This window comes from Uloborus diversus, chromosome 8 (genome assembly GCF_026930045.1).
Source record: "Uloborus diversus isolate 005 chromosome 8, Udiv.v.3.1, whole genome shotgun sequence".
Taxonomy (NCBI): domain Eukaryota; kingdom Metazoa; phylum Arthropoda; class Arachnida; order Araneae; family Uloboridae; genus Uloborus; species Uloborus diversus.
Genome location: NC_072738.1, coordinates 98,383,751 through 98,444,698, shown reverse-complemented (window position 1 = coordinate 98,444,698; position 60,948 = coordinate 98,383,751). Strand labels below are relative to the sequence as shown.

At 33.5% G+C, this 60,948-nt stretch overlaps 1 protein-coding gene across 1 annotated transcript; it reads left to right on the top strand.

Annotated features, from left to right (window-relative positions):
* Positions 1-1,687: 1,687 nt before the first annotated feature.
* Positions 1,688-49,466, top strand: LOC129228105 (uncharacterized). Its single transcript, XM_054862747.1, has 6 exons — positions 1,688-1,873; positions 14,167-14,219; positions 26,843-26,953; positions 29,440-29,487; positions 37,493-37,546; positions 49,241-49,466. The coding sequence occupies exons 1-6, from the start codon at positions 1,708-1,710 to the stop codon at positions 49,328-49,330; spliced, it is 522 nt and encodes a 173-aa protein (XP_054718722.1). The 5' UTR covers positions 1,688-1,707; the 3' UTR covers positions 49,331-49,466.
* The last annotated feature ends 11,482 nt before the right edge of the window (positions 49,467-60,948 follow it).

Genomic DNA, 60,948 nt, shown 5'->3' with positions numbered 1-60,948 from the left:
TCCTCGACATAAATACAGTTGTAGTCAGTTGTGACTCGGAATCGGAATCACACTTCCATTTTTAATCGTTTTACATAAGTGAAAATAATAAATGTAAACATCTTTGGCAACTAATGCTTAAAAAGCCACCCCCATCCCTAGAGACAACTTGGCATCTAAAAAGAAATGTCGATATCCTCATAGGGGTACTCCATTGGAACAAATTCAAATAGGTGCTTTCATTAGCTACATCAGTAGGACAGATATCATGTACACCACTTGCGAGAATTATTTGATTTTGAAGATTTAAAAACGAATTTTCATTTAGAAAAATTCCAAATCGTTGCAAAACGGTGATATTGCTTTCCAACTGTCTTTTTTAAACCTACGAAAATAAAAATTTGACAAGAAGATAAGGTGGTTATGGATGATGTGCTTATCTCATTTTACTCTATTTCACGGAAAAAAACATCATAGAAAGTGTAGGTAGAGACATTTTTAAAGTCATTCATACTAAGCGAACTTTTTCTGCGGAATATGTTTGCATACCTAAACACTTACAAAAACTTATAAAATGAGTCTACCTCCCACTTTACACCTTGTAAGTCTGTAAGCTCACGCGTTTTTTCTAAGAAGGATTCTAAGATTTTATCCCAATAAAATGTATGAAAGCACTGCTATTGCATTTTAATGTCTAGGGCAAAGAAAAGCCTTTAAATCAAGCACAACTTTTTTTTTTATTCAGAGCATCATGTAAAAAGTTGTCTCAAGAGATGTGAAAAAGGCAATCATGTTTCTTTGATTTATAACACTTTTAAAAAACTGCCCCCCCCCCCTCTCTTATGATATCACTGATTCAAACATGCCAGCGTGAGAAAACGTGTCAATAGACAAGACACAGCCCAGAAAAACACGCCTCATGTTTTTTTAGCTTTCAGTTGATGTTATTGTTTCTGTAGATGCTTGGTTTTTCTGTGCTACTTAAGTTCTTTGTGGTATCAACTCCACATAGAAGTTGGGTTATACCCCTTTTTTACATTCGTGTAGATAGAATTCCTTCTTTAATCTTTGAGATATGTGGACTTAATAAGCACCCGGGCAACGCCGGGTAGTAAGCTAGTTCTTCATAAAATTGTTTTTATGTATTACTAATGATTAATTTTTTCCAAACTATAAGTGCTATAGTCTATATATTATGCAGTATTCCTGAAAAAGAAAATAAAAATTATTATCAAGAAGACTGGAAAAGGAGATTCCGATAACTGGAACTACTGATTAATTGAAGGTTTTGGCCGGTCCTTGGGACTTCTAGTTATCGAGAGTTGACGTAGAAGATGCACGTTTTCCTACTGAATGGTGTTATTCAAAAGGTATTGATTTATTCTGTTGTAAAGTTATTGTTTAAGGGTAAGCTTTTGAATATAAGTGGAAAAAAATACTATATCGGGCTGCGTTACAACAATAAGTTCCAATGGGATATTATGTGGAACAGAGGAAACATATTTGCTTTTGTTACGCGATTCACATTTTCTGGGGAAACTTTCCGTGCTGACTTTATTTACTCTCATTCAGGAATTTATTTTTTGCTTCCGTTAGCGTTTAGGATGATTGTTTATTCAGCCTCATTTGAAAAGATTTTTTGTCCAAAATTTTTTCTAAAATATATTTTTATATAAATTGTACCAAATGATGTGTAACATTTATTGAGACATTTTGTAAACTGTGCAAATGGAAACGCTATCATTACTGTTGGTTTTTACAGTAGTGTACTTGGACAGTGTTTTCTCCTTAGGCCCAGTTCCTGCTGGTACTTTGAGGGATCCTTCCTCACAAAACGAAGCCACTGATGCTGATCTTTATCCATGCTTTCGGGATATTAAATGCGGCCATTTAGGTATGAATTTGTATTGGTTCAAATTGTACAAACATCTTGTAGTTGAAATTTAGTCAAAGTAGGGGTAAAATATTGTTCCTTGCGACACAGCTAATTTCTAAGAGTCTATTTTTAGCAACCATGTTTTTGTAATCTCTAATAGTAACCTTTGTCACTAAATGGTGCCATAGTAAAAATCAGCGTCAAATTAGTAAAATTGACGAATTCATGACTCCAAAGTAAATAATTTCTTCGTTTTTATTTCATTTTCTGTCTTTATACTTGCAAAACTAATTAACTGAATTTTATTTTGGGTAAGAAGTATTTTAAATATTTTGGTTATTCATGATTTAATGCATTGCCATGAAAAAAAATATATTATTATTATTTTTTTTTTTTTTGGTGCAAAATTGGTTCACGTATACGCGCGCACGCGCACTGTTTCCTGAATCATGAAGAATTTCCCGTAGCGCAACGCAATGTGTCCCGAGGTACTGTCATAGAAGAAAAAAAAAACGAAACACTCGATCGTATTCAAAGACTAATGACACTAGAGACACGTGTACAGGGGCGGATCTAGAGGGGGGCCATTGGGGCCATGGCCCCTCCCAAACCCTTGTGATTGTAGAAATTTTTTGAAGAAAAAAAAAGAAAGAAAATGTTATCAGATAAAAAAAACAACACATGTGTTTTACTGAAAAAGAAGTATAGGCCTTAATTGCGAGATAAATTATATCCCTATCCTCAAAACAAAACTTTTATTTCCAAAATTTTTCTCCATCTTTTACATCATTTCTTGATTTCAACTACAAACACTTGGACGATCTCTAAATGCTGCTGTTCTCAGAGTATGCCTATTGTTCAAAAGACCAAAGAGAGCATAACTTTTTGTTTTTACGACTTTAATTTCAAAACTAGGGAAAGAACCTCCTTTTCCCATGCCCTTTCACAAATGCCTTGATATATAGCAAAAAATTGCATTTTAAGTCTTTTATTTGAAAAAATGTCAATGCAAGCTAGCTTATCCAGCTCTTTTCACATAACTTGCTAAAAAACAACTTAAATTAATTTTTTTGGGACTTCAATTACAAATGATTTTTGATAGGACCCCCTCCCTCCCTAGTTTATATCGTGATGATAGCTTTAAAAGGAGGTTTTTAGAGGAGCTCACGAATCCTCCATCCATTTCTCAAATATGTATAAATATAGTTAAAAATCGAATTTTTAGAGCCTCAAAGGCAAAATATTTCCAGGAAGGAAGGATTCTAAACACCTTCACACTTTCTTCGCACAAGCAAACATTACCTAAAGGTGCATTTTTTTAGGCTGGACAGCTGAAGAGCTGCAAGAGCACCCCTCCTCTTCTAACTTCTCAATTTAAATATTCAGAATATTTTGGTTTCTAAGCTTTATTTTCAAAAAGTATTTTAAGGCCAGCGCCCGAAATCTGACCTTTCTCCGTACATTATCAAAAATACACAAAATGCGTTTTTAGTTTCCTAATTTTCAAAAATTACTCGGAAATTTAAATTTTGAAACATTCTCGAGGGAGATTCCTAAATCCACCCCGTCATCTAATGTATCGATAGCCCAAAAATTGAGTTTTTAAAACTTTATTTTAATAAAATTTCTGGGAAGTTCGGAGTTAGTTCAAAAGTTTCAAATGGCCCCTCCCAAAACAATCGGCTGGATCCCCCACTGCACGTGTAAGGTGTTATTGTTTCAGGAATAAAAAGTTCGACATAATTATGTTAAGAAATTGTTGTTAAGGGGTCGTTTTCATATTAAAACGAGCATCAACTTCAAATTTTTTAATGAGAACCCCCTTTTTTTATCACATATTTGTGATCAGCATCCATTTTTACTTTCTTCTATATCTAATGTATAGAAGAAAGTATTGGATTCGTGCAAATTTTCGAATTTCGAATTTTGACGGATTCGAACGTTTTGAGGTGTGCTGAGTCCATTTCGACTATTTTTGGAAAATGTCTGTCTGTCTGTGTGTGTGTATGTGTATGTTTGTGTATGTGTGTGTGTCACGTCTGTGTGTGACCAGTTTTTTGTGGCCGCTCTACAGCAAAAACTACCGCATGAAATCGAACGAAATTTGGTACACATATGTGCCCTTATGTGAACTTATGCCCATTGGTTTTTGGCGCAAATTCCTCCAAGGGGGGTGAAGCAATGGGACGTTTTTTGAGTTACGCGTGCTTGCTATTCCTCAGGAAGTAACTGGCGGAATCAAACAAAATTTTGTCCATATGTTGCCATTAACAGGAGCAGGTGCTGATTCAATTTTGGTGTCAATATCTCAAGCGGGAGTTTAGCTAGAGAACGTTTTTTGACGTCACTTGAGACTGCTGTATCTCAAGAAATAATGAACGGAATGAAAGAAAAATTTATCGGCAAGTAGCCCTTAGTGGGTATAAGAGCTGATTTTATTTTGGTGTCAAAAGCTGGAAAGGGGGTGGCGCAATCGAATGTTCTTTTTTTTCATTGTGAGTGCCATATCTCAAGAAGTAATGCTACGTTCTGGATGAAATTTGGAATAAATGTGAATCTATTTGTAAATAGGCGTTGTTTCAATTTTGGCGCCAATCGCTCCATGGGGGGGCTGATTTTTTTTTTTTTTTTGTGAAAATAGAAATAGCTTTATAAATGCAACAATAAGAAAGATAAATTGTAATACTGTCGTCTGCTTATTTCACGTGATTCTAATTTTTGGGAAATAATCGGAAATGTTATCGCAATGATTTAAAAGTAATAACTGTTGCCATTTTATGTTTGTTAACAAATAAAACCTCTAATTAATTCAAGTAAGGCTTTTAAGATAACTTTCAAGTCGTTCTTTGCTTTACTTTTGTGGGAATTCAGGAATTCGGACGGACGTCAGGTTTTTTTTTTTTGCTGGGAATATTGCATTCTCTTCAAGCATAGGGAAAGATCAGAATTCACAAGAAAGAAATAGAAGAAAGTTTCGTGATGGCCACAACATACTAGTTAACTTTGTATACGAAGTTTAGTTTAATTCGATCCAACTGTTACTTCCGAATCGAATTTTCAAAAATCCCTCTCGTAATGTTAAAACGAATTTTGATAGTTTTACTCATAACACAAAAACTAGATTAGGCACGGCAAATATTGTTTTTTTTTATATCAAAATATGAATCGACCCAATAATTAAAACATAATTTACAACACTGAAATTGTAATTTTAGTTTTTTTATGAATTATTTTGATATTTTTTGAAAGAAATTTGATCCGAAACCATATTAAATTTTAAAAGAAAAACAATCTAGAAGAGCTTTCATGCGGAAATCCAAAATTTCAGCTCAAAATATTAAGTAGTTTTTGCGCTATGCTATAAAAATCATTTTTTCCCACTTTAGGGGACCGTGTACTTTTTTAAAGCAGAAATTATGAAAGTTGGTTTCTTCATACAAACAGGAAAAAAAAAATTGTTCAACGAAATAAGAAAACCAATTATAACGTGGTTTTTCTACATAAGAGTTACGTCTATGAATTTTTTTAATGTACAAATGTATTTGCTGTCTCTGCAAAAGAACAACACAATATTGCAACCGGCAGTTTTTTGTGGATATCGTTCAAGCGTCAATGTGTAAATATTTCGAAACACTACTTCATTGTTCATTGAAATTTCGCCTTTAACAATATCCAGATGGATCAATAAGTATATTTGCTCTTAGATATCTTTACTGGTTTTTAGGAATTCCTTTTTTTTGTAAAGTGTTTGAATAATTTTCGATGTGCTAAGATCTAGAAAAGGAAATGTCAGTCGCAGTAGTTGAGCCGTATTCTGCACGAAAGTATTAGTTGTGGCTAATTGTAAACTTTTTTTTTTTTTTTTTTGACTTCGTCAAAGATTTAACAAAACATTAATTTGCGTGTTAGATTAAGTTGAGTTTTGTCTAATCTTAATCATAATTTAAATAGTTATTTTTCTATTTATTTCCTCGGTCATTGTCCGTGCATTTCACATTAAAATCATTCTCGCAAGACAAAGATAAAATTTCAAATTATTTTCTTCTTTTTTGACCAACACGGAAAAGTATCGACAAAGAAAGAAAGCTTTTGTAAGCTATTGTTATCAACTACTAGATGCCAAACTTATTAAATGCATGTTCTTCAGAAACCAATATCTGAATATTCGGCTCCACCTTTATGACATTGGAACTAATTCTACTTTCCGATCTTATTCTTTAAGCAAACAACGGTTCGAGCTTCACTGCAATATGACTGCGGGTTGGTTATCGCATTCGATGGCTACTGTGGGTCATAATAATGAGCACAACAGCTCTGAACTACATTAGCCGATCAACGAAGCAGGTGTCATGTCATTGAAACTGAGAGTGCCAATAAACTGGTGGATGAAGAAAATTTATCTCATCAATGAGATGCTGTAAACATATCGCAAATAAATTTAGTTTACCTACCAGTTTATTCGCACTCTCAGCTTCAATGAGGTGACTTCTGCATCCCGCATGATTAGTTCCGCTTAAAGTATGCGAATCCGCAGCAAGGACGAAACTGTTGCTGCAGGATAGATTTACCCGCCTGTCGCGTATGTTGCGTGTAGTATTGCTTTAGGTGCGCCAACCTAATACTTGATGCTACAGAAAATGTTCGTTTGCAGGCATATAGTGCGCGAAACAAAATCAAACAATGTTAAGCTTTGCAAGTGCAAAGTTACAAAATCAGAGACATGACAAAAAGTCAGATTTCGGTTCACCTTAGTGGAAGCAGAAATAACTTTTCTACTTTTAAATTACGGGTTGGACCATCTCGTTTCTAGAAACAGCAATGGGAAATTACTTTCCTTAATTGCTTTTAAGAGACATTACATGTTTAACTAAAACCGGCAATTGTGTTATGCATTTTTAATAATGCCACGCATTATGATCTTCCAAATCAAATTTGCTTTGACACAAATTCTCTTCTTTTGATTACAAAAAACCCGCTAGAACAATTACTGTGTTTGTCCACTGTGATAATTCAAATAACCAAATTTTCCCAAATAAAGTTTGAGCATGAACGGTTTGCTTATTAACGGGTATTTATATTCTCCTGCTTCTGTTTTATTTCTTAGATTGATATTTCGTTCATTTTATGCAATTATAGCAAATTTTTACGGAATAAATGGACCTTGCTTTGCTCGAGTCTCCAATCTATTTAATGCTGCATCTTCCCACGCTGTGCGGTATATTTTTTATATTTTTGTGCGCGATGGCTCAAACTTCTGCCGATGTTATGCGAAATTAAAAACGCGCAATTCCATTTTACATCAAAAGACTTTCTATTCATTCCGAAATAAACCTGTAACATAGGTGTAATACATTTATCAAACATATTCACATCATGATTCTAGGTATAAGGTTGGATATTTACATTTCTATGAGGCTAATTTGCTGAATGATTACGTAAGCAATCCAATTGGTTCATATTAGAAAAGGCAAAAAGTTCCGTTACTTTTAATTTGCCATTATTCGATTTACTAAACAGTCATCTATACGATGGATCAGTCAAACCCCAGCCGTCTTTCTAAGGTTAATCTAGACAGACAAAAATCAGTAAATATTTTAACTTTTTTTCCAAAAAAAAAATGTTTTTGACCGTAAATCGCTTTTTGCGCAACATTATCGGCTAAAAAGTATCGAATTACGGAAAAAAAGAGAACTTCAACAAATCATGAATTGAGCAGGATAATCTCGCCCTTTTTTTTTTTCACATTCCGTTACTTGATAAGCCGTGACCTTGAAAGAAGCGTTTTCAATGTGGTGACAGTCCCTAAAACGTTTTTCGTTAATAACTTCTGCTCTACTGCACGGAGTACAGTGAAATTTCGTACCCTGGCTGTATTTTGCGATTTAAACATATTTATGTAGTAAAAAATAGGGGTTCCCGTTCGAAAATCTAGAGTTGGTGCTCATTTTGCTTTGTATATGGTCCCTTATCAAAATTTTACCTACGTAGTATTAAAGGAGACTTTAAACCAAGTCGGATGACACCTCTCTTTCCTTTTTAGCATTTATAATGGCCGAATAATTAAAATTGTTTCGTTTTCTTTTTTTAATATGACTGTACAACATGACAGCCTTGGGACAGCTTGGAACTCTTAATTAAATGGCTGTTTAGGGTCTGGTGGGGTAAAGTGGTCATAAAATCGTACGTTTTTAACTTTGGTGGATTATAAATACAACAAATTATTTTAACACTTCAACTTTTTTTGTTGATATTTTACATTGCATTATTAAAGAACACAATACATTGAAGTTTAGAAAAAAAATATTGATTTAATTAGTTTTCCAACACTTTCTTTTCCCTTTGTATTTATGACCACTTTACCCCATGGGATGGGGGAAAGTGGTCATAGCATGGGGTAAAGTGGTCATAGTTAAAAATAAATGCAAAACCATATTAAATAACCATAATATTTGTATATTTCAGTTATTTTTATGGTTACAAGTATATGCACTAATATATGTGTGTATAGACGAGTATATACGTGTCGTGTAAACATGAGTAAACACGTTCATATATGAGTAGATACATGTATACATCAGATACATGCATGCACGTACCTAGTCAAGTTTTACGGGACGCGGGAGCGTCCCGCCCTGCCAAGGAAACCAAACGACAGCAGCCAACAGAAGCAAATCCACCGCCAAAGACGAAAGGAAATAAAAGCGACCAAGAACAAGATTACACGACAGAACGAATTCAGGTTTTTTGGGTTTTTCACCCCTCTGTATCTCAGCCTCATGAAGACCCCCGGAGCTGATTTTTGGTACACTCAATCTCTAGTGGCCCCTAACGCCGTAAACCAAAATACAATCCCCTGGACCATCAGGGGGAGGAGGTATTAAAGTTATAAAATCGCTGTTCAAAAAACTTCTTTGACAGGGCTACAGCCCAGACAAAAAAAGGAATCAAGCTGAAACTTCGCACACACATTCCTTGTGCCCTACTGATGTGCCTTTTATGCCATTTGACCCCCCTCCCCTTCCCCCCTCGTTTTTACCCCCCAAATTGTGCCTTCCCGGGGTTCTATCACAGCCCCCCCGGGGGGGCTACGGTAATGATTTTTTGCATACATATTCTTGGGTGGCCATTGAGTACATATACAAAAATTTAACCTCCAGGGACATCATGGGCCGGAGTAATTGAAGTTTGAAAATCACTAATTTTCCCTAAATTATTATGTACTTACTCTCAGCTCATAGGGTTTGTTTATCTCGGACTGCAATTGAAAGGTTAGAACAGATCTAACAGTTATTCCAAAGTTGTCTTAGGAAATGAAATTCAATCAAGACTAAAACATATCCAACAGTTGCAACTAGACGTTAAATCGCGGATATCGCAAATTTGCCACAGCTACTGCGCATGCGCGCAGACTTAGAATCTGAAAATAGAAAGCCTAAAGAGCTATGTTGTTTGTTTATACTTAAACAGAGAAACAAATTTATGAATGAGATTAGAATGCTGTCCTCCCCCCCCCCCACACCAAAGTTTTGCCGATACGAAATTTCCTTCCCCCTGTTTTTCAGTTTTTATATATTTATGGAGGGAAGAAAGTTTAAATGCCGGCGCGAAACTGGGGTTAAACCATTACAATATTTTCCGTGACAAATTATGTGAAACTGTACGCATATCAATACGGCACATATAACTTTTTAATTGAAAGCGAAAAATAACACTTTTTTATTGGTTTGCTTATTTTCTAAATTAATGGATTTTTCACAAACAACACATAATGAATTGAAAATATATGAAATAGGTGTGTGCATATCCGTGCTTTGCAGTAATTTGTTACCTGAAAAAATTTTTGCAATTAATTTAAGCAAGACTTTTAATGAGCTTAGTCCGCGCGCAACATGCGCATTCGCTATGGCAAATTTGGGATATCCGCGATTTGACATCGAGTCAAGTTGTATCGATCTTCTGACACATTCAAATTTAAAATATTTAATGGCTGAGGTTTTTTTTCTTTTTTTTCTTTGCTTTTTTTTTCATGCGTCATTTTGTTTTTTAAATGAACTTTTAAACAAAACTAGTTATTAAACAAGACAAAGACTTTTATCAAGAAAAATATATATCACCAAACACAGTTAAAATTATCCCATAAAACGTAAAATAATCCACGATTTAAGAAAAAATGTAATTAAACAAGAAAGTGAAAAGCTAGATTAAAATAGCCCTCAAGATGTAAAACATGTAAAGAAACCCTCATGAAAATGTTGAATAATCTGTCAAATAAAGAAACTGTAGTAGAATTTATTGCGAAGTTGTAAAATACTCGAAAACAATATAATTTAAAATATAGTATTTTATTGTCCAAGAAGTTTTCCTTGCAACAGAGAGGGTACAAGGATTGCAATAAAATTTAAACCGTCCAATTCTCGCAAAATGAACATAGAATCTTAATGGTCAGAAAATAACTTGACGTATAATTAGGCTAGCCATTATTGTTCCTTAAAAACACAAAACAGCGTTGTTTCAAATGAAAATTTTCTGACTTGAAGTTCTCAATTCTAAAAATACAAAGTAATAATATCAATGCAAAAAGATGTGATATCTCATCAAAAACAACCCTGTTGTAAAAATTTCCCCGCCAACAAAACCTTTAACTTTTCCGCACAAAAAAAGAAAACCTGCATCCTAAACCCAAAAACCCTTAGCCATAAAAAGTTATGATATCTAGTCTGCCCGCCAAGTATCTGCCAAACTATCATCCTCCCTCTTCTCCTTTTTCATCACAGCTACTTCCATTAGAACCTCCTCCCACCTTCAACTCCTCAGAAATATGGATAGATCTTTTAAATTGTTTATCTTGTTTGGCGGGAAGCTTTTCAAAGTGAAGTGGTTGCTTGGTGAGCAAAAAGCTTCCCGCCCAACAAGATAAACAATTTAAAAGATCTATCCATATTTCTGAGGAGTTGAAGGTGGGAGGAGGTTCTAATAGAAGTAGCTGTGATGAAAAAGGAGAAGAGGGAGTGATAGTTTGGCAGATACTTGGCGGGCAGACTAGATATCATAACTTTTTATGGCTAAGGGTTTTTGGGTTTAGGATGCAGGTTTTCTTTTTTCGTGCGGAAAAGTTAAAGGTTTTCTTGGCGGGGAAATTTTTACAACAGGGTTGTTTTTGATGAGATATACGTATCTACACGAGTATATAAGCATGTATACGTGATTACCTAAAGGAGTGTTGACGTATCTACACGAGTATATATGTGTCATGTTTATATACGTGTTATGTGTATAAACGAACGTCATATGCATGTATGCACTTGTATCTCGAGTATACACGTGTATACCTGAATATATACATGTATAGTAGACGTATATACGCGTATATATACAGGTGTACATGTGGGTAACATACACAAGTGTACATAAATGTATATACGGGTATACACGAGTTAATTCGTGGATGCATCCAGTGCGTGTTTGTACGTATCTACTCACGTATATACATGTATATATGGAAGCATGATTATATACGTATGTATACGTGTAAACACAGTTATATACCTGAAAAGACCAATATACGCACATTTACGTGTATACACCAGTACATATATGTATACACGAGTACATATATGTATACACGAGTATATACGCTTATCTACATGTATGCCTACAGAGTGAATCCAAGCTCTGGAGCAAAAATCTAAGGAGTGTGAGAGGGGAGGATATGCAAAGAATAATAAGGAGCTTATGGTCGCTGACGCACTACATGCACACAAAGCCAGAAACTGATGGATGCAAAACAGGTCACAAATTTTTTACACAAAGATGATTTTACTCAAATTTTTTGTTTTTAAGAAATATTTAGAACACTTGTTAAAAGTTACGGCCCGTAGTAGTTCTAATACATGCATCGCAACAAAGGCGCATCGATGGATGAAAGTTTTTCAAAAGTCTCGTTATTAAAACAGAGAGGTCTTTGTGATTACGACGCCTGTATAACAGCTTCAGGCTGCAGATTTCTTCGATAGCTTTAAAACTTTCTTACGACCTAAAATGTTGTGCAAAATTGTCTTAGTGTAATAAATTTGAAACCTGTTTTGCATCCATCAGTCTTTGGCTTTGCGTGCATGTAGTGCGTCAGCATTGTGTTTGCGACCATATGTTCCTTATTCTTCTTACTTCTTATCCTCCCCTCTACACCTTTTAAAATTTTTCCCAAGAGTTTAAACTCACCCTGTATACTTGTATATCATATGCTTGTATGTAAGTGTCTACTCGAGTACGTACGTGTATATACGTGTCTACCTGAGTATATAAGAGTTCGTATACATACGAGTAAAAGCAAGTATATACGTGTATAGTCGAATGTATATCTGCATAGATAAAAAATACCTATATCGCAGATAGCCATATACGTATTTATTGATGCATTTATGTGAATACGTTTATGTACGCGCCTACACGAGTACATGCGTATGCATACGTATATACTGGTATATTTAACCCTACTTACTGAAATAACAATACATATTAAGGGAAATTAATATTTAATTTATATCTGCCTTATACTTAACTATTAAGTGACAGTAGAGGAACAATATTCGTTAAGCCTAATATGATGACCACTTTACCCCATCTTACTGAAATTGTTCTAAAAAATTATCTAAAATACATTCAGCTAACTGCTAAAGAGTAAGCGATCTTAAGACATGTAGGAAGCTTCCTGTGCCGTCAATCTGTTCATAATTCTAACAAACAAAATTTTCCAAAGAAGTTAAAAGAGGTGTTTAGATTTTTAAAATTTTCATGTTTACACAAAATATTTTTTTTTTACCAAATAAAATTTTGCCAGTTTTGAAATTTTGTATTCAAAATGTAGTTTCTAACTCACCGAACCTGAAATAAAATTTTCACATTCATTCGAACATTTATTTCCAAGCTATAGTCATTTATTTGAAGTATGACCACTTTACCCCATTGACCACTTTCCCCCACCAGACCCTATATTTTATTTTCAAACTGTCTGAATTTTAAAATCATATAATGCGTAGACATATTTTGGGTTATTTCAATGTGGCTTTTAGATTTTAAATTTGATTCAAGTAATTGACGCAAAAAATATATATATCAAAAGTGTTTCATAGTACAACACTCTCCCCTACTGTTTAAGACGTTGAACGTAAAAGGTGAGCTCTGTAAAAAAATTATGAAATGTTACTGGGTGTTTCCGTGTTACGTTTCGAGATTTTAATGATTTTTATCTTCTTCCTGGAAAAATTAAGTATCATTGTCGAAAGGTTTCCTGAATTGCTATAAGTTGCACGAATGCACTCTTTTCACTTTTGTGAAAAGATTTTTAGTTCCCAATTTAAAGATTAACTGAGCGTATTATAAAGTGTATCGACTTCAGTACAATTACGGCCCGTCAATACTAAAGCTTCCAAATAAAGCGAATAAGTATAAACTACGTTGCTTTGCAAGAATTTCAAGTGAGTAAAATACTCGTTACTTACTTGAAATTCTGGCTCAGCTTGGATCATGTTTGCAGTATTGCTCTTGGAACTTCCTTGATAAATCAGAAAGATTAAGCCAAGGAATTACTTAGTGTACTCTAAATTGTCCAAAGACACGACACGTGTTTAACAGGAAAATTTCTTGTGGCCAAGTGGCACTCTTGGCTTCCTTAAGAGGTTTTCCATCTCCAGTTCAGTCATATTCCTATGCCGGGCTGATGAGTGCTAAAAAGCACGAAACTGCAGTCCTCGACTGGAAATGACTGTGCTGGCGGTGTATTTCAAGGTACTTATATTTTTCATTGTTATTCAAATGCAAATGTTATGCAACGATACGCAAAAACTCACTACAAAACCTCGAACGATTTGGAGCGCCACACTCTATACACTCATAAAATTCTAAACATTTGTTAACCGCTATATTTTACCTCAAAAGGTGTTATTAACGGCGAGTAAAAAGTAGTGTAAGTCGAAAAACGCTGCGTTTCATATCTCGGTGAACATTGGTCGTACTAATTACAAACATTTTGTGTTGGAATTCTTTTTGAATGAGGATAATTTCCCTGGACATAAGTTCGGGGACTTGCGGAACGTATAAAAAGTAAAAATTTAATTTTTGACTTATTTTTATTTTTACTTCAAACTTTCAATAGCTCAACTATGCATCTGATTTTAAACAATTTTGCAATTGGAAGTTTGCATCTAGGACGAACGGTTGCAAAAATAAAGGTCTTGTAGGTTTAAAACGGAACACCCTGTATATATTTATAATAGTCAGGTATGATGAAGTGTAAGTGATATATTTTGTTACAGGAAAGGAAGCTCAAGAGAAACTGGAAAAGTGTTATGACATTTTCGACGAAGAGGTATGACATATTCTTTCTCTTTTATGTTTAGTTTAAAATAAATACCCCTTTTTTAAAGACTGAAACAGAAAACAATGTACCACGATACATATTAAACGGGTCTCAAAACTAGTATTTTGCGCTTTGAACCTTAACATTATCAATTGGAATGTTTGTAAAATTAGCTGGTTCTAAAATTGTAAACTCTGAGTGAACAGTAAATCGATAGGTACGTCAGAAGAGCGCTCATGTGAACACGGGACATGTGAACATGGTATGTTTTACTAAGATCACTTCAAGCAAAAAATCTGGAAAAATTCTCAAATAAGGAAACTACCAGCTGTACAGGCATAGAAAAAACGAGCTGATGTGTGCATCACATGACTTTGTTTTACTCCAATTTAATGTCATTTCCCCATTATTGGCAATTTTAATGTGATTCAATAGTTTACTCTCCAAATATCACCAACAGTTGCAAAATTGAAACCAAAAAAAAAAAAAAAAAGCCAAATTAGTCACTAAGTCGTCAACAAAACTTGGTGACCAAAAGACTGGTGATATATCGCCAAGTGTCTGCTAAATTATTACACCACTTGAGTTTACATCTAAATTAACAATCATTTCCCCCCAAAAAGGGGCAAAAGACCCCTTTAGAAACACCCGAATCCGACCCACCTAGAAGTCAAAGTACCAAATTTCACTTTTCTAGGACGTATCGTTCTTGAGTTATTCGGCATACATACGCACATACGCCCATACATATATACTACATACAGACGTAACGAGAAAACTCGTTGTAATTAACTCTGGAACCGTTAAAATGGATATTTCGCGTGTGTATACGTTCTAAGTCACATTTCCACGTGTGGTCGAGTCGGAAAAAAAGCAACTTTCATTCGGGGGTGAACAAAATGGAAATTAAGGCCGATTTTTGGGTGAACCTTTTTTCGAATACAATACTTACTTTTTGGTAAGAGGAAGTGAAAACAAACACTTTTAATTATTCGGCCATTATACATGCTAGAAAGAAAAGAAAGGCGTCATTCGAAATAGTTTAAAGTCTTCTTCAAAAGTATGCATGTAAAATTTTGATAAGGGACCATTTACAAAGTAAAATTAGCACCAATTTTTGATTTTTAAATGAGAACCCCTACCTTTTGCAACATAATTATATTTAAGACAGCAAAATCAGTCTGGGTACGAAATTTCATTGCATTCCGTGCAGTAGAACAGAAGTTATTTCTTAAAGACTATTTAGGGACCGTCATCACATTTAAAACGCGACATCCAAGTCACGGTATATCAGGTAACGGAATGTAAACAAGGAAAAGATCGAGATTATCCAGCTCAATTCATGATTTTTTAAGTTTTTTTTTTTTTTTTTTCAATTCTTTTTTTAATTCGATACTTTTTGGCTAATAATGTTGCGCCACAAAGCGATTTAGGGTCGAAAACTTTTTTTTTTTTGAAAAAGTTAAAATATTTACTGATTTATGTCAATCTGGATTAAAATTAGAAAGACGGATGAGGTCTGGCTGGTCCCTCGCATAGATCGTTGTTTAATAAATCGATTAAGGACTAATTGAAAGAAATGGAACTTTTTGAATTTTTATATTATGAACATATAATGGATTGTTTATTTAATCATTCAGCCATTAGCCTCATAGAAATGTAAATATTGAACTTTATATCAAAAAAAAAAAAAAAAAAAAAAATATGATGTAAACATGTTTGATAGATGTATTGCACCTATGTTACTGATTTATTTTAAAATGAATAGTTGGTCTTTCGATGTAAAATGGAATTCGCGTTTTTAATTTCGCAGAAAATTGGAAGAAGTTTGGGTCATCGCAAACAGAAATATAAGAAAGATACCACACAACGTGGGAAGACGCAGCATTTAATAGATTTGTGACTCGAGCGAAGGAAGGCCCATTTATTCCGTGAATATTTGCTTTAAATCCATAAAATGAACAAGTTATCAATCTAAAAACTAAGACAGAAACAGGAGAACCAACTAAATACCCGTTAATGAGCAAACCTTTCATACTCGAACTTTTTTTGGGAGCATTTGGTTATTTGAGTTAACACAGCAGACACAGTAGTTGTTCTAGCGGCTTTTTTGTAATCACAAAACGAGAATTTGTTTCAAATCCAAATTTGATGCGAAAGATCTTAATGCGTATTATTATTAAGAAATTATACCACAATCGGCGGCTTTAGTTACACTGTAAAAACGATTCTGAAACGTTCCTGGAAAATAATAGGCAGCTGATATGCCCAATTTCAACCAGTAACATATCTTAAAAAACCAGGAACGTTTTCCGATAAAAGTCAGTAACCTTCCTGAAATACTACGAAATTTTCCCTATTAAAGCCAGTCGTGAACCTTCTACAAAAAATGAATAGATTTCATGTATTTGATTAGAACTTTCCTGGGGCACTAAGAAAGTTCCAGAAGCATTAGCTCAACCAATGCCAAAGCTAAGCGAATGACTGAAAGCAAGAACCAAACATATTCATTGCCTGCAATTATCCAGATACTTATTTGCTTCCATTGAGAGCTTAGTCAATCTAGACGAGCCGTAACTGAACTAAAACCGTACACTTAATAAACACGCCTAGTCAACCTTTAAACTGGTAGCAATAAACATTTTTCACACAATTTAAAAGTCTGCATTCGTGCATCTATTAGCAATTCATAAAACTTTTTTGCGAACATACTTGATTTTGCGGGGAAATAGGTGAAAACTTTTGAAATACCGAAACGTTCCACGGAAATAACCAGTAACGTTTCGGAATTTTTTTACAGTGTAAACATGTAATGGCTCTAAAAAGCAATTTAGTTAAATAATTTTCCGGTGCTGTTTCTAGCAACGAGACTCGAGAGAGAGACAACCCGTAATTTAAAAAGACAAAAGTTATTTTAGCCTAAACTAAAGTGAACCGAAATTAGACTTCTTGTTATATCTTGAATTTTGTAATTTTGCACTTGCAAACAAAAATTTTTTGCTTTTGTTTTGCGCACCACACACATGCAAGTGAAAATATTCGACAGGATCTGGCAACTACCCGCAACATACCTACAACCAAGTTAGTCTATCCAGAGTCTGCAATTTCGCCATTGCTGTGGAATAAGCAGTTAGCAATCGAAACTAGTTGTGTTGGAGGCAGAAGTCATCTCTTTGAAGCTGAGAGTGCGAACAAATTGCTAGCTAAAGTAAATTTATCTGGTGTATGTTTACGATCTCTTGCTGATGAGATAAATCCACCAGTTTGTTGGCACTCCCACTAACTTCAATGACATGACATCTGCTTCATTTCACTGTTTATCCCAGTTCAGGACTGTTCTGTCCACTCTTAGGATGTATCAGAATAGTCTTCGGATGGGATAATCGAACCTCGAGTATATCGTAGCTAATACGCGGGCCACATGCAGCCCGTGAAGCTGGTCCATGTGTCCCGTTATATGCTTAAAGCAAAAGATCATAAAGCACAACGAGTTCCAATGTCATAAAATTTGAATCGAATATTTAGAAATTGGTTTCTGGAAAGCATGCATTTAATAAACTAGGCATCCAGGAATTGATAGTAATTTTTTTTTTGTCATAATTTTCTTTCTTTTTCCATATTTTTCCGTATTACTTAAAAAGGAAGAAAATATTTTCAAATTTTATCTTTGTCTTGTGAGAATGATTTTAATGTGAAATGCACGGACAATGACAGAGATAGTAAATAGAAAAATAGTATTAAAACTATAATTAAAAATGGACAAAAACTCGACTTCAGTTCACATCCAAATAAATGTGTTGTTAAATCTTTTACGAAGTCGAGAAAAAAAAAAACAGTTTACACTTATCCAGAACTACTTTGCACGCAGAATTTGGGCTCAAAGCATGCGACCCACTACTGCGACTGACATTTCCTCTCCTAGATCTTAACACATTGAAAACTATTCAAACACTTTAAAACACTTAAAAAAAAAAAAAAAAAAAAAATATATATATATATATATATATATATATATATATATATATATATATATATATATATGTGTGTGTGTGTGTGTGTGTGTGTGTATGTATTTCGTAAAAACCAGCCAACTGATCTAAGAGCAAATATTACCTGTTGATACACCTGGATACTGTTAAAGGAGGAATTTCACACTGCTGGCTATTTTTCGAGTGCTTTTTCCCGATTGAGACAGGGAAATAATTTTTCCTTTTAGCAAATTATCACAGAGACGAGCCATTCTACACTACCTATTTCAACATAGCTAGCAAGACAATGAGGTTTTCTTGTATGTTCCTGTGAAAAAGTTGTGTATGTTATTGTTTATCAGAGTTATTGTTTTAAAAAAGGAATATACTGCAATATCTAAATGCAGAAGAAAAAAAAACAGAAGTGTTTTAAGTGTAGCTTTTAATTTAAAATTTTCGGTTAAATATTCTTTTATTGGAAATAGTGTTTCGGATTATTTACAGTTTGACGTTTAAACGATATCCACATAAAATTGAAAATTGCAATATTTTGTTGTTCTTCTACAGAGACAGCGAATAATTTTATATATTTAAAAAAATCACAGACGTAACTGTAATGTAGAAAACCACTTAAAATTGGTATGCTTGAATAATTTCATTCTTTTTTTACGAAGAACCCAACTTTCATAGTTTCAGTTTTAAAAAAGTGTACGGTCCCCGAAACAGGGAAAAAATGAATTTTTAACCATAGCGCAAAAACTACTGAATATTTTGAGCTCAAATTTTGGATTCAATCATAAAAGCTCTTCTAGATTGTTTTCCTGTCAAAATTTAATATGGTTTCAGATCCTTTTTTTTTTCAAAAAGTATTATCATAATTCTTTAAAAATCTAAATTTACATTTTAGCTGTTGCAAATGATGTTTTTATTCTTGTGTCGATTTATATTTTGATATAAAAAACAAGCTTTTCCGTACCTAATCTTTTAATGTGTTATATGGTAAAATATCAAAATACGTTTTAACATTGCGAGAGGGATTTTTCAAAACTCAATTCTGAAGTAACGGCTATATCAAATTAAACGAAATGTTGTATACAAAGTTAAAAAAGGATGCTGATCACAAATAAGTCATAAAAAAGAGGATTCTGTTGGAAAATTTTAAAGTTGATGCTCGTTTAATATGAAGATGATCCCTTAACATTAATTTATTAACATAATCATACAGAACACATTATTTCTGAAAAAGAATTCTTCATTTTTTTCTCTAGTGTCAATATTCTTTGAATACAAAGGAGTTTTTTTTTTTTTTTTTTCTATGACTGTACTCTCTTGGACAAGCATTTATAGCAAAGAGCCTTTTTATGTTTCTGTGGTGGCAACTTCTTTGTTTTTGCAGATGTTCAAAAAAATTTTATCACTGTCTTCTTCCCTTGATAACATTTTTAATACTAACCTCTGATCTAAATTTTAGTATTACGAACAATTTTATGAACATTTAAGTAAATTTATGACCATGTTTAAAATTTTTTATGAGTTTAAAAATTCTTTATTTTTGATAGTAAGCACTAAAATAGACGATGAAGCACTTGTGAACACAACATATAGGGGCGCAAATAAACAGTCCCCAAAGCCGCTTTCTGTAATGTTATTGTTAGTGTAGGAGAGTTAGAGTAGGGCTTTCTGTAATGTAGAGTTAGTGTTAGCTAGCGTTAAAATATGAGTAAATATTTTTACTTATTATTTTCCTATGAGCAGTTTGTAAATTTATTATTTATTGTTTTTATTATTATTAAATATTTATTTATTTATTCATGTTTTTTTTTACTGAATAGTTAATCAATAATTTTGTGTTATAAAATACTTAGAGGAAATAAAAAGACACAAAATACTTTTATTTAAATCAAAATTGAAGCCCCAAATAATTTTAAAATACATTATAAAGCAGTATATGAAAATTAAAAATAAAATAGATATAGAATAACCCTTACATATAAAATTTATTTGTATTATGTAGACATCTAGGTTTTTTTTGTCTAGTCAGTGATCAGAACAGGTTAGAGACTTTAGAATTAGACAGTGAGCAAAAATTTATTCGGGAAAAAATATTTTTTTGTGGAACAATTACTTTACAATTGAAGCTGGCACATGGTAGGTTACAAACCCTTCAACGTATTCGTTATTTAGCTAGATAAGTTTCATATCATTTATTTTCCTTTAAATGTTATGCATCTCCTGCATTTTTTACGCGTGTTCAGATGTGACCCAGGCCTATTCACATGTTCTTCCCTTTAGAAGCAGTTGTGAATAACTGCAGATGTTTTTTTAACAATGCCATAAAGTAAAGAAAGATACATTTTTTTTAATCGCAATAAAATTCATGACGAAGAGAAGGTTATTCAACATGAGGACACTTTTGGTTGAGAAATAGTTTAATATTTTTTGCAAAAAAAAAAAAGAAAGGAAATGAAAAAAATTGTTTACACATGTGCCTTTTTTCCCCTACTAAAAAATAAGTGTATCCTGTGTTCTAAGCATTTATTTTATCGTGAAATAAATATGAGACTACTTGTAAGATTTTTTGCTGTTTAATGCGGTAACCCTTTTACTTGCAAAACACGTGACTTGAAAAAAAAATAAATAAAACAAATAAAAATATATTCTTCGATGAGCCTAAAGGATCGCTTTCTGATTTCACGTTTGTATTATTTTCCAGAAAGTATTGTATAGTCAAAGGAAAAAAAAAATAAATATAAATAAATAAAATAAATGAAAGAATAGGCAAAAAACAAAAAGTAAAATGAAAACAAAACACCTCTTCTTATTCAATGACATTTTCAATATGATTCAGATCTACAGAACATTGCTGGCCATCAACTGCTGGATGGGTTGAATGTTTTGAGCGAGCTAGACACTCCTGGACGACTATTGTTAATGACATGTTACGTTGCCATCCATGAAACTTAATTTATCGCTCACAGCACCACAGAACACGTGAACATGAGGCAGTAGAACAACATTAATGTATCACTAACCGTCATAGTTTTGTTTCGAACAACACGAGCAACGTACGATCATTGATCATAATTCTAGCCATACAATGACTCAACTTGTAGCACTAAAAACGATTCAGAAACGTCCCTGGAAAATAATAGGCAGCTGATATGCCCAATTTCTTCCAGCAACATATCTCGCAAAAACCAGGATCGTTTTCCGCTGAAATTCAGTAACCTCCCTGAATAAGCTAGATATCTTCCCGTTTGATGTCAGTCGTGCCTCTGGAACTTCAGAGTAATCTCAGGTAGGGGTAATATTTTAGCTTGGCACCCTTCTTGATTTTTAAAGACAGTTCCATAGGCAGCATTGCAAACATGGCCAAAGCGAAGCCAGAAATGCAATTGAGTACCGAGAATTTTTCTCCCCTGTAAATCTTGCAAAGCAACGTATGGGCGACAGCATGGACGAGTCATAATCGAACTGAAGTCAATACACTTTATAAACTCTCTCAGTTAATATTTAAACTGGGAGCTTTTTTTTTTTTTTTTTTACGTCAGAGAGAACTTGTTGGCAATGATATTGGATATTTCCACAATGTGTATAAAAACCGTTAAAATTCTGAAACGTTACACGAAAATACTGAGTAACGTTTCGGGGTTTTTTTTTTACAGTGAGGATGCTAGTCGTTTTCTTTTATGTTCGCCGGCTTGTGTGATGTACAGTCATAGAAAAAAAAACGAAACACTCGATCGTATTCAAAGACAATTGACACTAGAGACACGTTTAAGGTGTTGTTGTTTCAGAAATAAAGAGTTCTACCTAATTATGTTAAAAAAATGTTGTTAAGGGGTCGTCTTCATATAAAAACGAACATCAACTTCAAATTTTTCAATAAGAACCCCCTTTTTTTATCACATATTTGTGATCAGCATCCTTTTTTAACTTTGTATACAAAATTTTGTTGAATTCGATCCAGCCGTTACTACAGAATCGAGCTTTGAAAAATTCCTCTTGCAATGTTAAAACGTAATTTGATATTTTTGCTCATAAAAAAAAACTAGATTAGGCACAGCAAAGATTGCTTTTTTATATCAAAATATGAATTGACCCAATTATAAAAACATCATTTACAACACCAAAAATGTAAATTTAATTTTTTATGAATTATTGTAATATTTTTTGAAAAAAATATGATCTGAAACCATATTAAATTTTAACAGAGAAACAATCTAGAAGAGCTCTTATGAGGGAATCCAAAATGTGAGCTCAAAATATTCAGTAGTTTTCGCGCTATGCTTAAAAATTCATTTTTTCCCATTTTAGGGGACCGTATACTTTTTTAAAACAGAAATTATGAATGTTAGTTTCTTCGTAAAAAAAGAAAAAAATTGTTCAACAAAATACGCAAACCAATTATAACGTGGTTTTTCTGCATTAGAGTTTACGTCTATGAATTTTTTAAATGTATAAATGTATTCGCTGTCTCTGCAGAAGAACAACACAATATTGCAACCTTCAGTTTTTTGTGGCTATCGTTCAAACGTCAATGTGTAAATAATGCGAAACACTACTTCATTGTCCAATAGAAGAATATTTTATAGAACTTTTAAAATTAAAAGCTACACTTAAAATACTTTTGCCTTTTTTTTTCTTTCTACGTTTAGCCATTGCCTTTTGTAAAACATTAACTCAGAAAACAAAAATTAACATGTACAACTTTTTCATAGAAACATACAATAAAACCTCATTTTCTTGCTAGTCATGTTGCAATATGATAATTTGCTAAAAGGAAAAACTATTACCTCGTCTAAATCGGGAAAAAGCACTCGAAAAATAGCCGACACCGTGAAATTTCCTCTTTAACAGTATCCAGATAGGTCAATAGGTAATATTTTCTTTTTGATAAGTTTGCTGGTTTTTAGGAATTATAATTATTATATTTTTTTTGTAAAGTGTTTGAATAATTTTCAATGTGTTAAGATCTAGGAGAGAATATGTCAGTCGCAGTAGTGGGCCACGTGCATTGAACCCGTATTCTGCACGAAAGTAGTAGTTGTGGCTAATTGTGATTTTTTTTTTTTTTTTTGACTTCGTCAAAGATTTAACAAAACATTAATTTGGGTGTCAGATTAAGTTGAGTTTTTGTCTATTCTTAATTATAGTTTAAATATTATTTTTCTACTTACTTTCTCTGTCATTGTTCGTGCATTTCACATTAAAATCATTCACGCAAGACAAAGATAAAATTTCAAATTATTTTCTTCTTTTTTGAATAACATGGAAAAATATGGAAAAAGAAAGAAAGTTATAATAAATTATTGTTATCAACTACTAAATGCCTATCTTATTAAATGCATGTTTTTCTTAATCCAATGTCTGAATATTCGTCTCCAACATTATGACACTGGAACTAGTTCTACCTTCTGATCTTATTCTTTAAGCAAACAACGGGCCACATACATCAGCTTCACGGTCTGGAATGTAGCCCGCGTCTTCACTGCGATTTGGTTATCCCATTCGAAGGCTGCTGTTGGTCCAACTAATGAGCATAAACGCCTTGAACTAGGTTTAGACGAGCAATGAAGCAGATGTCATGTCATTGAAGCTGAGAGTGCCTAAAAACTGATGGATGAAGAAAATTTATCTTACCAGTGAGAGGCCATAAACATACAGCAGATAAATTTACTTTACCTACCAGTTTGTTCGTACTCTCAGCTTCAATGAGGTGACTTCTGCATCCCTCCCGACTGATTCGACTCCAATGTGCGATATCCACAGCAAAATATAAATCGTAGCCTCTGGATCGCTTAACGGGTGCGACAGTCTGAGGCTCGATGCTATGGAAAATGTTTGATTACAAGTATATGGTGCGCGATAGAAAATTAAATAATGCTAAGCTTTGTTTGTAAGTGCAAAGTTACGAAATTAGAGAAATGACAAGAAGTCTAATTTTGGTTCACCTTGGTTTAAGATAAAATAACTTTTGTCTTTTTAAATTACAGGTTGGACCATCTCGAATCTCGTTGCTAGAAACAGCATTGGGAAATTACTTTCCTCAATTGCTTTTAAGAGCAATTATATGCTTAATAAAAACTGCCAATTGTGTTATGCTTCTTAAATAATACCACGCATTATGATCTTGTGCATCAAATTTAGATTTTAAACAAATTCTCGTTTTTTGATTACAAAAAAGCCGCTAAAATAATTACTGTGTTTGTCCACTGTGTTAATTCAAATAACCAAATTTTTCCCAAATAAAGTTCGAGTATGAACAGTTTGCTCATTAACGGGTATTTATATTCTCCTGTTTCTGTTTTATTTTTTAGATTGATACTTCGTTCATTTTATGTATTTAAAGCAAATTTTCACGGAACAAATGGACCTTGCTTCGCTCGGGTCTCCAATCTATGTAAAGCTGCGTCTTCCCACTTTGTGCGGTACATTTTTTATATTTTTGTGTGCGATGGCTCAAACTTCTGCCGATGTTCTGCGAAATTAAAAGCTCCCAATTCCATTTTACATCAAAAGACTTTCTATTCATTCCAAAATAAACCTTTAACATAGGTGCAATACATTTATCAAACATATTCACATCATAATTCTAGGTATAAGCTTGGATATTTACATTTCTATGAGGCTAATTTGCTGAATGATTATATATGCAATCCAATAGGTTCATATTAGAAAAAGGAAAAAGTTTCATTACTTTTAATTTATCATTATTCGATTAATTAAACAACGATCTTTACGATGGACCAGCCAAATCCCATCCGCCTTTCTTAGGTTAATCCAGATAGACAAAAATTAGTAAATATTTTAACTTTTTTTCCAAAAAAAGAAAAAGTTTTCGACCGTAAATCGCTTTTTGGTGCAACATTATCGGCCAAAAAGTATCGAATTGCGGAAAAAAAGAGAACTTCAAAAAATTTTGAATTGAGCTAGATAATCTCGATCTTTTCTTTGTTTACATTCCGTTACTTGATAAGCCGTGACCTTGAAAGAAGCATTTTCAATGTGGTGACGGTCCCTAAAACGTTTTTCGTTAATAACTCCTGTTCTACTGCACGAAATGCAGTGAAATTTCGTACCCTGCCTGTATTTTGCTATCTAAACATAATTATGTAGCAAAAAATAGGGGTTCCCATTTGAAAATCAAGAGTTGGTGCTCATTTTGCTTTGTATATGGTCCCTCATCAAAATTTTACCTACGTAGTTTTAAAGAAGACTTCAAACCAAGTCGGATAACACCTTTTTTTCTTTTCTAGCATGTATAATGGCCGAATAATTAAAATTGTTTCGTTTTTTTTTTCTATGACTGTACCACTTTTATGCCAGGTTAGTTGCCGTCCACATTTAGACGACAGAATGAACCAGCTCACATCTCAGAATAGTACAAAAGCCCAGTCGGCTTCTCTCCAAATGCGATGCTAAAAACATTATTACAACGAGCAAAATACAGACTTGTAGACAATGGGATGTACAAAACAAACTGATAGGCATACATTCTTATTGCATTCATACGTCTGTCTACAGTTTTTTGGGATATTTGCTTGCTAGTAGCAGCAGGAAACTGCTTTGCTACCTCAGTAGCTGTGTGGCGCTGATAAATTTTCGTTGCTAGCACTAAGCACCAATCTTCTGCTGACGTCGTATTGCCCACACGTGCTAGTAGCAGCAGGAAATCATTTTAGGGATGTTGGGAAGACGTACCGGAAAATGCAAGTTCGTCAATTGATTCTTTCCAGTCAAATTTTGCTTTTGAACAACAACGGTCAACGCGCGCTCAATCCTTTGTATCGCTTATCAAAGCTATCACGTGACCAGCAACGTTATGAGTCTAAAATTTGCATACTCACAGCAAGTCGTACTGTGTCCCGAACTCATTCTAATTTCCATATTCCCTTGCCTTCCACTTTGTGGTTGCTAACGCTGCTATGGCCATCCGTCCTTAGCAATTGTCCACCAGTGTACATAGACGGTTGTACTCAAGAACAATGGTAGGGAATTTCTGGGCATTGTAGGGAGTGATCAGGTGGTGATGAAGGGGGAGGGGCGCAGCTGAAAAGGCATTTCTCCACCCTTTCCTGTGTCTCACGAGGTTTTAACGTGGTCAAGTCCTTTAGACCTATTTTCATGGTATGTCCCTCAGTTGAACAAACACTGTCTGTTTGCTGAAGGGTGCGATGTAAACACAGAGAAAAAGAGAATTAAAAAAAAAAAAGATATCAAAATCCTGGAAAATTCGTACCGACAAAAACTGCAAAAGTAGATATGTTGCAGCTTTTGGCAGAACATTTTCCCGACCAAATATTCTTACACTGCGAACAAAACTTAAAAGTAAAGTATCCGTTAGTCCATAATACCATCAAAATATTTGCAAAAATTAATAAAATGAACCCAGTACTTTTAAAAACATGTAAATTCCATAAAACTTGAGGGTATAAAATGTTTCTGCAACTATTTCTTTTTTTTATGTTCTAGATTTTTAGAAAAGATACAATAAATTTTAATGTACTTGAAACTACGTTAAAACATGAGTGCAAAGCATTTTCCTGAAACTTTGCATCATATCAGGTTTCTGTTACTGAAAATCTCTTATATGAAAATACTGAGGACTAAGGTAATGACATATCAAATCTTGCTTTTAGTAATTTGTGTTATTTCTTGTAGGATCGTAAATTTGGAGTCCAATGGATACATGATGCAACAAAGGGCGCCACAACCGGGAGCGACTTAATGGATGTCGTTGAGCAGTGGTGCAAACTGGAAGAGTATGCTAGGGTAAGTTGAGATTCCAGACCCCTCGTTTTTTTTTTTTTTTTCAAAAGTATTATGTTAGCAGAAAATAAAAGATACGATCTTTTATCCTTTCTTTAGTTGTTTCTGATGCCGCATGAAGTCCTTCAGTGGAAAAAAAACGACTTAGGTCACTAATTATCAAAAAAAAAAAAAAAAAAAAAAAACCCTAACTCTTGGGAGTATTGTCATTCCACTGTAAAAAAAATTCCGAAACGTTACTGAGTATTTCCGTGTTACGTTTAAGGATTTCAGTGGTTTTTATCCTCTTCCTGGAAAATCAAGTATCATTGTCAAAAATTTTCTTGAATTGCTACACGTTGCGCAAATCCAGACTTTTCACTGTTGTGAAAAATATTTATATCTCCCAGTTTAAAGATTAATTGATCAATAAAAGATATAACTCAAAAAGCCTCGTTAAAAATTGTCTGCTTACACTGTAAAAACAATTCTGAAACGTTTCTACAAAATAATGGACAGCTGATGTGCCCAATTTCAGCCAGTAACATATCTTGCAAAATGCAGGAATATTTTCCGCTAAAATTCCGTAACCTTCCTGAAGTTATCCTGGAATCCTCCTGAGAGATTCAGAAATCTTCCTGTTAAAAGCTAGTCGTGTGTCGTGTCTGGAAAATTAGTGTAAACTTAGGAATGTATTCAGTGTAACGATTGAAGATGAAAGTCAGGTTACAGGTATTATGTATCAAGCTAATTTATGGTATGACATATTTTTCTTCTTGTCCCCCACTTTTACCTTGGAGAAGAACTTTTGTTCCTCTAACGTTACATGTCTGACCAATAAAAAGTGACCTGCACATTTTGGACGGTTTAAAACTTATCAAAAGTCTTTATTAAAAAAAAAGAGAAAAGAAACATAATTATAGTAAAGCATCTGTGTTCATGATATTTGATAGTTTTTCCAATATATATATATATATATATATATATATATATATATATATATATATATATATATATATATATATATATATATATATATATATATATATATATATATATATATATATATATATATATATATATATATATAATGATTAAGTAAAGGTATGGCGCTTGCATTTATTTCACTAACATGGCTTTTTTTTTTTGACTTCGTCCAAATGTTATTGAATAAGACTAACATCTTAAATAAAATATTTTAGTCAAAATTGATACTGATATTGAAAAAAACAGATATTTCTTGGCCGAAAAAAATGTTTGTTTGCATATTATGTAAGGAAAAAAAATGTTGATGTGTCAGGTCAATTTTCATGAAATTGCTCTTTAAAAGATTTTTTTTCTTCGTTAAGTTAAGCTTGTTTCATTTTTTTCAGTTAAATAGAACAACAGATACAAACATTTCTATTTTAGCAAAATGTTCTAGGCTCAACTCAATTCAAGCCCAGAGCTAAAGAGGAAAATAGAGACCACGAACTTGAAAGCGACTTTTCAAACGTACAAAACTGCCATTTTGCAACGCTCATTAGACCTTCAGCCCCTATAGCTGTGCAAGTTAGTCGGTAAAGTCGACTTGTCATTTTCAAGGGGTTTTAATTACGCGAAATCTTTTTGTAAGTATTGTCCGTTTTCTACAATCCTAAGGTCCCTATAGTAGAAGAGCCGACACATCCGCCATTTTGGAGCAAACGTGATCCAGTGCTTCATAACGATAGCATTGCTGCTGATGTTTACATTTCTTTAGCTTGTGTTAAATTGAGTCAAATGGACGGTTGTTCGCTGTTAATTGAGCAAACAGCTCCACCAAAGGATTTCAGCTCTTCAGATTTCCAGCAGATGCAGAAAGAAAAAAAAAATAGATAATAATAGCCCGTGAAGTGACTGGCGGCCTGGAAATGACGCCAATGTTTTCAAAACGTCACCAATGTTCACCTTCGCCCTCTGACTCTCTTGTTCCCTGCTGTGCGAATGATTGCCAATAAAGGTAGCTTTCCCAGTTGTACGTTTGCTCCATCTCGAACGCAGATTTCAATTTTGCACGGGGTGATCGGTAAACATATCCCCTTGCTTGTAAATGAGACAACCAAACAACCTTAACTTAGGCATGCGTTTTAATGTGCAAAAAAAAATCAATGTCCTTTACATCAATTACTTCACTGGTCAGCTGTTACTTTCGTTATTCGTACGCTTCGCTTAAAAAACTGCAGCTTTTACGACAAAATGCTGTGATCCGACTATGCCTTCTACCGAAAACAGCGAAATGGAATCGTCAGATACCACGTGTCAAAGGCGGAGTCAAGTGCTTTCTCGTGAGAAACGGACAATGTACTTGATTTTCAGAGGAATCTGATTGAAATCTGAAAAATCTTGGAACGTTGCCCAAAAATGATCTGTGGCGTTTTGATTATTTTCTACAGTGTGTGCCCCTTTTAATAGTTTTCATCGTTTTTTTAACGTATAACACAAAACAAATGTTCCTAATTTCTAATTTTATCTGTGATTTTCTTTTTCAGCAATCTACTATCTCTGAGATAAGTGGCAAAGGCATAGATCATTTGGGGGTGAGTCAATATTTTATTATTTTCATAAGTTAAGGCTTCAGAAATATGAGCTTTTATTATTAGAAATTTAGTATAATTTTTGAATTTAAGATAGCTTTTTCGTATGTGCGGAGCTAAACTTAAAAAATAATTATAATTAGAAAAAAATGTTATTTAATGCTTTTAATTATTTTTCAATTCTTTTTCGGTCAATAGAGCCTGAACAAATTGTTATGTTAATGTATTGTTGTTTATAACGAAGCACAATTGAACTATCTTCAACTGGTTGAGCGTCTGCAACGATGAAACTTTCCCCAAAAATTCAGATCAAGTCCAAAATAAAAATACATTTTAGGTATAAGTAGTGCAATGAATTTAATGGTGTAACAATATTGAAACTGCCCAGAATTTTCACTTTTATTTTTTAAGACGAACTCTCATGCCTGTCCTTTTTGCTACATGGCAACCTTTAAAATGAAGTAGAGATTCAGAGCCCGCATTCAAAAGGTGAATCACTTGATTTAGATGACACGTTTTCAAAGTTAAAAAAAAAAAAAAAAATCCTAATCACATATACGAACGTAAAGCATTGTATTTAGGTAAATTATGTCACAAAGGACCACCAGCTGACAATAACTTAGTATTGATATAAAGGGTCTATACTTTTGTGCTTTGCACAGCAGTATACTGTCGTGCGAAGGGTTTTTTTTTTTTTTTTTTGGTTTCTTTATTTGATTTAATTTTTTATTTTCTACATTTATTTTTCATTTATTGTTCTTCAGCTTTATTGTACAGTCATAGGAAAAAAAAACGAAACATTTTTTTATTATTCGGCCATTATACATGCTAGAAAGGAAAGAAAGGTGTCATCCGACTTGGTTTAAAGTCTTCTTTAAAACTAGGTAGGTAAAATTTTGATAAGAGATCATATACAAAGCAAAATGAGCACCTACTCTTGATTTTCAAATAGGAACCCCTAATTTTTGCTATATAATTATGTTAAGACCGCAGAATACAGCCAGTATACGAAATTTCACTGTATTCCGTGCAGTAGAACAGGAGTTATTAACAAAAAACGTTTTAGGGACCGTCTCCACATTGAAAACGCTTCTTTCAAGGTCACGGCTTAAATGGAATGTAAACAAAGAAAAAATCGAGATTATCCAGATCATCGTATAGATAGTTGTTTAGTAAATCGAATAAGGAAAAATTAAAAGTAATGGAACTTTTTGCCTTTTGTAATATGAACCTATTGGATTGCTTATATAAACATTCAGCAAATTAGCCTCATAGAAATGTAAATATCCAACCTTATACCTAGAAAGATGATGTGAATATGTTTGATAAATGTATTGCGTCTATGTTGCAGGTTTATTTTGGAATGAACAGAAAGTCTTTTGATGTAAAATGGAATTGCGCGTTTCTAATTTCGCAGAACATCGGCAGAAGTTAGGGTCATCGCACACAAAAATATAAAAAATATACCGCACTACGTGGGAAGACACAGCATTAAATAGATTGCAGACTCGAGCGAAGCAAGGTCAATTTATTCCGTGAAAATTTGCTCTAAATACATAAAATGAAAGAAGTATCAATCTAAAAAATAAAACAGAAACAGGAGAATAAAAATACCCGTTAATGAGCAAACCGTTCATACTCGAACTTTATTTGTTAAAAATTTGGTTATTTGAATTAACACAGTGGACAAACACAGTAATTGTTCTAGTGGCTTTTTTGTAATAAAAAAAAAGAGAATTTGTTTTAAATCCAAATTTGATGCGAAAGATCATAATGCGTGGTATTATTTAAAAAGCATAACACAATCGGCGGTTTTAGTTAAACATGTAATGGCTCATAAAAGCAATTTAGGAAAGTAATTTCCCAATGCTGTTTCTAGCAACGGGATTCGAGATGGTCCAACCCGTAATTAAAAAAAGACAAAAGTAATTTTAGCTCAAACCAAGGTGAACCGAAATCTGACTTCTTGTCATTTCTCCGATTTTGTAAGATTGTTAACAAAACCTCGCATTATTTGATTTTGTTTCGCGATCTATATACCTGCTAACTAATATTTTCTCAGGTTTCTGGCTGGCGCACCTATAGCAATACTATACGCGGCATACCCGACGGGCGGGTTGAACTATCCAGAGGCTACAATTTCATCCTCATGATAGATTTTTCAGTCTGGAATCGGAACTAATCGTGTGGGATGCAGAAGTCGTCTTATTGAAGCTGAGATTTTGAATAAACTGGTAGGTAAAGTAAATTTATCTGCTGTATGTTTACGGCATTTCACTAGTCAGATAAATTTTCTTCATCCACCAGTTTTTAGGCACTCTTCGCTTCAATGACATGACACCTGCTTCCAAGTTCGGTTAAGCCTAGTTCAGGGCTGTTGGGCCCATTATTAGGACCTAAATGTAGTTGCATCGTAGTTAAGACGCGGGACGCATTCAGTCCGCAAAGCCGGTCCGTGGGCCCCTTGTTTGCTTAAAGAGTAAGATCAGAAAGTAAAAATAGTTCCAGTGGCGTAACGTTGGAGCCGAATATTCAGATATTGGATTCTGAAAAACATGCATATAATAAGATAGGCATCTATAATTGATAACAATAATTTATTATAACTTTCTCTCTTTGTCGATATTTTTCCATGTTATTCAAAAAAGAAGAAAATTATTTGAAATTTTATCTTTGTCTTGCGGGAATGATTTTAATGTGAAATGCACCGACAATGACTGAGAAAGTAAATAGAAAAATAGTATTTAAATTATAATTAAGAATAGACAAAAACTCAACTTAATCTAACACCCAAATTAATGTTTTGTTAAATCTTCGACGAAGTCAAAAAGAAAAAAAAAAAAAGTTCACAATTAGCCACAACAATTACTTTGCGTGCAGAATTCGGGCTCAAAACATGCGGCCCACTACTGCGACCGACATTTCCTTTCCTACATCTTAACACATTGAAAATTATTCAAACACTATACAAAAAATAATAATAATAATAATAATAATTCCTGAAAACCAGTAAACTTATCTAAGAGCAAATATTACTTTTTGACCCATCTGGATACTGTTCAAGGCGAAACTTCACACTGTCGGCTATTTTTCGAGTACTTTTTCCCGATTTAGGCAAGGCAATAAGTTTTCCTTTTAGTAAATTATCACCGGAAAGAAAAATTAATTCTACACTGTCTATTGCAACATGACTAGCAAGACAATGAGGTTTTGTTGTATGTTTCTGTGAAAAAGTTGTGCATGTTTATTTATTTATTTTTTGAGTTATTGTTTTACAAAAGACAATGGCTAAACGCAAAAAAAAAAAAAAAAAAGAAGTATTTTAAGTGTAGTTTTTAATTTAAAAAGTTCTATAAAATATTCTTTTATTAGACAATGAAATAGTGTTTCGCATTATTTACACATTGACGTCTGAACGATATCCACAAAAAACTGACGGTTGCAATATTGTGTTGTTCTTCTGCAGAGACAGCGAATAAATTTATGCATTTAAAAAATTCATAGACGAACTCTAATGTTGAAAATCGACGTTATAATTGGTTTGCTCATTTAGTTAAACAATGTTTTTCTTTTTTTACGAAGAAACCAACTTTCATAATTTCTGTTTTAAAAAAGTATACGGTCCCCTAAAGTAGGAAAAAATGAATTTTTTTGCATAGCGCAAAAACTACTGAATATTTGGAGCTCAAATTTTGGATTCCCACATAAAAGCTTTTCCAGATTGTTTTTCTGTTAAAATATAATGTGGTTTCAGATCATATTTTTTTCAAAAAATATTAAAATAATTCATAAAAAAACTAAAATTTTATTTTAGGTGTTGTAAATTGTTTTTATTATAGGGTCGGTTAATATTTTGATATAAAGAAACAATCTTTGCCGTAGCTAATATAGTTTTTGTGTTATTAGTAAAAATATAAAAATACGTTTTAACATTACGAGAGGAATTTTTCAAAACTTGATTCTGAAGTAACGGCTGGATCGAATTAAACAAAACTTTGTATACAAAGTTAAAAAAGAATGCTGATCACAAATATGTGATAAAAAAGGGGGGTTCTCATTGAAAAATTTGAAGTTGATGCTCGTTTTAATATGAAGACGACCCCTTAACAACAATTTTTTACCATAAGTATGTAGAACTTTTTATTTCTGAAACAATGACACCTTACACGTGTCTCTAGCTTCAATAGTCTTTGAATACGGTCGAGTGTTTCGTTTTTTTTTCTATGACTGTACAAGCGTACTAATTTAATTTTTACAATAAATAAAACGCAGAAAACAATGCAAAATTCTAACATTTCCTGCTGCAGTTCTGGTGCAGCTTCAAACTTTCTTGAAATGACGACACAGTTCTCGAGAAAACGCAGGAGATTTATTTTCACTATGTACAAGAAAGATCGTTAACAACTGCTAAATTCACCATAGCAATTAGGCAAATATCAAGTAACACAGTAGACTCAACTATGGCACACGTATTACATCCAAATACATAAAACAACCCAGCGAAATGCATTGTAATAAACACAGCTGATACACTCTCAGTACAACCGCGTTCAGCCGAGACTGACGCCCGCCGTCAGCCGTGGCTATTTATAAATCTCGAAAGAGACCTCTCAAATAATCCACAAGATTCCCGAAGTTTCCTTCTATTTTTTTTTATTCATTCACAAACCTTATCAATGAAAAACTGGGGAACCGCATACTTCAGTCGAATATACGGGGTCTGTGTATTCATTACAAGAAACTATTTACATGTTACGTTATTACAATAATTTTAGATGAAAGGTAATTTAATAAACGCCAAATTTAGCTAGATTACGACAAATTAATGAAAAAATAATTACTATTTACAGAATTTGTAACACAACTAAACACCGAATTATAAAAAAAAAACACTGATTTAAACTACTATATGATGAATTATTTTAAATACCTAACTAATTATTTACGATCTCTAAATTTTTAATAACCTTTTGAATTAATGGCCTTTTAAAAACAACTACATATTTTAGTTGTAAATTTATTTAAATTTATTTATTTTATATTTTAGTTTTAAAGCCTAATTTAACTATACGCGAAATTAGTCTATAAAATTAAACCTACTCAGTTACGTTAGGTAGTAGTTTATAGGAGTCCCCGACTTTAAAAGGTTATTAAATGTTAAGAGATCGTATATAATTAGTTAAGAATTTAAAATAATTCATTGTATAGTAATTTAATTCAGTGTTTATTTTATAATTCGGTGTTAAATTTAGTTGATTTTTGTACTGGAATTGTAAAATAAATTTCATTTCCATGTCTGGGTAGGAAATAGAATGTAAGTGTAAACAGTTTTTTTTTTTTTTTACTTTTTAGTTCCGGGGTATTTTTTGAAGGAGTTTTTTTTTTATTTAAAAGTAATTTATTTTTTTACTTTTTAGTAGTGTAAAAAACACGGCGAGCGTCTCGGAGACTTCCGATGACTGTGAAGAAAGGCTTTTTCAAATGCGTAACTATGTACAAAAAAAATTGTCTTCATCATTAGTTCAACTTTAAGAAATAAAAATTTAAAAAAAAAGAAAACGAAATCGTTTTAAGTTTAAATTTGTAAAATTGTAAATTTTAGAATTGTAATATTGTAAGTTGTAATTTATTTTTCGCAATACGTGTCGTGTAACTCGTGATAAAAGTCGTATGTTTCTTCACATGGTCCCCACTATAGATGAAGATTAAAAATTCCACTAGAATGAATTTTATGTTTGCTTCAGAGAATCTTTAATTCAAAATTTTCATTATCATTACTCTTAATAATATATTTTTTAGTACTTTTTTAATCATAGGTAAAGAAAGTACATACCTTTGTTTTAAGGCCTTTGTTTATCAATGGGTTTTATATTTAATCGTTTGTGAGTGAAATTGCATGAAATTTATTGTTTAATTAGAGAATAACACTAATATGAAAACAACTTTTCAAACGTACAAAACTGCAGTTTTGCAATGCTCAGGTGATCCTTAGCCCCCACGGCTCTGCAATTTGCACAAGTTATTCTGAAACCCGGGGAAGAGATGTTTTGATCCAAAGGGAACTCAAAGTGGGTTTTCAATGTCTTTATTTCAAATTGACGATTTAAATCTTTGCGAATGAAATAAGATTATGAAGTAATCTTTGGGGGTTGGTGAACGTTAACAAGCAGGGGGCAGAGCCCTCTATTTAATATAAACAGAATTAAACAACAATATTTTTCAAAATGCCTGTCACCGGTTGCAAGCACTTTTCGCAATCGAAGGAAAAATCAGTGAATTTCAATTTTTAATTTTTGACTTTCAGGTTTATAATTTGCAGCTCCATTTATTGAAACATTTTTTGAATTAAAAATTTAGAACTCTGGGGGGGGGGGGGTGAAACTTTACGGCCCACCGCATGCATTTTCTGCAAGATTTGTTTTTTTTTTTTTTTATCATGAACCGTTTTCCTGCTAAAAATTTTGGAAATCAGTCAGTCTATTTTGGGACAGACTGTATAATACATACATTTTTTACATACAGTTATCGTTTTAGCTATACAGGAGTCTCTCGTATAACACGGTACTTCCACAACACGGTTTCGTTATTACACGGTACCGAATTTGCGATTATTATAACACGGTTTCGATGATACACGGTACGAAACTTAAATTTAATACTTCATGGTTTTGATGTAACTCGAATGTTATATTTATAAAAGATAGAATTTCATTTTTGTTTAATACATTCTGTTAATTGTTGACAACTCTAATAAATTTTTACTTTGATTTTTTGAAACGTGGTTTCGATATAACACGATCACGATACATCTTTTATATATATATATATATATATATATATATATATATATATATATAACTTGAATTTTCTAATTCACATACATAATTAGTATTAAAAATGAGTAAAAATGTTATTTTTGAAATTGTCTCGTATGACACGGTTTCGATACTGCGCATAACAAATTAACCGCGTTATAGGAGGGATACCTGTATTTTAATACTTACCATTATTATTGATTTTTTCCAGCTATTGTATACACTAGTATCATTTTTTGCCTGTTTTGTGGATTATCCACGAATTCACTTATCGGTGGTTAACGAGCCACCCTATTCAGCAGGGAATCGGGATAAAACACAATGGGTAGGAAATTTTAAAGTTTATGTTTATTTTTTCAAAAATACCTCCACTTTACAACATTACAACAATTAAGTAACAAATTAATGTAACTAACATTATTTCAGAAAAAAAAAAACATCTTACAGGTGTTTCTAGTGTTAATAGTCTTCGAATACGAACGAGTGTTCCTTTCTTTTCCCAATGCTGTACACTGTAAAAACGATTCAGAAACGTTCCTGGAAAATAACGGGCAGCTGATGTGCCCAATTTCTGCCAGTAACATATCTCGTGAAACCCAGGAACGTTTTCCGACAAAGTTCAGTAACCTTCCTAACATTAATCTGGAAAATTCTTCCCGTTAAAAGCCAGTCGTGTCTCTGGAAAATTAGAGTAAACTTAGGAAGTATAACATTACAGCTTGGCATCTTCCTCATTTATCAAAGATGTTCCAAGAGCATTATTGCAAACATTGCCAATGCTGAGCCAGGATTGCAAGTAACGAGAATTTCACTCAGCTGAAATTCTAGCAAAGCAACGTAGTTCATACTTATTTGCTCCCTTTGGGAGTTGAATTAGCATGGACGGGCCGTAATCTAATTGAAGCCGATACACTTTATTAATATGCTCGGTTAATCTTTAAACTGGGAGCTAAAACTATTTTTCACGACAGTGAAAAGTCTGCATTCGTGCAACTTGTAGCAATTCAGGAAACTTTTTGACAATGATACTTGATTTTTCCTGGAAGTGGATAAAAACCATTGAAATCCCGAAACGTAACACGGAAATACTCAGTAACGTTTCGGAATTTTTTTAGTGTACCATTGCGTTTCGGTGTCCCCCCACTCTAAGTGTTTTACAAAGAAAATTTTAAAACTTTTTTTTTCTTTTACAGATAAACTGCAATGGTGGTTCCAAAGAAACATGTGAACGTTGGAGCAATTTTGCAGTAAGTTTAATATTAGCGTATTCTTTGCCGCATGAGTGACGGTAACTTTCTAATATTTCATTTTAATGTATTTTCTTGATGAATTTTGTCGTTTTAAAACAATGTAGGTGCTAAGCATGTATGGACTGTTCGGCCGCGCAGTGTAATAGACTCTTTTCTATTGCTTTTATTCAAAATTACAGTTCAGAACAGAATAAAAGTTTGTGGTTTTTCTTGTACAACATGGATAATATCTAAAAGTAATTGTTCAACATAATATTTTAACACAAAAATGTAGATAATGATAGAAATCTTATTTTTAAGGAAACCACAAAACAAATCACATCTTATTTAAACATAACAAAGCATGTACCCTGTAAAAAAAATTCGGAAACGTTACTGAGTATTTCCGTGTTACGTTTCGGGATTTTAATGACTTTTATAAACTTACTGGTAAAATCAAGTATCATCGTCAAAAAATTTCCTGAATTGCTACGAGTTGCACGAATGCAGACTTTTCACTGTTGTGCAAAATAGTTTTAGCTCCCAGTTTAAAGATTAATCGAGCATATTAATAAAGTGTATCGATTTCAGTTCGATTACGGCCTGTCCATTTTAATTCAACTGCCAAAAGGAGCAAATAAGAATGAACTACGTTGCTTTGCCAGAATTGCAGCCGAGTGAAATTCTCGTTACTTGCAATCCTGGCTCAGCATTGGCAATGTTGGCAATAATGCTCTTGGAACATCCTTGATAAATGAGGAAGATGCCAAGCTATAATGCTATACTTCCTAAGTTTACTCTAATTTTCCAGAGACACGACTGGCTTTTAACGGGAAGAATTTTCCAGATTATTGTTAAGAAGGTTACTGAACTTTGGTGGAAAACGTTCCTGGGTTTTGCAAGATATGTTACTGGCAGAAATTGGGCACATCAGCTGCCTATTATTTTCCAGGAACGTTTGTGAATCGTTTTTACAGTGTATAAGTATTTAAAAAATATTGAATATTTAGAGGACTTATCCTAAATGCATTATGCTGATCTTTCCTTTCATCTTGGCTGGTTCCCCTAGGTCATGTAACCAATTGAATCACACCTCGTAATTGAAAGAAAAAAAATTCGATTCGTTGCGGCATTTACACTGTAAAAACAATTCAGAAACGTTCCTGGAAAATAATAGGCAGCTGATGTGCCCAATTTCTTCCAGTAACATATCTCACAAAAACCAAGAACATTTTCCGCTAAAATTCACTTACTTTCCTGAAATTATTGCGGAAGCTTCCTAAAATATTCAGAACTCTTACCGCACAAAACCAGTCGTATCCCTGGAATTTTAGGCCAAACTTAGGTGCGTTTCCAGGACAGTTCCAAGAGCAGTATTGCAAACATGGCCAAACTAAGACAGACTCGCCCGCAATTCTCACCAAGCTTAGTGGTCCTTAGACTAATCTGCTTGCGCTCTTTGGACGCCTTATCAGTTACGACGGGCCGCAATCAAACTGAAACAGATACACTTTATAAAAACGTTCAGTTAATCTTTAAACTGGGAGTTAAAATATTTTTCCTTACTGTGAGAACTCTGCGTTCGTACGACTTGTAGCAATTCAGGAAACTTTTTGACAATGATACGTGATTTTTCCAAGAAGTGGATGAAAACCATTAAAATCGTGAAACGTTACAAGGAAATACTCAGCAATGTTTCGGAATTTTTTTACAGTGTAAGTAACGGATAATGCAAAACTTTGGAGACATAAAAAAAAAAGAAACAAGAAAAAAGGAACTCTTTTAGCTGTTACTGATGAAGTACACTATTAGTGTAACAATTAAGCATTAATATAAAGGGTGAGTTTGATCGAATCTGCCATACGAAAGGGGGTGATAGAAAAACCCAAGCGGAGCATAGAACCACCCATTATCGTATCCAATTCTTAACCGTAACCGAGTTAAGGTACATTAAGAAAAATGAGCAAAAAAAAAAAAAATCTGAGAAAACGATCGATTTCCGAGATTCCTGTAAGACCTACTTACAAAATAAGTACATATTTGGAAAGAGCAGATTAAATCCTATCAAACGACACTTTTCTCATCCAGAGAGTCGAATTTTAAAGCGAGCTACTAGCTTTGAAACATTGGACACACTCAGAATTGAAATGGTGCCAAAGTTTTCAATCGCCATTTTCAAAAATAACCGTATAAGCTACAATGGGGCAAATATATCAAAAACTCACGAATTTCTCTAGCTTTTAGATAATACAATAACAGTCATATTGAACTTCAATTTCAGCAAAAATTTAGGCTTTTAACTGTAAAAACGATTCAGAAACGTTCCTGGAATATAATGGGCAACTGATGTGCCCAATTTCTGCTAGTAACATATCTTGCAAAATGCAGGAACGTTTTCCGTTAAATTCAGTAACCTTCGTGATATTATTCTAGAAGCCTCCTAAAAAAAAACAGAAAACTTCCTGTTTAAAGCCAGTCGTGTCTCTGGAAAGTTAGAGCAGACTTTGGAAATTATAATATTATAACACTTGGCATCTTCCTGATTTATCAAGGATGTTTCAAGAACATTATATACAAATACAAAAGTGACGACCAGCAACAGGCTCTGGGCCCTGCTAGACTGGTCCTAGTCAATTTACAATCCCCAGTGAAGATCAATGGCCCTCTTAAAACTATCTACTCCCTTGCTCATTATCACCTCTTCCAGTAAACTGTTCCAAGGTTCCACTACTCTGCTAAAATAATAATTTTTCCTAACATCCATATTAGCCTCAGATTTAAAAAGCTTAAAACAATGACCCCTTGTCCTGTTTTCAGTGCTAAACTTCAGCCGCGTAACATCTTACATTTTAATAAATTTAAACAACTGAATCATGTCCCCTCGGTCTCTTCTTTGCTCAATAGTGTACATTTTTAGATTTCTATGCCTGGAATCATAGTCTAAGAGAGAAAGTCTATTTATTAGCCTTGTAGCCCGCCTTTGAACCCTTTCCAATACATTAATAGCTTTCTTAAGATAAGGAGACCAAAACTGAACAGCATACTCCAAATGAGGTCTTACCAAACTTCTGTATAAGGGCAAAAGAACTTCTTTAGATTTGTTTGAAATAGATCTATTGATAAACCCAAGCATCTTATTGGCTGTATTACTAGCTATGCTGCACTGTTGACTAAACTTTAAATCCTGACTTATTAGGACTCCCAGATCAGTAACTTTGTCTGCCTGACTAATGACTGAACCTTGCAAATAATAACTTGTACACTTATTTCCATGCCCTAAATGTAGCAGTTGACATTTCCCAACATTAACAGCTATACCCCATTTATCAGCCCACTCCGTAATATGATCTAGATCCTCTTGCAGCTGATTTGCTTGCTCTTCATTTTCTACAGTCCCCATAACTTTGATATCATCAGCAAAACAATTCATGTTCCCAGAGATACTTTTACGAATATCGCTCATAGAAACAATGAACAAAGCAGGATCTAACGCTGATCCATAAGGAACCCCACTTAAAACCTCACTCCAATTAATCCATTTAAAAATCAATGTAAACAACATCTACAGGCTTCTTACTGTCCAAAGCGATGGTAACTTTGTTATAGAAACGTAATAAATTAGTTGCACAAAATTTACCTTTCCTGAAACCGTACTGAAAACTAGTCAATAGATTATTAGTCTCTAAAAAATTTACTATCTTAATTTTTATCAATGTTTTAAAAGTTTTGCAAACTACTGAAGTTAGACTCACAGGTTGATAATTTCCCGCACTCCCTTTAGACCCTTTCTTGAAGAGCGGTGTAATGTTAGCCAGCTTCCAATCCTCTGGCACTGCCCCCGAAATATAAGAAACATTGAAAATATTTAAAATTACATCTGCTAATTCCTCTGCACATTCAACTAAAATTTTTGGATAAATATTATCTAGTCCTGGAGCCTTAGTCTTTTTATTTTTTTTCAAATGAAGTAAAACATCATCCTTGAAAAATACAAAATCCTCAAGCTGTACTATAGCTTGTGTCTTGCTGGTATCAACTGTTGAGATACAGTTGTCGTTAAAAACACTCGAAAAAAAGTTGTTAAGAACATTAGCAATATTACTATCGTCCTGAATTAAAATTCCGTGCTCATCAACAAGTGGTCCAATATGACTATTTCGAACTTTCCCCGAATTAGCGTATGCAAAAAGCCTCTTAGGATTCCTGTCTCTGTTATCTGCTAGTCTTTGCTCCAACTCTCTTTTCTGAATCCGTACCAAATACTTAAATTTACGCCTATCTCTTACGCCTCTTTAAACCTATGAAAAGCGCTTTGCTTGCAATTTAGAGCGTCTTTAGTTTCCCTGGAGAACCACATGGGCCAAAGTTTTGTGTTGACACCCTTTCTCCTAAAGGGAACATTATCCCCAACAGTTTTTGCTATATTTTCCTTAAACTTTGCCCAATGAAGATACACATCTCTATTGTCCTATCCGGAAGAAAAAACTGCATTCAAACACTGCCTAAGTGCCAAAAAATCAGTATTTCTGAAATTGGGCACAAATCTAAAATTCTCTATTTTGTGAATATGAAATTTAATCCCAAACCTAATACTGTTGTGGTCACTATCTCCAATGTGTTCCCCTACACATAACCCTTGAAGAGAACCTTCCATGTAACAGAAAACTAGAACCAAAATCACGTCCTGTCGAGTACCCTGAGTTACACTTTGATCTAAGAAACAATCAAAAAATTACTTTCAAAAATTTCTCTTCTCTGCTATTACTGTGGTAAAAATTATTCCATTTAATTCCAGGAAAATTAAAATCTCACATTAAGATGACTTGACCATGGCTTAAGTTGGATGACCTATAAATGTTCCCTAAACGTAATTTTTTGCCCTTATTGCTCATCAACTCCAGCCAAATCATATCAATCTCATTAGGCGATTGCAATCTGCGCTAATGGCATTTCATCACTTGTGAAGTCATGCGCAGAAGCGTAAAAAATGAAACTACACCATTTAAAATAATTGTTAAAAAATATTAAACTTTCCAAATTAATTAAATAATGGTAAAATCCTATGTTTTTAAGCATGTTCTTTCAGAGAAAAATGTTTTTAAAGTTTCGAAAAAACAACCCCATTGTAGACTTTAGACTATTGTTGGTGACTTTAGGACTACAAAGAGACCTCATACCTGAAATACCTTAGGGACTCTGTTAAGTCTCAACCTGAAGCAGATTACAGCTAATGTTGCTCAAAAAAAAAAAAAAAAACTTGCCCCCCCCCTCCCCCGGTTGCAATCCTGAATCCGCTTAAGTTTATGAGCTCTCTCTCCCTTCTAAGTCGAAATTTTGTCCTGTTTCAGATTCAGTCTATCGTAGTTCTGGCTTGCTTTCCCGTATGCGATTCTGAGATGAAAATACTCGTATAGAGATAATTTACAATGCTGCCAACTGACAGTATTTAGTTGAATTGGTTACAACCAGTGAATACCAGGGGCGTGCACATAAATTTTGGAGCCCGTCACAAATGCCTTTTACGGGCGCCTCTCCATCTTGTTTCTCCGTACATAGATTTCACCCCTCATTAAAAAATCTGGGGCCTCCTTCAGGCTCGAAATCGAGCCGACAGGTGTCCCCCCCCCCGTTGTGTATGACCCTACTCATTTGTAACAACAGATCAAACATTACCTTCGCATTTATGGCAGGGCCGGAGCGGCTTTGTCTAATGGTGCAGGCCCCTTCAATTTTGTTAATAGATGTACAAATATAAGGTTTTAATCCTCTTTTTTCGTCCCGGGACCTTTTTTAGGCCGCTTCGGACCCTAATTTCTCTGACCCCTCCCGTTTCCTCAATGTGGAAGCCATGGCCCCCAAAGCTCTAAAAAATAGAGAGAAAGTTGATGAGAGGAAAGCATTCGGACGCGCAGACTTGGGGGGCTATTTACTTTGGTCCCTACTAAGGATGGAAAAAGAATAAACCTGTTTCCGAACGCTTTTTTCACATAGAGAAAACAAATTACATGTTTTTTTATGACATTTTAAAAAATGTTAGATGTGAATTTAAATGTACTCAGTTCAATAAAAAAAATTTCTGAAAGTGGCGCACTCGGCGGTTGGCCCAGTCGGGGATCCCCGACTAGCCGACCTGGTCAGTCCGCTCCTGATGCCACCCTATTCTCCCCTCCAAAAAATCATCTGTTGAGTATCAGCAAAAAGTAGAAACTTAGAACTAGAAGTATTTCGCATGCATTAAATAAACAGATAAAACTTTTTCTCTTTTGATTTTTAATTAAGAAATATGTTTTTTCGGAACTCTATTTAAGTGTAATATTTTTTACTGTGCAATTTAGGTAGTTCAGACATTATTCAAACACCATATTTAATATATTCCTAGAGAAACAAAACATTGCAAACTGTCACACCTTTCCTGATCACATTGATGAAATCCAGTAGTTAAATATGATAAAAAAATTTGGTAAACCAACTTTTGACCATAGTTGAACATCAAAAATTTATTTAAATAACGGTAATTTCATGAAAAGAACAAATGTATGGGGAATTAAAAAAATTACGGTTATTTATGATGTTTTAGATCATTTTTTTTAATTATGTCCAATTTACTTCACCCCAAGTCATTTACATGGGCAGGACTGTATTTTCCTCAACCTGTTTTTTACATGCACAATTATTGCTTTTTCACGAGTCACTACTCAGCCACACTTTTAATGATATTTATGTTTGCATTGAAAATACGTACATCCAAAAGGTGAGCGATGACCAAATTATCACAACATTGTATTTAACGAGGTTTTGTTACTGATGTCTTTGAATTACATGCCTTCTCTTCTGCGCTTACTTTTTTTCGGTTCTTCTTCGTAATGTTCTTCCTTTGAAATATTTAAAGAGCGAAATACCTTATGAAACGATACGAAGCACAGTGTTCCGCACGGGTCGACTAAATTTTTGTTAATTTAAATATAACCATTTAAATACCCATAATTCATTTGCATTTCACAGCATACCAGTTGCTTGTGATGCAATCGTGTATAGTTGAGGCAAACATAACCTAGTAGTATTCTGAAGGATACGCAGATCTTGATCACTGCTTCACCTCGCTTCAAGGTTAGCTTTACCATCACTATGAAGCAATGATACTGAAGAAACTTGTTGCTTGCTTCAGAGATGCCTTTATTCAAAATAATCATTACAATTACTATAAATGTTACTGTTATATGGCACCAAATTTTCATAACAATGGGTTCATATCATTTTAATCATTTAATAGGGAAATTGCATAAAATTTACTGTTTTTTGCACATAACTTTTTTTCTAAAGAACAAGTATGGTCAAACAAAGTAATGGGACCTAAGTTGAGCCATCCCCAATCTATTAAAATAATAATCATTAAAATCGGTTGACTAGGTAATACGCTGTAAGTGGACAAAAAAGAAAAAAAAAAGATATGAACTAATAACCGCGTCCTTTTTGAAGTCGGTTAAAAAAGCAAATGTCATTAAGCTATTTAAATCAATTTTTTCTTCCGGAAATTCAGTGCAGCGAGCTCTTTCATTATGTAATGTAAAATAACAACAAAAAAATGAAGTTTTAAAAGAAGTTCTTGTATTTATTATATACCTAAGTTAAAAAACCTGTATTTTATAACAACTTTACCGCACCAAACCCTAAAGATAAGACTTCTTCTTTCTTTCGCTTTAACAGCAGTCTCTTTAAAGTCACTTTAACTCTAATTAAGGGAACGAAATAACAATTTTATGTTGCGCAAATAGTGACCATATGCATGTTATCAAGATGGCTATCCTAAGAAAAAAAAAAAGCATGTAAATTTATGTTGTAAAGTGAGTTTTGGTGCTCCATTGTAATAAATAATTTTCAAACATTACACACTGTTCTGTTAACATCGTTTAAAAAAATGTTCCTGGAACATGTGTAAAGTCAAGAAACTGCAGGTGTGATAAAAAGAATTATTATAACTTTTCCTTGTTATGTCCCTGTAATTGTTTTTTTTCCTTCCATTTATTGAATATTGTATTGCTTTTCAGGAAAGAAAAATTATTTTCCAATATTTATTGATGTATGTATTCTTTTTTTAGCGTTTTAAACAGGATGTCAACACATGACCCACAAGCTACTACATTGAAGATGTATTATAATAAACAGTTTAATTTTTTCTTACAAAAAAAAAATAATTAAAACTTCATATGTGTTACTGATATGTGTAAAATTTAACAAGAAGAAATTCAGCCAAATGCATCTATTTAGAAATTTATGAAAAAATCAGAGCTTAAATATGGCAACCTGTGGCTCTCTTAACTTATTTACTCAGTGGATTTTTCTTGATCTTTGATCCCATGTATTACTTCTTCTCATTTTTAATTTTTTATTTTCAGACACTTTCAATATAGTTTTCTATTGTTCGATCACATTTTCCTACTTCCTTTTACATAATAAAGGAAGAGATCCGTACGGAGAGAGATGCGAAATGAGAGATACGTACATGCATAAATACATTCGCAAATTAAGACGCCACGAGAAAACTTCTGGTAATTAACTCGAGGATCGTCAAAATGGATATTTCGGGCATCCGTAAGTTCTTAGGTATATCTTTACATGCGGTAGGGTCAAAAATCGGAAATGAGTAAAATGGAAATTTCGGAGTAAATGTAAGGGATTTTTTTTTTTTTTTTTTTTGCGATAACAATACACTGTAAAAACGATTCAGAAACATTCCTAGAAAATAATGGGCCGCTGATGTGCCCAATTTCTGCTAGTAACATATCTTGGAAAGTCCAGGAACGTTTTCCGCTAAAATTCATGAACCTTCCTGATATTATGCTGGAATATCTTGTGAAAAATGCAGAAATCGTCCCGTTAATAGCCAGTCGTGTCGTTGGAAAATTAGAGTAAACTTAGGAAAGTAATGCTTGGCAACTTCCCGATTTATTAAGGAAGTTCCAAGTGCATTTCTGCAAACATGGCCTAAGCTAAGCCAGAATTGCAAATTAGTAACGGCAATTTTACTCACCTGCAATTCTTGCAAAGCTACGTAGTTCATACTTATTTGCTCCCTTTGGGAACTCATTTAGCATGGACTAGCCGTAATTGAACTGAAGACGACTCACTTTATAAATACGCTGAGTTAATATTTAAACTGGGAGCAAAAAATATTTTTCACAACAGTGAAAAGTCTGCATTCTTGCGACTTGTAGCAATTCAGGAAACTTTTTGTCAAGAATACTTAATTTTTCCAGGAAGTGGATAAAAACCATTAAAATCCCGAAACGTGACACGGAAATACCCAGTAACGTTTCGGAATTTTTTTACAGTGTACTTCCTTTACTATGTAAAAGGAAATATGTAAAAGGACACGTAAGCCCACACGTAAAGACATACCTAAGAACTTACGGATGCCCAAAATATTCATTTTGACGATCCCCGAGTTAATTACCACAAGTTTTCTCGTGGCGTCTAAATTTGCAAATGTATCTATGCATATACGTATCTCTCATATCTCAAAAACTGTGTATCTTAGAAGGTTGAAATATTTGGTATGGTGACTCTTAGTGGGGTCTAGTTGTGCATCTCCTCTTTTGGTTGATTCCGGCTGCTCCAAAAGGGGATTTTTAAACCTCTTTTGGGAAGATCAGTGATGATTTCAAGGTAAATTCAAGTGATGTTATAATTTGGCAAACACTTAGTCGCACACTTTGGCAGTTTTTTGGTCGAAAGTTTGGCAGCATGTCGCCAAGCCTTTGGTCGACAAGTTTCGTCACCAAAATGGCGATAAATATTCAAGTCGGTGACAAATTCGGCGAATTTTTTTTTTTTTTCGAATTTAGTGTCATCTTTGCGCTATTGGCGATATCTAGCAAGTAACTATATTGAAACACGTCAAAATTGTTGATATTTGGAAAATAAATCTATGTAAATCATTTTTTTGCATGGGTTCACGATAAATCAGGGGTCAAAAATATTAAAAGCATTTCCTTGTTTTTTTTAGTTATTCGAAAATCAAGCATTATTAAATACATAGATATAAAATGAAGTAGTGTGGTGTTCACATCAGAATACATATTTTGAATTAATCACATTTAAAGTTTGTGAATTCATTAGGTAAGCATATTTTTTGAATCATTAAAGAAGTAAAGGGAAGTTACATATGGAACTAAACGAGCCTACCTTCGCGTTTATTAGCATCAACTTTCTAGCATCTAGTTCATATTCTCTTAATTAGTTAAAAGTTAAATTATGTCAAGCATATTTTTTTAACATCTTACAGTTGGTTTTAAAGATCATAATATACCTGTATCATCTGGTAAAATAAATATGTAAAAATAAATAATTTAACAAATAAAGTAGTAGCATGTTTTAAACAGCGCAGCTAATATAATTTAAAAACTCTTTATTCCTTCAATGTATATATATATATATATATATATATATATATATATATATATATATATATATATATATATATATATATATATATATATAAGTACATCAAAATAAATACGTTCTAATAAAAAAATATTGTGTTTTTGTTTGTTTCGGGAAAATATAAAGCGCATTTTCAGAGCGAACATCAGTAGTCAACTTCAAAAAGTACAAAATGCAGATTGCTGCAGACACGTATTTCGGCGTTACAGGGAGCGCCTTTTTCAATGCAAAAAGGAATGATCTTATGGAGGAAACGATATCCGAGAAAAGCTCTCCTCAGATATCTGCAGATTTTTCTCGAATCTGTTTTTTTATTCATAAGCTCATACTTTTTGCACTAAAAAGTTGTTCCCTGTTACGCCGAAACACGTGTCTGCAGAAATCTGAAATTTGTCCTTTTTGACGTTGTTATTTCTTACTTTACTTTTAAACACAAAGGTATTTATTTATCTTAAGTAAAAACTGCCTCACTTACCAAAGAATGAAATGCTGTTTTGTTTAATTAGCATTTAATGGTTTATTATTATTATTATTTTCCACGTATCGTTTGAAAGGTTAAATATCCAAAAATCACTTGGACATGTCAGCAGCTGTTCTATGTATGCATTAGTCTGGAAAATACATGAGTGACGTGTTATATTTTCATTATTAAAGAGTTCATTTTAAAAAGTTTTAGCAAGTTAGCTATTCTTGAATATTTGATACATAAATTGATACATATCTCTTTTTCTAAAAGGTTCTATATAGTTTAACTGACTGCTCAGACATCATCAATTCGATACAACTTGCTGTCCCAAGTAGGACTCTTAGGAGTCATTCTTCTTTTAAAAATATTTTTACCAGACGGAACTATGTTAATAAATTTTCTCTTTATAAATTTTACAAATTTTTAACATTCATTGTCATGATTTAGATATTTTGAACTTGTTATTTTACAATTTTAAGTCTTTATGTTTTAATATTCTAAATGTATAGTTTGTTTTAATTGCTTTTTTTATATTGTTGCCACTGTAATTGGATTTTTTCTGTAGTATGCAATGCTTTTAATAAATAAATAAATAAATAAAGCTAAGTTTTTAAAGTTTTCTTAAAAACGCTCATAAATGCTATTAAAATTGATTTTTTTTTTTTTTTTTGCTCCATTCATAGTTTTGATCTTTACTATCTTTTAAGAGTTGTTTTTTTTTTCAGTAACTGCCCGGTTATTTCTTGAAAATTTGTACAAAAACATTTAGTTTTAACAAATCATTTTTTTTTCATTTATTTATTTAGGATTGTGGGCATGAAGTTGGAGAAGAATATTTTTATAACCAGCTCTGTGGCGCAGCTGTAGATGCTCAGAAGAAAATTAAAAAATGGTAGTCAGCAATCAGAAAGTGAAAGCTTGAAAATGATTTTAGCACTTTTCAAATTCCGAAAACTGCTCAGCCACCATAAAAACAACTGCATTGTATTTTTATGCTCCAGTGTAAAAGGTTAATAAACAAGTCAAGAAAAATCTGGAAAATGTTGCCTAATCACCTGCTTTTTTAACCTTGGGCTGCCTCATGGAGCATTGAAATTCAATGTCGTTTTACTTGATTATATTTGTCAGGAAAAGTTTTTTTCAATGTCGGTGAACGGACGTAAAAGGGTTTGATTTTTATTGACTGCAGTTTTCATTTAAACAAATTTCGACAGGAATAACCCTAAAGGTAATATAAATTTTTTTCCAAAGCCATCGCATTTTGTGCCACTTTAAAGAATATAGAGAAAAAATATTTAAAACAATCCTAAAATTAATACACTTTTTGTTTTAACTGATGCACATGTCATCAAAAAAAAAAAAAAAAAACAAAAAAACGCACAATATTTGATAAACTTTAAGGTTAAGTATCCCCTCCACAAGAAATTTCATTATAAAAAAAAACAAAATAAAAACACTACTTGTTCTTGAAATCGTTTTGAATGATGAGAGAAAAAGAGCACGATTATTTTTTACTGTATCTGTGCAAGTTTCTTCAATCAGAGATAAATAAATTTTTTTCCAAATAATGAAATCACAATTTGACACGCGTGATAAAAGCGACTTATCGATAGCTAATTTTTTAATGTGCAGAAATGTTTCTATACTTTTACTGTAAAATAAGCTTGTAGTGCAGTGTGGTTCCTTCATTTGATGAGAAAAGAAGTCCTTTCTAATTTAATTATTCAAAAGAAAATATAAACTTTGAAGTGTTTACCAAACTTCATGAAAATTAGTCAACATTTCTTCTCTTCACGTGATACAGCGCTAAAACAAATTTGAAGAAATTCTTTCTAAAAAATGCAGAAAATTTGAGCATATTTGGAACATGTTTTCTGCAGAAAATCTGCAAAGAAAATAAAAAAAAACTTGCAGTTTTTAAGTGTAGATTTTTTTGCTGAAAGCATGCTCCAAATATGCTCAAATTTTCCGCAGATATTTTGGAAAAAAGTATGTTCCAGATATGCTCAAATTTGCTTCAGATTTTTCGCATTTTTTATCTGCCAATTTTCTGAAGAAAGCGTGTTTCAAACATGATCAAATATTCTACAGATTTATTTTTAAAATGTTCCACAGAAAATCTGCAGATAAACTGCAAATAATTTACCCTACAAGTTAAAAATAGTATTTATCAATTAATAACAAAAGAAATAAATGCGATGAAAGGCCGAAACCATATTAAAATTAAAGCTTTGGGATTTCTTTAATAAAAAGGCATGAATTAACAACAGATGGCTGTTTCATGGGTGCTCGATAAAACATCTAATAAAAACTTGAAGTAAGGTAGACCAGGGCACATTTCGAGGATTTTTTTCAATGAGTTTTCTAATTTTTATGTTTGACGCTAGGAAATTTTAGACATTGTGGTTTTATGAAGCAGTTAATGAAGTCAAAACTCGTATATTCAGTTGTTGCTCACACTGCAAAATCGATTCAGAAACGTTCCTGGAAAGTAATGGGCAGCTGATGTGCCCAACTTCTTCCAGTAACATATCTTACAAAAACCAGGAACGTTTTCCGCTAAAATTCAGTAACCTTACTGAAATTATCCTGGAAGCTTCCTAAAATATTCAGAACTCTTACCGTTTAAAGCCAGTCGTGTCTCTGGAATCTTAGAGTAAACTCGGGCGGGCTAAGGCTCCTATATAAGGGGAGCTGACTTATCCGACATTTTGGTTCCAAAATTATCGGGCGAAAAAAATAAACATTTGTACAAAAGCCTCATTGCAGAAAACTGGTGTCCAAACTTTAGGTGTGTTGCCCGATTGATGTTTGATTATTTTATTCTGTGGATGAATACAATTTAATTAATACAAATTAAAAACAAATAAGGTATGAAAATGAGGTTTATTACCGTAAACATTTCCCGATACATTTTAGCTGAATTTGTAAACGAAGTTATCTTTCAAAATTTACCTAAAGTGACATTTTACTCAACTTATCATCAATTATTTTACGACTTAGCAACCAGCGAATATTATAACGTATTTATAAATACTAGAAACGAGGTTGGATCCAATTCTGTCTTGGAACCAAAATGTCGGATAAGTCAGCCTGTCTTTTTCAAGGGGCTCTAGGGCGGGCATACTATAATAGTTTGGCACCATACTGCGTTTTGAAGAAAGCTCCAAAAGCAGTATTGCAAACATGGCCACAGCTGAGAAAGAATTGCTAGTAAGTATCAAGAATTTTACTCGCCTGCAATTCTTCCAAAGCTTCGTAGTCCATAGACTGATTTGCACCATTTGGAAGCCTTATCAGCTCGGACGGGTTGCAATCGAACTGTAGCGGATACACTTTATAAATACACTCAGTTAATTTTTAAACTGGGAGCTTTTTTTTTTTTTTTTTGCAACAGTGAGAAGTCTGCATTCGTGCGACTTGTAGCAATTCAGGAAACTTTTTGACAAAGATACTTGATTTTTCCAGGAAGTGGATAAAAACCATAGAAATACCGTAACGTTACACGGATATATTCAGTAACGTTTCGAATTTTTTTTACAGTGCAGCTTGTGTTTTTAACCGTAAAAAAATGTTTTTTGAGTAAAAGTTGGTTGCGTAAACTTGCCCCAAACACAGGGCAAGTTTATGCTTCGAGTGGGGCACGTTTACGCGTATTAAAATTGATACCAAGCAGTAAGAGAAATAGATACCAATTTAGCCACATTTAAATAATTTATTTCTCCTGAAATACTTTAAAAAGTAAGAAAATTTCAAATAATTAATTAAAGAATATAGTCCTAAAATCATACAACCCATTGCTAATTAAAAACAGAAACTATTTAGTCATCTTCTTCATCACTGTTAGATTTTATTAATGAAAATAAAGTATTTCTATTCGCATACTTGTCATGGGACTGCGTTTTGACATCTAAGATATGGAACCCTGTGTTGACCTTTTTTTGATTGGTTGCGTGCTTTCAAACAATAAATTCAAGCACAATTTTCATCTTCGTAAACAGACACGTTTATTAATTTTCTTTTTACAGAGTGTATTAACTTTTTCCTTGCCGCAGGTTTTGGTTTCATTCTTTTTCTTTGATGTTTTCTATTCCTGCTTCAATAGAAACTTGTAAGTTTTGAAGTAATTTTTTCCTTTTTGTTTTGTTCTGTCCATTTTGTTTTTTTTTCTTTGCAGCTTCTAACTGCTCTTGTCTGAGAGCTTCTTTAATCGGAGTATCAGTTAGGATTTTAAGCATCCTTATTTTTTTTCCTTTCCTAGTTCTTATGCTTTGATCTTACTTTTTCAAATGGTCTCAGTTGTGGTACTACATATGTGATGATGTGGAAGGCCTACTGCAGAAAATACTTCGGGAATACCGATAGGAATTTTCATTATTTTGACATCTAACGTGGTTCTATTAGTGTTTTAAACTTAATGTCATACTATCTTTAAAATTAAGAAACTGTATTATAGGCTGAATAATGTATAAAGTTAAAGCTGAACAATTATGAAGACAACACTATATGATTGTATGTTATAAGATACGAATCTTTAATTAATTTAAAACGATCAGTGATTTTCAAAACGAAATAACCTGAAAATATCAAAGATTTATTTAAACGGTGCAGAGCGAAAAAAAGCGTCCGAGGCCCATTTAGAAGTAAAACAGAGTAGTAATAGACACAGTAAGAACGTGCGTAAATGTGCCTCGATGAAAATGCGTAAATGTGCCCCGTCGCCAATTTTGGATTAATTTTTAACGTGCAAAAAAAATTTAATAACTTTACTGTCCTTACAAATACAATTCTCAAAAAAGGAATAAAATTAGTGGAAAGTTTTTCAGGACACAATAACAAAGAAAACTAATCGAAAAATTTAAATTTTTGTGAAATTTGTCCAAATTAACCTCGTGGTGCAAAGTAATTTATTTAATTAGCCTCGGACGAGTGAACTAAGGCCCCTGTATATATACGAGCTGACGCATCAGCTTAAGATTAGCCATTTTGGATCAAAGTGCGTGTTTGAGTAGTTGTCCTTTCTGGCGAGTTATCGCGGTTGGTGAATGTTCACTGTAAGCAATTATTAACTGCACGTGAATTGTTTATTAAATAAAATATTGTTTTCGGCAAATTTGGTGAAATCCGAAACTTTGCTGTGGTAACCCTAGCAGCGCAACAATGAAACATCCGATTTAATAGCGGCTCTAGACGAAACCAGAAGTAAAACATCATGGCACATTTTATTTTTTTATAAGTGAGCATTGATATCATAAATGTTTGCTCAAAATTTTAAGCCAATTGGGGAAAAAGTAGAACTTACAAAAATTAAAAACGTTCGATTAGGTATTAAAATTTCAAACCAATCTTAATCTACTATATACTTATCGAATAAAAGTTATTTTACTCAAATAATAACCGACGAATTTTGAAGCGTCTTACACGGTAAAAAAAATTCCGAAACGTTACTGATTATTTACATGGAACAAAGCCGGATTTTACAGGTTTTCACCTATTTCTTGAAAAGAGTAAAGTATTTTGCAAAATAAGATTCCTGAATTGCTTCAAGTTGCGTGAAAGGAGACACCTAATTGGTGCGAAAAATATTTTTAACTACCAGTTTAAAGATTAATTTATAGTATTTATTAATTGTATCGTCTTTCATTCGATCGGGGCGCATCCAGGGTGACCAACCTCCCAACGAAAATTCACCAAAAATAAAACGATTTTTAGATGAACACTTTGAATAAATAATAGCTGAAAGAATATAGTTGCGCTAAATGTTCAAAACAGCGCAAATGCAGGATGTATTGAAAAAAACTGACTGTTTTCAAAAATTTATAACACGAAAACGGTTATTTATAAAAAACAAATCCTTGCTGAAAATTCATGTGGTGGGCCCTATTTCTTTTCCCTCGGAGTTCCAAATTTTAGTTCAAAAATGTTTCAATAGATGGCGCTGCACATAGTAAGCCGGTAAGTCAAAAAAGAAGAATTGAAATTCACTGATTTTTCCTCCGATTACGACATGGGATTAGAGCCGACGATTGTTTGAAAATATTGTTTTATTCTTTTTCAGTCAGTTATTTATTTTCAGTCTTTTTCAGGATATCCTGTATATAAACCATAAAGCAGTACTGTGCGGCTCTGAAAAGTTTAGCTCCGACTCAGACAATGTTTAACCTCTGTTTCGGAAAATAGGAAGGTGTAATTGGCTTTAATTTTAGTTGAGAAAATTTCTTAGTAGATTTTCAAAAATATTCCAACTAAAATCCGTGCCAATAACGCATCTATTTTTCACTAAACTCCCCTAAAACAGGTAAACATAGTCAAGGTCAGAGCTGAACTAACCAGAGCTGCAATATAAATTGCTTTTACAATAAAATTTAGTAAATAGCACCAAATGCAAAACAAGTTTGATCGATAGTCATTCCTTCTCCTTGCTCTGGGACAGAAGACATAAGGCCACTATAAAAAGGGAACTGACTGATCAGACAGTTTGGGTCCAAAATCCTGGGGATCAAAGTTAGCATTTGTAAAAAAGCCTCAATGAAGAAAGCTGCCGTCCATGCTTTAGATGTAATGCCTGATTGATATTTCATTATTTTATTATGTAAAGAAATTTCAGCCAGCACCTTCTGAAAACACTCCTAAGAATACGTTCGATAGGGTGACCCCCAAGCTTTCTTCTGTCTTTTCTTGCCATTATTTATAATAAGTAACACAAAATAGGACGAAAGCATCCCTACGGAGAATATAAAATGAAGCTCCAAGCCACTAAAATTCGTGAAAAATATGTGGTTCATTGGTATACATTCCCTTCTTCGATAATTGTTGAGAGCTTGTGAAAGTTATAAGACATTTTAAGTCAACAAGCGGCTTAATTCACAACTGACAAAGTAATAAAGCAAATCTGAACTTACCAGATCTTGGAAAACAGTATAAGTGTTCTGCCCAAAGGAGAATTTTGGCACTTCCACGAGTGAGTAGATTCACGCACCAAGAACGACTAATTTATCTAAGGCATACAAAAACAATGGCAATCTTTGATAAAGTGTCTTGAACTACCTAAATGGTTACTCTACCTGATGAATTTTTTGCAGCTCGTAAGTTTGAAAAAGAGACCACTAGACAGCAAAATCATCACCATGGCAATAGTGGCCCATTGTTGCCCCCTTGGCACAAAGTAGTACCATTTTACGGTAGTAACAGATTGGCACTTTCCTGATTTTCCAAGAACTACCATTCATTTTCTAAAAGCATTTTTGACTTAGCCATAGTCGAGGCTAAAAACATAACTGCAAATAAACACCAAGCCTCTCATTTGACTGAAATTTTTAGCATTAAGTCAGAGACTCATTCGCTCCCGAAGGAAACTTAGTCATTCTTGATGGACCGTAATCGAACCAAAACCGATACACTTTAGGAAATACACTCAAATATTCTTAAAACTTTAGATGAAAATACTTCTCAATACAGTAAGAAAACAGCCTTCTTGCAATTTATAGTGATGTAGGAAACATTTTGGAAAATATACTAAGTTTTCACAGGAATTTGGTGAAAGCCTGGGAATTCCTGAAACGTTTCACAGAAAGAATCAGTGAATGTTTTTTACAGTACAGGCATATCGTATATGTTCGAGTATTGTTGTGCACAAAACTGGAAATGATTAAGTGTTTGGAGTTTTATTGAAGCATTCTTTTGTAAAAGCTATTCCAGCATTTTAAAAAACATTAAAAATTATCAGTTTTATTTTAGATATATGAGGTCAGAGAAACCTGTCTTTTATACTTCATAATAACTCTCCTAGATTATTAAGAAATGCATACAAAATATTTCATTCTTTTATATTACACTGGTGTAAGAAATTAAGAGAATTTTTAGATTTGGTCAATTATCTCCGGAACTACTGGACCGATTTTAATGAAATATTGTACGTCATACATTGAAACAATACAAAACAATTAACTCCCCAAAATTTAAAATATACATGCATCATCATAAATAACACTCGTTAGTGTCGGATGGCATAAAACAGCAGTTGCAAAATTGAACAAAGAAATGTGTTAGTGGGGCGTATGGTCCCCTCTAACCGACGCACAGTGGGGCGAAAACGACAAAAATTGCTTAAAAGGGTAACTTGTTTTCTATATTCAACCAATTGCGGATTAATATAATTGCACAGGCCTATATCTTAGGCAATCGGAACTGGAATTTTAGAGAACTTTAGAAGGCTATCTTTAGCTTTATAGTGCCCTTCGTCCACTACAAAGCTAAAGATAGCCTTTAGAAGGTGAAGAATCATGAATGAAGGGGATTTAAACCAATTGCTTTGAAGTAATCTATATATATTTTTTATTAATGGCGGGTATATTTAATTTCTCTCGTGTTCGACGATAGTAAAAGAACAAAAAAAAAAAAAAAAAAAAAAAAAAAAAAAAGAAGAATAGAATATTCAAACAGATAATTGGTTTTGATCAGCACCAAGAACTGGGGAATTCAAAGTTATTTTTTTCAAAACGCTCTACAAAAAATGTTCTCTTATGTCCTCTTAGAAATTAATATTAATTAATCATCAATGGTCTGCAGAAATACCCTGAAGAGGAATTAGCTGCGTAAACCTGCGAACTTTGGACTTAGAGCCCAAACAAATCGAGAAAAATCCATTATAACTTGCCTGAATAAACAAACAAGCGAGATAAGTTTAAAAACACTTTTAACCCTTTGAAGGGCGAGTCATTAAAATTTTAGAAATCTTATGAAAGAACACAATGAGTGTGTTTACTTGATCATCTGGACATAGATGTCAGTCAAAATAAAAAAAATTATGAATTTCTTTCGCAGGGTGTGGTGTTCCTATTTGTTCACATACCCCACCTAGAGCCGAAAAAATGTATTTATGCATGCAAAATTGAGTTTGAAACTTTTAGAACTATAACATCAAATACGTCAAGGAAAATGAAGAAAAATGATAGAATATTTTAGCGCTAATTAAAAATTTCAATGTTTGAAATTTTTTCTACTTTTAAGTTTATGACTTGGCATGATTTGAACAAAAAATTGAGCTTACAGAAAAAGATACTTTGGTTGAAATGCCATGTATTGTTGTTCATTATACTTAAAATAAAAGGACTCAAGTGGTTTGCTTTAAAAATCTCGGAGAAAAGGGGGGGGGGGTTAATAAATAAATGGTTTCGCGGCGCGACCCCCCGCCCTTTAAAGTGTTTAGCGCTTTTTGGCGTTTTCGCCCCACAGTGCGATGTATAGGCCTCGCAGTGTGACTCCATACTTGAAATAAAGCAGTTCATGGGATCCTTAAGCAATTATTTCCACTCGCTCAACAACGCCGTTCTCAGACCATGGATGGTCCCCATATGGGTGTTGCGAGTTGCTATTGCCCTCCCGAGAGCGTCCCAGACATGTTCTATAGCGTTGGAGTCTAGAGATCTACTTGGCCAGTCCATCGAGTGAATACCTTCCCCCTCCAGAAATTCGTCGACCAGAAGAGCTGTCTATGTCCTTGTGTTAACATCCATTAAAATAAACTCGGGGCTAACAGCGCCCCTCAAGAAGTAAGCATAAGGCTCCAAGACCACATCTCTATACCTCGCAATTGTGACAGAGCCTCTCTCAAAGACATAGAGCGGTGCGCGGCCATCTAACATGATGCCTGGCCAGACCGTCAAACCATCACCACGATAATGGTCGATTTCGCCGATATTGGAGGGTAGGTAGCATGTTCCTGCTTCTATCCATGTAAACGTAGGACAAGAATAGTCGTTTAAGCTGAAACGGGACTCGCTATTTGCGTTCCAATATCCGCGAAATCGACCATTATGAATGAGGAGGTTTGATGGTCTGAGCTGACATCATGTTGGATGGCTGTACACTCCTCCATGTCTTTGAAAGAGGCTCTGTGACAGTTGCGAAATATAGGGAAGTGGTCTTGGAGTCCTATGATCCCCTCTTTAGGGGTCGCTGTTAGCCACGAGTTAATTTTAATAGATGGTAACACAAGACCACATACAGCTCTTCTGGTCGACGAATTTTTGAAGGGGAGGATAGTCACTCGATGGATTGGTCAAGTAGATCTCTAGACTATAACGCTATAGAACATGTCTGGGACGCTCTCGGGAGGGCAATGCCAACTCGCAACAGCCCTCCGGAGATCATTCATAGCCTGAGAACGGCGTTATTGAAAGAGTGGAAATAATTGCATAAGGATCCCATGTATTGTTTCAATGTATGTACATACCAAATTTCATTAATACCGGTCCAGTAGTGCTGAAAATAATTGACCAAATCTGAAAATTCTCTTAATTTCTTACATCAGTGTGGTTAAGTAAAATACACTTAATATACACTAACATTCCAAAAAGTATCATTATCATGGATGAAATGATAAAACTTACGCTTTATTTCGTTGCAAAAACGTTGTTCCTAATTTCAACTTCTTAGGCTTTTTGGGTGTTCTTTAATTCAGCACACACCACAAAAGGATTCATTTAAAACATATTTCATACGCCTTGCAGATGACCAAAAATGAAAATGAGATGCCTTGCAAGATATAGACGGTGAACTCAACTAGTGTTTTCATTTTTTTGCAAAGTTTTAAATACTAGAAAACAACCGTCATGGTAGGACGGGGGCAAGTTACCATCTTATCAAAGAGATTGGCCGACAAATTTGACATGTTCATAAAATATCTATAATTTACCAATCTTTGCTAAAAATAGAAATAAATTCTGAATGTATTTACGATCAGCAAGCATGAAAATACATTTTTAATTCACACCAACATCAGGCTCGACTTTTCCACGTTGATAGTAGCATGTGTTAATGAATTAAATTCTGAAAATCTCAGAAACAATTTTAAACTGCAGACTGAAAGTAATTTTAAAACGAATGTACATCAACGAAAAAATATTTTGCCTGTCTTTGGTTTATTGACAACATACATTTTGAGTTCGTGTACTTGGTCACACAGGAGCCGTTTATGAAATCACGTTCAATTCGACAGGTAGCACAATACATAGACATAGTGTAGGACAGATTTAAAAGCACAGAGAGAAACCAGGGCAATGGGCAGGAATCAAACCCACCGCCTCGGATTTTGCCAGCTAATCGTGATTTAAAAAAGCTAATAAAACTGGCAAGAAAGCGCAGTCGATACTTAAAAAAAGAAAGAAAACTAAACTTATTCTTTTTGAACATATAAAAAAATCATTCATTTTTCAACAAATAACTATGATAAACAGACGATATTTTACTAAGAGAGATAACCTTCACTCTTTCTTTTTCTTTGAGAATCTAATTTAACAATTTAAAACTAGATGAGCATTTGAATTGTTGATGATGTCAGAGCGTTACCCGACCAGTGGTTTTGGCTAATGTATTTATGAGATTTGCATCGTTTCAAAAAGATTTCGGCAGAATTTAAGAACGTATATCTAGGAAAGAAGGGGAGGAGGGCACATAGTTTATGAGTCAAAGAATGTCTCAATTCGTGTGCTACCATTCAAACTTTTTCCACAAGACTATTCGTGGGGTTCCGTGGTAAGTAGTCAAAACTGAAATAAAGTCTGACAGCGAAAAGTTGGGCCTTGGCACCGCCTTGTTTCAAAAGTGTCCATTTTCGTTATGGGTGATATGGAGAGGAAAGTTGAAGAACGGAATATGCAAGTGCGTCATTGGTTCTAGAGCTTGAATGCGTTTCCTTGGAATGTAAGAAATAAACCAAATTGGTAAACCATTTTAATTTTGTGCGGTCAACAATAAGCAAGGCTAAGGATCGTAAAGACAAGTCGACGCATTAGCTTTCGATCAGCCATTTTGGATCGGAGCGCGATTTGAGGGGTTTTCTTTTCTGTCAAGTTATCGCCTTTGTTGTTTTTTTACTGCGAATAATTATTAGCAGCTCGTGAATTGTTTCTTAAATAAAATATCATTATCGGCCAATTTGGCAAAACCTGAAAATTTTCTCTGGTAACCCTATTTCCTCAGCAATGAAAAATCCGATCCAAAATGACTAAACTGATGTCTGAAGGCTAATGTCTGATTGGACGGGTCACATCCCTTATAAGTGGGCGGGTATTGGTCTTACTTCTGTCAGCAGCCATTCGTCACCAATAACAACGCTTCCGATAATTAAATTCAATTGAAAATTGGTGAGAGTAGGGTTGCGTGAAAGAATGCAAAGCTTGTCATTTCAACTTTTTTGCCAACTCAATGCTGTTATCGCTGCAACTAAATCCTTTCAGGTTTAAATAATCACATAACGAAAATGTACTATAAATACGTGTTTCTTCCCATATCGCCAAAATGTTGCTTAATTCCAAAATATGGCCCTTGTGCAATCTTCCTTCTCTACCTATTTTAAGGAATGCACTCGTTTTCTCAAATGATTGGAAGGGTTCATTTGATCGCGTTTGGACTACATTTCATACTCAGATGCAATGGGTCACCATGAATAAAATAGGTCGCAATGTTTTAAAGTTGAGAGAAAGTGCGGTGTAGAGCAAAAGAAGAAAAATTA

What these genes read in the sequence shown, in the direction of transcription:
- LOC129228105 (XM_054862747.1), top strand. Translation starts at nt 1,708, where the DNA reads ATGGAAACGCTATCATTACTGTTGGTTTTTACAGTAGTGTACTTGGAC. An exon ending in AACTGGAAGAGTATGCTAGG is followed by an intron (nt 26,954 to 29,439) that starts GTAAGTTGAGAT and finishes TTTCTTTTTCAG; the next exon opens with CAATCTACTATCTCTGAGAT. An exon ending in AACGTTGGAGCAATTTTGCA is followed by an intron (nt 37,547 to 49,240) that starts GTAAGTTTAATA and finishes TTATTTATTTAG; the next exon opens with GATTGTGGGCATGAAGTTGG.